Genomic DNA, 70,037 nt, shown 5'->3' with positions numbered 1-70,037 from the left:
GCGTGGGCAGCAAAGGGTGAGCCAGCCATTCCCTTTGCAAATGCAGTGGAGAGGGAGGGAGCCCCTCCATCAGCGCAGCAACCTCTGCTGGGGCAGGGCCGGAGGCACCGGCACCCAGGGCAGGGCTGGCAGGGGGTCTGAGAGAGCCACTCCGCCACCCCCTTGCTTACTGACCCTGTGGGGAAATCGCTTCGGGGGCAGCGATTAAAAAGTGCGTGCAAAGTTTTTAGGTCCAATTGGAACACTGAGAAGGGGTTCAGGGCCTTTCTCAGAGCGCCGCACGTTGCATGGTCATGTGTCATACACAGGTTTGGTGACTGGTTTCTCGCTTCTAATGCAAACGCGTACGCATCCTCAGTAGCACTGCTGAAGTGTTTTACGGACTACGCATGCTCCCCAAGCGGGATTTTGGCCTCTTTGGGGCAGAACTATTTCAGTTAGAGGTCACCATCTCCCACTACCACAATTATCTTTGTCCTATTTTAAACTCATTTTCTGTTGATGTCAGTGGATCCCAAGACCTTGTGTTCTCTTGCAGCCAGAACTTTCCTCATTGGAAGTCTTCTTCCTGCGCAACTTAGATAACGGTGCTCTTTCCACTACCTGGTCTTTGTTTATCACCCTTGCCAAGGCTGCCTCCCTTGATGAGAAGTCTCTTCATTTGTAAATACTCTAGAGAGTGGGCCAGCTCGGTGAAGGTGTCACCTCGACAGAGGGGAAGGTGGAGGGTCAGATCTCTGCATGTGGCAGGGGCTGCATTAACCCTCATCTCCCGCTGCGTGAATGACCGCAGGCAGAGGCACTGTGCAAGGAACATCAAGCCTTTAATGAATTAAGACAGACAGATCTGGTAGAGGGCTGGGGTTGCAGTGGGCAGGTGCAGGTCACACGTCAGAGGGATCTGTGCTCCACACCTCCTCTATCAATATATCAACTGTGACTGGCGCGGTGTGGAGCACTTTGTCTCCTGGTGTTCCTCAGGGTTCTGGCTCGCTTGGTGGGCACGTAGTCGCTATTGGATGCCCTCTGCTTGCTGCTGACCCCTGCTCCCCACTACAGCCCACCGCCGTGGCATCCCTGTCCGGCTTCCCCTCCCAGAGGGTTTTGGAGCTTTTTGCCACCGGGCACACCACCATCTTCTTCCTCTTCTTGGGTGGCATGCTGCCCCATGGGGACGTCTCTGGCATCCTAAGGGTGTCAGCCAATGTGGGGCGCTTGGCCTGTTTGCCAGCAGCCTTGCCTGATCTGGGCACCACCCGGCAGGAGGAGATGCCCGGTGGTGGTGGCAAGAGGGTCAAAATGACCCAGGGCTGCCTCCGCAGCACCTCCTCCACCAGTTGGGACATGCAGGGTGGATGATGTAGGGGTGCAGTCGGGGGCTGGCCAGGGGACTCTTCAGCAGGATCTGCTGAGGACTCTCTGGGAGACCCTGGTGGGGACCCTCTGAGCATCCCTTCAAGGGGCTCTCCTCTGAAGTGTCCATAGGACCCTCCTGAGAGGGCTCCATGGGACTCTCTGGCAGCCGGGTGGGGAAGACCGCTGCCAGCCCACCCTGCTTGCCTTTGGCGTCCAGCAAGGGGGATGTTGCCACCCTCTGCCAGGAGGGGTTGGTGTCCTCCTGCATTGCAGCCACCACTTGGTCCTTGGGACAGTCGCCCTCCATCATGCACTCCAAGAGGTCAGGGATCCTGTTGAGGGTGGTGGTCAAGACAGGGACATCAGGGACACCACAGTCAGTGTTCTTGCTGTCCCCCAGCCCTGCCACCAGTGATTGCTCCTTGGAGCAGCCACCCTTTGCCACGTACTCTGAGAGCTCCGGGAGCTTGTTGAGGAGGGTGGTCAAGCAGGAGCCGCTGAAAACTTCAGGGAGCTCCAGGATGCTGTCGAGCCAGGTGAGCAGGTCACTGCTGTCCATGGTGGCCAAATGCTCATCCTGAAACTGCAGATTGTCCTCTGCCAGCTCAGGAGAGGCCTCGTTGAAGGCATCTGGCCCCAGCTTGGGCAGGTCCAGGAGATTCTCTGGGCTTGGTGGGGTGGTCACCACTTCTGAAAAAGCAAACGAAGCCAAGCCACCCCCAGGGTGATGCAAGCCTTCCTTGGTGCAGGTCACCCCCTATGGGCTCTGCCACGCTGCAGACCTCACCTTGGTGCTTGGTCCTGCTTCTGCCAGAGAGCATATCCAGGGTGGGCTGGCAGGGGGTGGCAGCAGGGATGCCATCCTCACTGGCCACCACGTCGTTGTTAAAGGCCTCCAACAGCTTCTGGGCGCTGCCAGGATGGGTGCAGAGCACAGGGGGGACCTGCACGCAGTGCTGAGCCGCAGGGTGTTGGGGTGGCAGGGGCCCAGCATGGGCAGGGACGTTCAGCACAGTGCAGCCCGTAGGGTAGAGGGGCTGCCCCTGGTCCACGTCCCATGGGCCCAGCCCCACTGGCTGGTGGGGCACAAGTGTCCCCATCACCACTTGCTGTCCCTGGCCATAGGCAGAGGGACAAGGAGCAGGCAGAGGGGGCAGCCGCACAGCGCTGGGGAGCTGCAGCACGTGTGGCAGCTGCACAACCTGCCCCGAGTCCCCCAGGGGCCCCTGCACCCCCTGCCAGGTTGCCTGGGCGGGCTGATGGGTGATGCTGTGGAGCTGGGAAGGCCAAACGGTGATCAGCAGCCCTGGGACAGAGGGCAGCACACCAGCAGTGACCGATGGCGGCATGGTCAGGGTGGTGAAGCTTGTGCCAGGCACCTCTGATGCCGTCGGCAGCTGGAGGGGGAACCTCTCTGTTGGCAGAAGCGAAGGGGGGTGATGGGGTGAGATGCTGGCCGGCACAGCTGGTTGGGGGTTACCTGGAGGGCAGGAGCACCACGAGGAGCGTGCTGCTCTATGCCGTGGCAGTTGGCCAGCGTGGTGTTTGTTGGGGCAAACAGTGTTCTGGGGTTCCATCTCCGTGGCGATCATTCCGCCAGCACCTGGGTCAGCCAGCGTTGTGACAGTTTGACTTTTAATGACAGAACGACTTCCCATCTCAATGGTTTCCCATCCTGCTGATGCTTTCCTGCCCTCAGCGCTGATTTCCCACCCCCACCATAGTTTCCCATCACAACTGTTTTTTGGTTTGGGAGTCAAGTTTCATGTGAAAGGGGAGTTTTCACCTAATTTCTGTTGATGTCAGTGGATCCCAAGACCTGGTCAGCTTGTATTCTCTTGCAGCCAGAACTTCCCTCATCTGAAGGCTTCTTTCTGCCTTCTTTCAGCCAGGGCAGGGCTGGGAGGGAGTTTGAGAGAGCCACTCCTCCACTGCCTTGCTTAGGGACCCTGTGGGGAAATTGCTTTGGGGTGGGGGCAATTTGAGAAAACTGGGACCTCAGAGAAGCATAGTATTACAGGAAGGTTTTTAGGGTAAAAGACAGCTGTCGCTTTCAGGATGGCCGGCATTCACCATCCTAAATGTGTGTTGCCACGGCTCCCTAAGCAGCGCAGCCTGCAACCTCAGCACGTGCTGACAGGAGTAACGGGGGCTGGAGCGGAGTGGAGAGCCCGCGGCCAGGCTCTGTTATGCTCCTGCAGGAAGGGGAACTTGACGGTACCACAGAGCTGATGAGATGTCCACTGCCATGATTTTCCCTTTTATAACAAATTCTACCAGGGATGAGCAATGACAGAAAAGGCAGGAATATGGTTACACTAGTACTTCACAGTCCCTTGAACTTGTTGTAGTTCCAGCGTACTGGATGGATTGTGCCCAGATTCTTTCTTTTCCAGTGAGTCTGGTGGAAGAGAGGCAGCTCCTGCAACCCACCAGACTCCTTGGAATTTAACTTCTCGTGCTGGCCCTTGGCACTTTGACTCTGGGACTTCCAGTCCCAACTTGATTAGTGTTGCCCAAATGTTTTTCATTGCATCTGTAACGCTTTCTGGCCCTTCTGCCCCGCTGAGGATGCCATCAATGTATCGATACACTGTGGGGCCAGGTGGAATGGTGATCTGTGCTAGGACTGTGGCCGGAGCATTGTGAGCGATAGTGGGGCAGTGTTTGTATCCTTGCAGAAAACTGTTTGAAAACATACTGAGTCCCGCTCCAGGCAAAGGCAAACTGGGCTTTTTCTTGTGCGTGGAGCAGAATCACGAGGAATGCATCTCTAACATGTAAAGCATCTAAAGCTAACCTAACATCTATGTTAACCCTAACGTCCCCCCAAAATCACTGGGTAGCTAGGTTACTGACAACGAAAGGAGAGGAAACAGCACTGTGAGAATGAAAATACCCCACTAAGTCTTTTTGTCCCACAAATTTTTTTGTCTACCTATACAACAGAAGTGTTCTTTCGTGTTAAAGTCAGAGTATGTTCTGATTTGCACTGCCCCACTAAATGGTTTTATGCTGTAAAGGTTTACTAAGAAATAATTGTTAGTGTTCTTCTTGGTTATGCACCCACATCTTATAATGAAAAAATTAGATGATAACATCTTTGCTGTGCTACACTGTTCTATAACTGAGAGTTAGGTTGTGTTTTCATTTTAAGCATTCTCAAAAAAGTACGGATAATTACAGCTTTTACTAACAGCACTGCAGCAAATGTGAATTCACTGGTGGGCTTTTAAGCCTCACCTCGGCATGTTTGATGTAGGAACAAACATTACAAGTACTCTAGTATTTTTGCCAATGCTTTCCTGCACAAATTGTATTAAAAGCATAGATTCTTCCGGTCTTCCATGCAGAAAGTATGGTGAGAATAAATCTGATATTAAAATGACTTCTTCAGATGTCAGAGGTTTATTTAGAAATGTCCACTACCTGTATTTTTTCTTATTTACTTGCAGTGGGTCATAACAACCTGCAGAGAAGATATGCAAAGTACGTCATCCCTATTATTTCCATTCCTGGGTTATGATAGCATTTGGCACAGAATTTTAGATCAGTTGCAAAAAGTAATGCTGGGCCACACATATACAGATTGATCCATGATCCCAGGTAGCTGTATGGGATTTGGTAATTTTCTTTAACAAGTAAAGGAAAACTGCATGTATTATGCAAATGAGAATTTAGTGAGACAAAGGGCAGGTCCAGTTCCTTTTTCACTAATACACAGAGATGTTCTAACATATCAAACGAAAAGAATTTCTAAAGAAGTAGACCTTTCTGAGCTGGAGAAGAGGTAGATGAAATAGAAAAGATAGATCTAAAATCTGCAGCAATATATTGCCTCTAAAGGAAGATGTGTTGGGGTTTTTTTCTTTCATGGAAACAAATGAACAATTACTGTGCGATTCTCCAAACTGGAAATTTGCAAAAAGCTGTGTAGCGTGGTTTTCAGCAGTATAAAAAGCAAAAGCTCTTTAGGGTTTCAAGTACCTCTTTGCAACAGCTGTTAGAAATATGCAAACATGCAGATTGTTCCATTGTATGAAAACGCCTTCATTTACTACTTATTTGTTATACAGGGAGTAAACTAGCAGTGACAACCGTTGGAAAGTTTTAGATGAATAAAAAAATCCTCCAAACCAGGAAAAATACTGTGCTATCAGGTAGCTGCAGCTTTGCTGTGTGAGCTTATTATTCACGTAGAGACTTCTTCTAAATGTGTCACTTAAGGCAGGGATGGCTTCTAATTCTAAAAAGCCATTTGCCTAGAGCAGTCGCTCATGTGCCACATACAGGATTTTTATGCTAACACTATTAAAAAATTTCCCTAGAAAATTTTCCACCTCCTTCAAGTAAATACAACCGATGTCCCTAACTGTCTCAGTTTCCTATTCCACCATAGGTTGCTGTATTTCAAAGACAAAGTTAACCAACGGCTGGTTACTAACCGAGGGCTCAATCCAATTTTTGCAGCAGTCAGGTAGAGAGTTGCCATTTAGTCTGGACCCACTGAAGTGCCAATGTAAATATAAACAAAATAAGGTATATCAAACTTTAGGTTCTCTAGCAAAACAACGGAAAGGATATGAAGAGCTACGTCTTGTCTACTGTCTGTTCCCCATTTGTGTGGTGATCGGCTCCCTGGAAAACAAGAGTCTGGGCTGGTCCTGGCTGTGCCCATGAATATGCCAGCTGAGTGCTAGGTGGTAGCAAGGAGAGCACTAGAGAAAAGCACAGACCCATTGACCCAGCACCGCCGTTCTCATGTTCTTCATGCCTTTGAGGCCTGTTACCCTAAGGCTTAACCCTTAGACTTAATCCTATCTTAAGACTTAACCTTAAGACCCCTGAGACTTAAACTTAAGAAGTAAAGCTGAAACTTAAAGATTTTAACACTAAGAATTGACCCTAGGTCTTAAATTTAAGACTTAACATTAAGACGTAACCCTAAGACTTAACCTTAAAACTTAACCCTGAGACCTAACCCTAAGACTTAACATTAAGACTTAACCTTAAAACTTAACCCTAAGACTGAACCATAAGACTTAACCTTAAGACATAACCCTGAGACTTAACCCTAAGACTTCACCTTAAGACTTAACTGTAAGTTTTAACCTTAAAAATCAACCCTAAGACTCAACATTAAGACTTAACCCTAGGACTTAACACTAAGACTTAACCCTGAGACTTAGCCTTAAGAAGTAACCGTAGGACTTTAACCCTGAAACTTAACCTTAAAACTTTAACACTAAAACTTAAATTTAAGACTTAACCCTGAGATTTAACCTTATAAGACTTATCCCTAAGACTTTAACCCTAGGACTTAAATTTAAGACTTCACCCTAAGACTTAATCCTAAAAGTTAACCTTAAGACTTAACCCAAAGACATAACCCTGATACTTAATGTTTAGACTTCACCTTAAAACTTAACCCTAAGACTTAACCCTGAGACTTAATCTTAAAGATTTTAACCCTAAGAATTAACCCTATGATTTAACCCTATGACTTAACCCTAAGACTTAAACATAAGACTTAACCCTAAGACTGAACCCTAAGACTAAACCCTAAGACTTAACCCTGAGATTAACCTTGAGACTTAACCCTAAGACTTATCCCCAAGACTTAAACTTATTACTTAACCATAAGACTTAACCCTGAGATTAAATCTTAAGACTTTAACCCTAAGACTTAATATTAATACTTAACCTTAAGACAACACCATAAGACTTAACCCTAAGACATAAACCTAAGATGTAACCTTAAAGACTTAACTATAAGTCTTATCCTTAAGACTTAACCCTAAGACATAACTCTAAGACTTAATCTTAAGTCTTAACCGTAAGACTTAACCCTAAGACTCATCCTTAAGACTTAACCCTAAGACTTAAACTTAAGACTCATCCTTAAGACTTAACCCTAAGACTTAAACTTAAGACTTAACCCTAAGAATTAACCCTAAGACTTAAACTTAAGACTTAACCCTAAGAATTAACCCTAAGACTTAAATTTAATACTTAACCCTAAGACTTAACCTTAAAACTTAACCCTAAGACTGAACCCTAAGACTAAACCCTAAGACTTAACCTTAATACTTATCCCTAAGACTTAACCTTAAGACTTAACTCTAAGACTGAACCTTAAGACATATCCCTGAGGCTTAACATTGAGCCTTATACTTGAGACTTTACCCTAAGACTTAACCCTGAGATTTAATCTTAAGACTTTAACCTTAAGACATAACCCTAAGACTTAACCCTGTCTTAACCTTAAAACTTAACCCTAGGACTTCACCCTAAAACTTAACCCTAAGACTTATCCCTAAGTCTTAAACCTTAAGATTTAACCTTAAGTCTTAACCCTAAGACATATGCCCTATAGAATAGGTTTTGTATTTGATGTTTTTTATATAAGTATTGCACTGATGACATGAATGAGAGTGGTATAAAAGCAGGAACCGTCCAATACACGAGGGCTGAGAAATGAAGATGCAGAAAAGTGAAGTGGTTGGGGTTGGATTTATATGAAGCTTCTACAGAGGGGGAAAAAACAGTTTCTTGTTGGAAGAAGGGTTCGCTGGGGTCAAGAAGACGCTCAATATGAGTTACGCATCTTGCTCAACTTTATTAGTTTCTAACACTACTTATATAGAACCGATACACATGCATATTCGTAAAGCAGAAATAGAATTGGTTAGTAGTCTCTAAACGTGCGTGGTTCTCACATCCGTAATTATCATGACTAAAATAAGCATTCTATCCATGTAGCTAATTGTGTTGCTGTGCTTCAGCCTTGTAGTTTGTTACTCCCTATTTTCCCATACCGCTCCCTCTCTTTCTTGGCCCCGCACCTGCTTTCCCAGCAGCTGTAGCTTGTTACAGCCACGGCCTGTTGGCACAACATAATTACTTGGTCTCAGGATTCAAGAATAGCTCAAGGCTACCTTTCTTGTTAACTTCAGCACAGCAACTTCAGCACAATTCTGATTACAGGCCTATTCTAATACCAGGCCTGGATTGTGCAGATCTTCAGAGATTCTAAGGCCACACTTCTGCAGCCATTCTTCTACAGTTTCTCTTTTAGTTGCTATCTAGATTGAAGAGTATTAGTAATGTCCAGCTGTTGATTTCTGTCTGTGTTTTGAGGATTCTGAGGGGCCTGCCTGTTCCTCAAAGTTCATGTCAGACGGTGACCTTAAGCTTTCCCTTCTCTTTTATGATATGTAGCCACACTCCAGCAGTACTGTCAATCATTTTAATCTGTGACTTGCTTTGTATTCTTACTACCAAAATAACAGGCTCCTTTTGAAGACTGTGTGTGTATATATATATATATATATATATGAGCTATCCAGAATTTTGTAAACCTAATCTATCAGTATAAAGGCAGTTGTTATTCTAAAACAAGCTCAGTAAGAAGACTACAAGAGGATGTGATTCAACATACTCTTAAAGTGTATCTCAAAAGAGCTTTCAGATATTTGTATTCCTTTAATTGTATTTGTATAGTGAAGAAACAGAAGGAACAACAATCTAACACAAAGTCCTGCCTTCAGTCACCAGAGTAATATTTGCAGTCAAACTATGGCTCTTAGATCACAACAGATTTCTTTGGGTTTTGTTAGAAAAAAATACCTGATGGCAGTGTGTTCCTGTGTATTGTTCAAGGAAGAACAATACCTGAGCCTTTTTTATGTGTTAGGAAACAGAAATCCTCATGAACAGCTGCTGATAGTCGAAGGTGCTCAGCTGAGAAAGACGATGAGAGGTTCATCATCTGCGCAGATGCCTGCTGGTGGCAGGCAAAATTTCATACCTTTGGGTTCAATCTAGAGACAGGTCTAATTGTATAATAAAATAAGTTAAAGGCGTATTTCATGTTCTTAGAACGTTCTTCATGCTCATTTAACTGTTTTGTTAGGGCATGGTTGGACAACTGCAGCAGGAGCTTGCTGATGCACTTAAAAAGCAGTCTATGCCAGAAGCTTCACTTGAAGTTACTACACGCTACCACAGTGACCTGGAGAGAGACAAGCTGCACTTGCAAAAGGAGTTGGAAAAAAAGTTGAAAACTAATGTCCTTAATGTCTGTAACTATAAGAAATCTGACTGTAGCTGTTGAAAGTAGGAGCGAAGGTTGTCCTTTTGCACCACGTTTTGCAGTGTTCTTATGAAAACTGAAGTATAGAGGGAACCAGAGGAGCTTTGCAGGAAAGCTGTAGGGTGATTTTGTGTATGTGTGCATGTCATCTCATCCCCCAAAGTTGCAACCTCATCCTGTCACTTCTAGAGTGTTCCTTCTTCCCACCAGCTCCAGCTGCTGTTCTTGGTTATGGTTCCTAAGGTGTGTTTTACACTCCACATCAACCTTGGCCATAGGTCTTGGATGGGGGGAGGAGAGCTTAGGCCTGTTTCTGTGTAAGTTACTGCATTCTCCTGCGCTCTTGTCTTTTCCGGCCACCTTACTTTTTCTTCTGCCACTGTTGCTTTCACAGACGCAGAAGCAGAACATGCTGGCTCTGACATCCAAGGACTTGCACAGCACGTGGGAGGAGCACTTGAAGTCAAGATCCCACCTTGAAGAGCGCGTTGCTCAGCTGGACGAGGAGAAGGCTGAACTGTTGTAACAGGTGAGCCCAGAAAATTCTCCGGGCACCGAGGCAATACCCAGGAGAACCACATGCACCTTCTGGTCAGGTTCTTACATATCATTGCTTTCTGTTATCCCTGCCATTCAGGCTGCGAGTACCTTGTCGTTTGGGGGTCACGGAGGAAGCAAATAAAAGCTAGATGGGTATCTTTGTGTAAGTTCTGGAGTGGCTCTGTTGGGAAGAGTTCCCAGTTACTCCCTCTCGGAAGAGAGGGGAGTAACGCAACCATCACTCGGAACAACTCTGTGCAGTTGGCCTTGCCCAAGGTCACCCCCTGAAGCCTGTCTCAGGCACGAGTTGAGCAGGAGGCAGGTGGGGGTTTGCTTTTCAGAATGGTGTCTTTGCTTCCCAGGGCACAATGCAGTGTGAGGTGATGCAGAAAAAATGAATGCAGTAACTTATTGCTTACTAGTAGCTGACTTAGTCCGTCTTTCCCTTGTCATGGAGACCCAGAAGCAGAGTTCCCAGAAGTGCTTTTGAGGTTGCTCTGGGTGATAGATTCTAGTTTTTAGTTTTGCATCCTTTCTGGCTAATAATAAACAAATAGTGCCCGTTGTGCCCATAATACTATATCCACAGGACCCATCAGCACCCTCTTATCTTCAAAGCCTGAAACTGAATTTCAGCCCAGCCAGCTACCAAGTCCCTGCCAACTAAAACTGGGTAATCACGGGGGGTTTTAATACCATTCTGAAACATTTAATATTGCACAGGAACTGTAGAGTCTCCTGGTCTTGGCTGGGGAGTGACCTGAAAAAAACCCAAGTTTTTGTGGCTGAGCATGCGTGCACTTGAAAAAACACTGGAGAGGAAATACTTCCTCCTGGAAAGAGCAGAGATTGATTGTGTTTACTGTGTATTGCCACCTTGTAAATAAAATCCTGCCTTTCTTCTAATGTCTGGAAAAAAACAAATACACTCAATTAAAAAATGCATTTTGCTCTCCATTCCCCCATTAAATGGTCCGACTGATTACAGAGGTACTCTTGAAATGGCTGCTGCTCATAGCCATTTCCCAAAACTCATAGAATTCGGGTTTTGCAACCTGAATGTACTTGGCTGTGTTTTCAGCAAAAGTCTTTTTTCTGTCTTTTTAAAATTATTATTATTATTATTATAGCTCTTCCTTCTAGAGATCATGTCTGCAATAACGGAATGCTGCTAATACACTGAGGATCAGCTAAGGAAAGTGACTGTACATCAGCCACTTTGGTCGGCGAGAACACTGCCAGAGCGAAGAGGCTTGATAAAGCTGTGAAGGCTCATTCCAGAAAGGAAAATGAAGGTTTTAGGAGCTGTACCATTATTAGTGATGAAGAAAAAGAAGGTATTTCAAAGGGCTGAATCTCCTCCCTAAAAAGTGGTACTAGATTCCTGTCCTGTTGTAATCAATATTTTCAGCTCTAATCACAGTGAAGTGTGTCCCTCTCTCTGATTGAGGTTTTCTTTGCCATCTCTCCCATGTTTCACAAACTCATTGGCAAGAGGCAGTTTCTAAGAGGAAGAAGTGTGCTGCCAAGGTGTTCCATGAGTCAAACCATCTAGGGTATACTGGCCTGTGACATCACCCCACAACCATATGGTACTTATAGTAAGGTTTCACCACGCTGAACTACTTAGTGCCATCACCGCAGCAGTAGAGTAGGAGGATGGTTCCCAACTTATCTATACCAAAGGCACGACCTGTCTTTTGATTTCTGGACCATGTTTCCATACCCTCAGTGCGCGTTTGTGTTCTTTTGTGGCAGTGCCAGCTCGGCCACATTTACTGGAAAGTAACTTTCTGACCCTGTCCTGGTAAGGCAGGTAACTAGATGATGCCTACAGGCCCCCCCCCCCCCCCCCCCCGCCCCCCTCCCGCTATATTAACCCTTGCTGTTCGTTCCTTTGGCATCCATTTGCCCAGGGCTAACGATGGCACACAAGCAGGACTGCTCAACAAACTAGGAGGCGAATTGCTCGCAGAGCTGTTTTGGCCATAACTCCCTGACGAGATGCCCTTGCCCTGAACGACAAGCGCTTTCCCAGTTTGAGCCATTTTCTTTTAAAACCAACTAGACCGAGCCCCCCAGCGTGCTCGCAGCGCGGGCCCCGCCGGGGCCAGCGGGGAGCTGCTGCTGCCCGGTACGCCGGCACCCCCCGGGCTTCCCGACAGCGGCCCGAGTGCTCTGCGGGGGGCGCAGCGCCGCCGCCACCCGCCGGGCCTCTCGCTGCCCCCGGCCCCGCTCGGCAGCGCCGCGGCCGGGCACCGCGCGGGAGCGGCCGGGCACCGCGGGGCAGGAAGTGACGTCACTCGCGCTGGACACGCGCCGGAGCAGACCCCGCCCCCGCCAGCAGAGCCCGCCGGCCGTTTAACCGCCGCGCTCGCCGCTGAGGGAGGCGCTGTCCGCCGCTGCCGCGCTGAGGAGCAGCCTGTGCGCTCGGCTTCCCGCCCTCTGGTGGTTCGCTCCGTAGACAGCGGTACCGGGCCGCTGCCCGGGGCCCCCCGATCCCCCTGCCCCGGGGGCCCCCCGATCCCCCTGCCCCGGGGGGACCCCCGATCCCCCGGCCCTGCCCGGGCCCTGCCGCAGCCCGCCGCGTGCCTCCCGCCATCTCTTCCCTGAGGCGGGACCGTGCCGCGGGATGAAGAGGTTTTTCGGGTTCGGGAGGAAGAAGAAGGGGCGGCCGGCAGCGTCCGGCAGCTCCGCCAAGCCCTTCCCCACCGGTGCCTACGAGCTCCGGCTGAAGGACCTGGGCAAGCTGCACCGTGCGGCCGCCCGTGGCGACCTGGGTCAGGTGCGGCAGAGACTGAAGAAATGCGGCATCGACGAGCGGGACGCGGCGGAGCGGTAAGCGGCGGGGGGCAGCAGCGCCGGGCGGTGCTGGGGCGGGGTGTGGGGGGGTTGCGGGCAGCGCCGGCACCCGCAGGTGCAGCTGCAGCCACCGGCAGCTCAAGGGCGCTGGGAGCGAACGGCAGCATCGCTGCGGGGAGCCTCAGCCTGGGCGGGGAGCCAGGGCTGTGCTGTCAGGAGCCCTTGGAGTCGGCCGAGCATCCCCCATCTTGCCCCGGCCCCCTCCGTGCCCTCATTCCCGGGGGTGTTGCCTTGCCTGGGGGCGCAGGAGCGGCAGGGGGCCGGCAGCAGCCTGGCCAGGGCGGGTTGCAGAAGGAGCCTCAGGGCCATTCTCCAGGCAGGCTTGGAAGGCAGAGTGCATGCACCTCGGAGGCCTCAGCGTGCGGGGTTAGTAGTTGAGCTGAGCAAGCTGCACTGCCTCAGCTGGGAGTAAAAGAGGGGTAAGCACTGCGTTTAGGAAAGGGTAAATGTGCTGTGTATTGGTGCTGTGTGGACGGTTGCCTGATGTGCCTTTTGTGACTGTGATGTTGCAGCCAAAGCAACATCAGTCTGATTTTAGGTGGCAGTTACTTTGCTGTTTGCTCTGTGGCCTTGGTACAGCTAATTAGTGCCTTGGTTTGGAAGATCTGGGCAGTGCCATGCAGAGGAAGCTGCTGCTTCTGGCAGGTGTTAGGATGTGTGCTTTTGAGTCGAGCACAGCAAGTACTTGGCAGTTATATCTTAGGGAGAAGCCCTGGGCTGCAGCACAGCTCCTCATGGTCCGCTGTAAGCATAAGGGAATCAGCTGAAGGTTTTGGGTCTTGGATGTGTCGAGCTGTTAATGCCTTTTCTGAAAAGACTGAGTCAAAACATCCATGACATTCAGAGGAGATGCTGGTTTAATCAGAGTACTTCAGCATCCTGGGCTGTCTTTTCTGAAGACTGGACTTTTGCCAGCCAGCTAGCTTATTGCCCTGAAAACACCTGAAACTGTCTAGATTTGTAGGAAGGCAATGAAGAGTGCAGTCAGTCAGCATGTGGGCTGTGTGCCTGAGTGTTGCCAGCCAGTACTTGTTTATGCAGCTGGAGGTGGGGGATGCCATTTAAGGTGGCTTGAGTGCACTTTTGTGCATAATTCAGCTGCCAGAGTCAAGGTGCACGATGGCATTTATGGAAATAGTTCGGAATGTTTCTCTCTTTTTCTTCTTACTGCTTACTGATTCAGTCAGCAGCCAGTCACCAGCTCTTAGCAGACCCTGGTATGAAATTTTGCTAGTTTTTGCGTTTCAAGTTCATCTTGTCTAGAAAGCTTTTTTTCCTCTGAAGGGTTTCCTTCTGTGTGCCAGGCAATTATCAGTGTTATAACAGGACAAATACAGTCACAAACTGTAAAAAACAAGCCGGGGGCGGGGGGGGAGACGGAGGGAAGAAAGAAAAGGCAGCATACTATGATGAGCACTGTGGTGGTTTTGCCATGATAATGCCCAGTGCTGAACAGCGAGGCTGAGAGCAATTCGGTGGACAGAGCCTGCCTACTTGCTGCAGCCACTGCCCTCTGTACCAGCCATGGGGGTTGCAAGGCCACCTGTGCCCTCTTAGTGCTTGTGGGGGTGATGTGTGTTGTGAGTGACCACCGGATGCAGTTGCGTTTCAGGGCTTCATTGTGTTGGAAGACTTGGTATCATTGGAAACAGAGGTGAAGAATAGGAAATAATGCAAAGTAACGGCAAAAATGTGTGCATTGGTTGTATGAATATCTCAGTTTTGCTGCTCAGGATTTCCAAAAGCAAAATCCTGCACCAGGAACATGGCAAGGATCACACCAACAGGTTCCTTCCATAAAGTGGGTCCTGTAGCCCATAAGACCTCCCGAAAGCGTGCTTGATACAGCATCAGTTAGGAGCAGGCAGCTTTCAGAGGTGGTCTAGCCAAACCTTCAGCCTCACTGACAGAGGCGGGCAAAAGTCAGCACAGAGCTGGAAGCACTGTAGGCACAATGCCAGCTAGTCATCATCCTGGGTCAGAGCTCATCGCTAAGGGAGATTTACCCTGTCAGCTGCCTGTCAGACTGAACTCCAGCACTTTCATTGCTTGGCTTGTAGCTGCTGGGTTGTCGGCTCAAGGGCCATTCAAAGTGCGTACTGCCAACCTGCTGTTTCCCAGTGGGGTTGTTTCGTGGCTGCTCAGGCATCAGCAGTTCTCTTCTACTCTGTAGGTGATCAGCGTAGCAGGAACAGAATCTGGGTAGTGTCCCCAGGGCTGGGTGGCGGAAGAACTTCGGTGTTACTGGAGGCCTCTTGCAGGGACAGGCAACCCTGAACACTGATGGTCTCTGCCAGCCTGTTCCCTGAAGTGGATCTTCTGTGGAGCACAGCAGGCCTTGCTCCAAGCAGAGCCGTCTCCTGTTGACAGACTGAGAGGCTTGGTTGAGGAGGACAGCAACAAGTCCACAAGTTTTCTGAAGGCTTTTCTGTTTGCAGAGCTGATAGTGACTACTTCACGTCTGTCATGCTTCCTAGTGGTTGGTAGTAGCAGCTTTCAGAGGATTGTGGACTCCTTCATAACCAGTCCTGGTTAGCTTTCAGATAATCTCAGCCAGTCATTTCTTCAGAGATGAAGAATCCTGCATGTTTCCATGGAAATTTCTCAAAAAGTGGTGGTAGTTGCTCTTGAGCTACTCCTCTGTCAGTGCTCCAGTCTGTTCCCTGTCTGTAGCAAGACATTACAAATTCTTTGAAGTTTTCTGTATTTCTCTCATCCTCATCTTTGTTGCAGTGGAGGAGGATGTCAGCTGCCCTGTAACAAGTATCTGCATTACAGATTACTGTGTTTCTGCATCACCTGCCACTGCATTTGTGTACCTCTCCCTTTCCATTCCCACTTAGCCAGGGAGCTGTTGTGCTCCAGTCTCAGCAAGGTACCAAAACAATTGCAAGGCTAGTTGAGCTTTCCTAAATACAGAGAAGGACCTACCTGCAGCGATGTGGTTCAGAACCAGTGCTGGTGTTCCCCTCAGTTCTTGAGGAACTGTGGGATTGTTACTGCATCACCTTCAAGGGAGGAAGGTCCCAGTTGTTTTCTAGCTTGTCTTCTGCTCTGTTGGGACAGGTGTCCTGCAGAGCAGCAGGTGCTTTGCCTTTGCACAGCGTGAAGCTTGTGCTGATTTGTGCCTCTGATTTAGGGGGAAACACATGCAAGGACTTTCTGGGCAATTTCTTTCAATATAAGTAGGCTGGTTAATTGACATCAGACCTAAGATGTTCTGTGGTTTGAAGGAGGGGTTTTTTTGGGTGGTTTTTTGTGTTTTTTTTTTTTTCCTCTGGCAAGGCTTTAACTTGAAGAAAAGAGTTTCATTTTCTTATGCTGGTCATGTATTATGGAAACACAGTATTCCCTCCCTGGAGAGGACTTCCTCTGTAGTAGGCTTATTATGACTATCGTAGTTATACATATCTGAAGGATCAGGTATTACTTCCCTGTACTCAGGATTACAGTGTTCTGCTGTCTGGTTTGCTGCATGTGATGGGGGGCACGTTGGTGCAAGTGAGTACTTGGTTTTGTTGCAGTAGTAAGCAACCTAGAGAAAAAGCAGAAATCCTCGAAGTGCAGGGAAATGCTAATACTCTTTATATAAAGCCCATCTACATCTCTGATACTTCTGGCACATGACTAATTATAGAACTTAGAGGGTTGCTTGCCATAGTTCTCAGATTCCCAAGCTTTTTTGCTGTGCCACAGGTGTAGTCCTGCTGGAGGCAGTGACCAACGCCTGGGCACAGGAATCTGTGCAGATTAAGTTCTAGAGTGAAGGAAATGGCAGCTTACTAAGCAGATGCTGTGGAGGGGTTTTGCTGGCCAGTCTCGGGTGTTTGGTGTGCAACTGCTGTTACTGGTAACAGAATGAGAAATCATTTCTTAAGCTTGCTTTGTGCAAAGTGAAACTTGTGGTTGTATCAGTTTATCAGAGCCTGCAATTATTTCTCTGGTTGTCTGTTTGTGCTAATTTAATACGTTTAATTTTTAGGACACCTCTGCATCTTGCTTCTGCGAATGGCCATGTGAATGTTGTTACATATCTCATAGAAAACAAGGGTAAACTAAATCTTACTGACAGTGATAACAGATCGCCGCTGATGAAGGTATGTGGAATATGTTATGCTCTTTCAAGTGGGGCTTGTCAACTGCGCATTAAATGAGAGGTGGCTGGTAGGATTCTTTACACAGCTCTGCATAGAAGCATGCATCTGGTAATCAGCGTGGAATAGGCATATGTTAGCTCAGCTTTGAAGGTGCTCTTATTTTCCAGCATTGGGAAGCTGCGGCAATTGTAACAGAGTGCTGGCAGTTCTTCCTTTTTTGCGTGTTGTTCCCAGGCAGTACAGTGCCAGCAAGAAGAATGTGTAGCTATTCTGCTGGAGCACGGTGCCAACCCACACCTGGCAGATGCTGATGGCAACACTGCCCTTCACCTTGCTGTCCGATCTCCTAATACAACCGTAGCGGGGCTGTTACTTGAGCATAATGCCAATATTGATGCTCGGAATAAGGTAAATTTTTGTATTTGTTGAAGAAGTTCTTTCAAAAAGTTGTACTAGTATTTCTCTGGTAGGGTGTTTTTTTTTTTTTTTACTTTTTTTTTTAAATTTATCTGCCCTTTCAGGAGGGAAACACTCCGCTTATTCTTGCTATCTCTGAACATCATGAAGATATAGCAGAGTTTCTTCTGCAGAAAGGAGCTGATGTGCATGCTCGAGATCACTGTGAAAGGTGAGCGGTTTGTCAAAACTCTGCATGGGTCTCTTTAGTATTCTTTAGGTTGGATTAATCAGAGGCATGAGAGTGAGCTCTGAAAAAAAAACCCGGGGAGCCACATAGCAGCTATTTCTGTGTGACTTGTGAAAGCACATCTGCGCTTGGCTGTTGTCATACCTCGGTGGGTGCTTTCCTCGTTGAGGATTACAAGAAGGCATTGTCTGTGGTGTCCCTTCTGGCAGGAAACATGCTGTTAGCTCAGCAGCACTACCTCAGTTTGTAAAAAACATCTCCTGCATAGTGGCATAGTTTGTATGTGAGTGTTGTCTATGTGGAAGCTTTGTCTGAAGATTGAAGGTTTGGTTGTTTTGACTCCCTCTTGCATTTTATGGTTGCTCTTAATATTTAATGAAAACCGCGTTTTCTTTTGCTCATTCAGTAATGAGGAAAGTAGTTTTTGAGAGCAAATAGGAATAAAAATAATTACAGTGTCTGTGTCAAGTGATCTACTTCATAACATATTTTTGGTGTTTCAGAACCCCACTTATGACTGCAGCATCTGGTGGACAGCTTAATTTAATAAAAGTTCTTTTTCGATATGGTGCTGATCTTTTCCATAAAGACACTGAGGACAGCTGAGGATTATGCTGTTACTCATGGATATTCTAGGTAAATTTTTGACTTTATTGTTAGAATAGGTTGTCAGTTGTCAGTGTGGCTTTTGAATGTTTTTGGTAATAGCAGCACGGTTTAATGGTGTGTTGAAAGCTGTCCTGAAGCTGTGCTCAGTGGCGTCTTCTGATACGTATCGTTCCCTGTGTCTAGTATTAATCTGGATGTTGAAGAAAATTTCCGCCCCAAATTGTCTGTAGATGTCAAGTTTTGACGCTAAGCTTGCACCTGCCCAATACAAACTCTAAAACATGTCTGTATCCTACAGTTACCCAGAGGTAGAACGTGGCAAACTGAAATGCATGTCAGTCCTCTCCTCAGACCAGCACCATTGTCCTTACTGACTTCCACTACAATCACCAGGAACTACCAGTCTTTTGTTTCAGAGATCTAACATATCCCTTTTGTTAAAGTCTTAAGCAGTTTCACCCCTCTTATGGATAGCTTTGTACCTGTGCGTATCCCTTCTCTGAGGTGGTTATGTGTGCTTAACAGCTAGGCTGAAAATACTGTGCCGAGCTGGAGCTAATAGCTTCGTAGGTGTGGATATGCACCTCTAGAGTGAACATGACTGTAGTGAATATTGAAGTATGTAGTAGTCGTGCAGTAAGTTCTGTCTGTATTACTCTCAGTGAATGCATACAAGTATATGAATTCATACGGGTATGAATACGTGTAGGGTGGATAAGTGGCTGTTAACTGTTCTATTAAACTGTATAAGCAAGTATGTGGTTGTTTTTACCAAATATGTTTCTTCTCTTTCCCTATCTAGTCTTTGTAAACAACTGGTGGAATACGCATTCTGGGGAGACAGAGACGAAGGTGGTGCACAAGGCGACACAGTACCTGGCATTCCTCACCGGGCCAGAGCTGCTGGCTTGACGTTGGGTGCACCTGCTGTGGACAGAGGAGGTAGGATCTTTAATCACGCAGGAGCTCACGAGGAAAATCACTGTGGCCTTTTCTTTAGGGGGTTTGTGTTGTCAGCGCTCACTGTGTTTGCCGTTGACTTTAGTGGAGGCATCAGGTGGGGTAGCGCAAGAAGCTTTGTGAATATGCTGACTTGTTGCTGGTTGGAGGTGCTTCTTGTCAGGGGTGAAGGCAGCTGCGGTTTGTGTGCTACGGGCCCACTTGCCGGGCTGTTGCGTTCTGCCTGCCAGATTGCCCATCTGTATAGGTTTTCATACAGAGAGAGAAGGGGGACAGGGAAGGAACTAGGTGAGAGTGGTTTTGGTTTTGGGGTGTGTACTTGTACCTGTAGATGGCCATTCAGATTGTGAAAACGAATTGCAAAAGCAGTAGGTTCGTCCTGAGTAGTTGTTCATCTTCCTGTAGCTGGGAAGCAACAGATGAGTTAGCAGGGCCGTACATGTCTTGTTGATTTCCACTGAGTTTGTGCAGTGGTGTTTTAATATTAATGGTTTCACCTGCACTAAGCTGCCTTTAGTGAGTTGTCTTATTTCTCAGCATCAGTTACGATTGTTGCTGTGTAGGTGCTGTAGAGACATACTTAGGAAAAATCGTCTTGGAAAAGTCACTTTGTTAGAAACAATAATGCAACTTCTGTGTGTACTGTATCTTCATGGACATAGTTTGATTCCAGTAAAAATAAAACCCACTTCTACTTCCAGTAATTTTATGAAATAAACATTAAAAAGTCCATATTAACTTGTGATCCAGGAAAACAATTGAATTGCCTTGTTATCAAAAAATTAGCTCCTTCAGTGAGTTCATTTTAAATTAAAAAAAACCAAAACAAACAACTCCTTAATTTTTAAGATCCAGTCTATGCTTATGAGCTCATATAGCCCTAGAGGAATCTTAGAAAACTAATCTTTTAATATAGATCGAACTTCTTGTACTTTACATCTCAGGCCCTACAGTGGGAAGTTCTATCCTTTCTGGTTTTTTTAAGGGTGTTACATCAGAACTTTGTGGCAAATGGACAGCAGACAGTGTTCAAACACAGTTTATTACTCCTTTTTTAAATATGTCGTGAAATATGAGCAAAACATGGGATATTTTTCCGAGTTCACTTTTCCCAGATAGGGGAATTTAATTTAGAGCCAAACTTTCTTCCTTTGACTTAGGAATAGTTATTTTGATCTAGTCAGCGATGTGTAAAGTTTCTTGATAGACTGAAGGAAGATGCAGAGGTTTTTATATTTTATTTTATTTTTGGAAAGGGCTTGGTACAGGTAGTTTAATCAACAAAATGTTGCTGTTACCCAAACAGCACTCTGTGGATGCCTCCTGTGCACATAAATAATTGCTGTGGTACCACATTGTGATGACTGACAGGCCTGGGTTATTTTAAAATATGTGGCTTGAAGAATAATACTGTTGTGTGATTCCAAAATTAATATGCCCTCAGGGAAATATGGCTTCTTGAACCAAGTAATTTGCTCAGTTCCTTGAAGACAGTAATACTACTAGCATAAGTCCACAATGTTACGGGAAATCCTCACTTGAAGAGGCCTAGTAAGTGTGAAGAGCATATTTATGTGGGTTAAGGACTTGGGAGGAGAAAGAGTGTGCTATGGTCTCAAACTGTTTATAGTAGGGCTTGTTTTTCTTGAGTGGTACGAATCTTTTTCTCCTTGTGCTCAGTCTCCTGGAAAATGACCCCGGCCTGTTGAGTGAGAGGGATTAGTAGCATGCAGGGAACACTTGGTGGCATTGATTCTGCAGTCTCTTGCTTGCACACACAAAGGGCAGGTCCTGCATCCTGAGTCCCTTTGACAGGCTGCAGTAAAAGCTTTGAAGCCCCTGTTAGAGGAGAAGCTCAACTGATGGTGAGACAACGGAGGAATACCCACTTTGAATTCTTTGTTTTAATCTTGCTCTTCATTCCTGTTTTTCTGGGATTTTCAATGTAGTCCTTCCTCCTTTTGCTGCTACTTTTGCACTTGTTGAACATTGTTCAAAATATTCGCCTCTAGTGAGCAAGTCGGTATATTTAAGAAGTTGGCTCATGCTTATTTGAGTGTTTACTTTTTGTCAGAACATGAACCTTTTTGTTGATTACAGACAGACTTGCAAAAACCTCCAAATGAATGGCTTCCACCTCTAGCATATCGAATGACAGACTTTTCAGATTTGAAGTTGGAATTTCTTTGGCAAAAAGTAATTATGTATTTTTTCTAAAAGCGAGGGTTCAGATTTCTAGTATGTCTTCAGTGGCAGCTTTTTTTAGCTGCTGCACTGCATATTGGTGTACTGTTCCTACAGAAACCATTGGTTTTTCATCATAGAGCTCTTGGAAAAGAAATGAGTGCTTCAGTGTGCTTTATATCTGCTGTATCGCCTTTTAAGAAAACAGAAATGGAGAAGGAATGAGAAACGATCTTGAGGTCCTTTTTTTAACTCTTACATGTGTATTTTTGATAGGAGTCCTCTTGCCACATCCATTCCATGTATTTGTGGTAACATCAATATAAGCAGGACTCCCTGTTGCTCTGAGGCAAATGTTATGGCCTTGTCACACAGACGTTTGGTGTTGGGTAGCTGCAATAACAGAACCACACCATTCATTGATATAAAAAATAAAATTTTACTAAGTAGGATGGGTAGAGCAGGCGGATGGTGATTTATATTCTAAAGCTTCTGTTCCACAACACATAGACACGCGTACACACACAAGCACACATGCATGACACTCACACCAGTCAGTGCACCCGTTCTGGCCCAGTTGTGGCCTGCCCTGTAGCCCTGGGGGAACAGGGTATTCACTCTGACTGCTTGTCATGCCTGCGTTCTGGCTGGTGGCGTAGCTTCTCTATGTGAACAGTTCAGCATGGTCAAATCAATATATGCAGGGCTTTTACCTTCAGACTGAGGTAGGAGGGGGCTGTGTTTGCATCCGGCACCATCTGACACAACTGGCTAGCGTATCTCCAAAGTTTGTTGGCACCTACAGATTTTTGGGATGCTTAGATGGAGGGATTTTAGGTGTGCCGTATGTATAAAACACTCTACAAATATGAAGGAATTGCATTGGCAGTCAGTGCTGGGCAAGGACTAGTCAAGCTGAGAGAAATTCAAAGTTGGCAGTACAGTAAACTGCCAAGAATCTGTTTCAGTGTTTCAAAAGATTGGAATATAGGTATTTTACAATGGAGCAAGTAAATTAAGTTACACTGTTTGACACTGTCCCTTAAGAGTAGAGTTCTGTAGGTTGTGATAGGTTTGGCTTCTACTTCTTGTAACTGTAGAGTAGGCTGATGGTCACAGTACATTCTCCCATTGCTACAGCTTTGTTAATGTACTGGTTATGTTTTCCAAATTTCTGGGAATTCACATTTATTCTGGTGCCCTTGTTCGGTCTGTCCTTGACACGCCTTTCCCTAAACGGATATAGGAATGCCACAATCTCCTAGCCAGACATCAAGAACAGGAAAACCAAAGAAAGGTATTCTATACAGTAGCATTTCAACTGTGAAACATGTTGTGTGATGTACAAATACTAACACACCTGTGATGTTTATTATCTTGGAGGTCTCTATTCTGATGGTTTTGGTTTTATAAATCAGGTTTGAGAGCAGGCTTTGGGCGCTTTTTGTTTGCGTGTTTTGCACGGGTCCTTTATTACTGGATTGAGTGATTGCTTTGTGTCATTAGTGATAGTAAATAATATTTTAAAAAAAAATATGCTCTTCTGTTACTCCGCAATGAAAATGGACTTCAATTAAAGTAGAAACAAGTGATCCCTAGATACTACTTTTCTAGATCCCATTTCTACAGTAGGGCATCAAGATCTGTCTGAAAACTATCTCATAAACTTTCTCTCTTGCTTTTTAAAGGAGAATGGGAACTGGTTTTGATCATTGCTTAAAGTTACTATCCATGGAAAGCAAAAGTTCAGATAACTTACTCAACACGATATGCCCTTTGTTTTCTTTTCCTTTTAATGATTTTGTCTAAGACCTCGGTTTGGCTGTCATCATACAACTTTATGGAAGGCCACCAATCTCCTATTTATAAGCAAGTTCATTTTGTGATGATAGTTAACGAGAACTAATTATCGAGGACTTGAGGAATGCTGAAATAGATACGATGTGGAGGCTCTATTTGTTTTTTTCCTTTCTGTCCTGGGAATTGAAGAGGCCTTTTATTTCATCTCAGTTGTTGGTAATTGAGAGGTTTTCGCACTCTTCAGGCTGGATTCCTAGAGTTCAGATTTCTTTAGTACATCAGTGGTGTGCTAGAGTGCGCTGTCGTTGAGTTTGCAACATGTGCATCTGGGCCACGCTGCCATTCAGAGGGATCTTGACAAGCTGGGTAAATGGACTGTCAGGCCTGTCTTAACAGAATTCAACAAGGGCAGATGCCAAGTCCTGCACATGGAAAGGAACAACCGTTTGCTACAGCACGTGCTGGAGCTGCCTGGCTGGAGAGCTGCTTTGCTGGGAATAGCCAGAGGGTCTTGGCAGAAAGTGAGCTGAGAATGAGCCAGCAGGGTGCCCTGCCGGCTGAGAAGGTTAACGGTGTCCTGGGCTGTATGAAGAGCAGCATAGCCAGGGGACTGAGGAAGGGGATTGTACGCTGCTACCTGGCAGTCCCTGGGTTGTGTCCAGCTCCCTGGGTATAATTTTGAGCCCCCAGTGCAAGAGAGAGTGGTCTTTCATCCGTGAGCGAGTTCAGTGGAGGGCCATCAAACTTTGCCAGGAGCAGGACTACTTGCCTTTTGGGGAGAGACTGGGAGAACTGGGCTTGTTCAGTGTAGAGAAGAGATGACTTTGAAGGGGACCCAGTAGCAGCTTCCAGTACGTGTAAGGAGAAGACAGAGACAGGTGCCTCCCAGTGGTGCGTCACATGAAGCAAAGGTACAAGAGGCATAAATGGAAACAAGAGAATTTCTAATGGAATGTGGGCAGCTTCACCATGGTGAGAACAGTAAAACAGAGAGGTTGTGCAGTCTCCCTCCTTGAATGGTTCAAGATCAAAGTGGAAAAAGCCCTGTGCAGCCTCATCTGACCTCAGAGCTGAGTCTGCTTTGAGGAGGCAGTTGGCTGAGAGACTTGCTGAGGTCCCTTGTGACCTGATTTATCCTGTGATCCTGTGTGCAAGTTGCTGTCTTAACATGGATGAAAGCTTGGAGCGTAGTATAGAATGCCCTGGTTACGCCTGTTTTGCCTCTTGAATACCCTTTTTGGTGCAGCGTAGAGAACTGCTGGGGATTCTTCTACCTGAGGATAAGCTTTAGATCTTGGTTATGCTTTTTGATGGTTTTTACCTTTTCAGGATAACCTGTAAGTGGGTAGAGCACCAGCTAGTATAGTATATAAACCAGTAAAATCTCTGTCAACAGTGTGTGCTTGTGTGTGCAGTATGAGTACTTCAGCAGTTCATTTATTTACTGTCTTGCTAAAGCACCAGTATTTTGTTAACTGTTTATTAACGTAGCATATTCATGCTATGCTGGGTTTTTTTAGTTTAGAGGTAGTTCTTAAACTTTTAGGTATAAAAGTTCAAAGGAGATAAAGCTCTAGTCTTTTTTGTTTTGTCAATTCAGTGTGACTTGAAAAAGCAGTTGTTTGGAAATGCATGCATTCATTCATGCTGTCTTACATAAAGTTGACTCCCCAAAATTTCATTCTGTTATGACATGTAGAGTTGTCCAGGTTAAATGTTTGTATGTGCTGGTTGATTTTTGGCATGCCAAATCTAATTTCAACATGTCAATTAATGTTTGAACAGCAATAGACGACTTGTCGCAAGGAGACTCAATCAGGTAAGACTTTAAACATACCCAGCACATACCTGAGGAATGATTGGAGAGACACAGTACTCATTTTGCTTTACTTTTTAAGAAGCTTGGAGAAAGAGGGGAGCGATGTCAGTTGGCATACTTCTGAGGAAGAACTCGATTTTTCTCCCAAGGTATGGTGTATTTACAGTAAATGTCCTATAAAAATAAGTGATCTGAAGGCAAGTTTTCTGGGGGATTGAAAGAAACTACAGTTCTAGCCAATATTGTTTTCTCCTTAGAAGCAGTCTCTGACCTGCCAGCCTTTCTTTTGCTGTGAGTTTTTCCTAAAAGACCTGTAGCTGTGGCAGAGCACGCAGTAGATTTGTCGTTTGAGGCAAAAGAGCCATAGGCGACGAGATAAACCACCACAGTTTTGTTTGTTCTTGGTCATTTGAGTCAGATTTTAAGTTTATAAGTTACTAATATAACCTGTTCTGCTCTTCCCCAAACACCGTTAATGTTTCCTGTAAAGTTCGTGATAGAATCCTAACTGATAAAGGGCACTTTTTAATGAAGAGGTACTGAAATCCTTCATCACGTAGTTCTCCTTTCCTCCTCGTCAGGTTACTCAAGAGTGCTCAGCGGATGAGTTACTCAAATGGGTCATCTTTTTTTCTTCTATTGAGATGGCATTCTGTGCTTGCACGTAATCTCACACTGCATGTTTTCCCTCCTTTTTTTGAATGCTTAGGTAGTATTCTTTTTGTCAGCTACAAGCTCTCAGGCCTGCTTTTTTTGCTAGTGTTCTGAAGAATTATTAACTTCTGCAGTGATGTCTGGAGAATCTGTTCTGTTGCTCTGGGATTCTGCAGCGATGAGGAACTGGTGTTCTAGTTCAACCTACTCTGTAATACTGGAGGTGCAAGCATGTTTAGTTTTAACATGATTTCATTTTCTTGCACTGATTTAAATATAAATTATGCATTTTTTGGGCATGTTTTTGAAATGTAAGGATATTCTGTTAAGTGTACTTGCAGGGACTAATCAATGCATTAAACCTAGGGTTCTTAACAGTTACTTCCCTTGTGCACACTTGCAAGTAAGCATCCAGAAGCTGCGATCTTAAATATAACTGAATTTTACTGAAGTACTACAAATATTAAACCCAGATTTTTAAAACTGCTATGCATGTAACCATAGTTGTGGAAACAATTTTCAGAAGGGTGCCTGCACGGTATTTTGGGGGTGAAATACTCACTGAATTGCGTATGTGAGGAGTGTTTTTGTAGTTAGAAGTATAGGATGGAGCCAACACCTGACCACTATCAAAAGGACAGCCTGATTACATTTAGTGTTCAAGGTTTGATGTGACCAAAGGATTTGTTGTTGTCGTTAGTGTTCTAAAAGAAAATAATCATTTATTTACAGAAGCTGCAGAAGCCAAATTTGACATTGTTAATGAATGTTTCCCAGCAGTTCAGGAAAAACAGTAAGCTATTTGGAACAGATTGCATAGTATACTAATGTTTAAAAAACTACTTAGCAAATCTACTTTTATATAATTCTTTTCCTATAGTAAATGAGAAAAGTAGCATTTTGAAAACACAGCACTTGGGCATTTCAGAAAACATAAGTCATGTTGTTAAAATGAAGGTATTATCCCCTCCTAAGCCTTTGTCCCTGGCCAAGTCCTTTCTCCATCCTGCCCATCCTTGACTTGGTTCCTTTTCCAGACGTTCCCAGATTACTCCATTAATCTGGTAACATGCCTGTTGCCATTTCCATAACTCCTTTTGTTGTTTTGACATAACTGCCATGTCTCCAAAGACGGTGAAACATGAAGTATCTTGCAAGTCAGTACCAAAGCAAACTGTCTTTCAAAATCTAAATAATTTGCAAGATAAACAAGAAAGTTGGAACAAGAAAAGCATGATTCAGGCAAAGTTTCACAGAAATGATGACTCCCTTTTTGCAGAATCTAAGATGACAGACTGGAAAAAAGAGACACCTCAGCTTCTCTCAGATAGTTGTGGTCTTAAGGAGAAAAAGTCAAGCTTCAGTAATGGCTTTGAAAGTGATAATAGTTCTTTGTCAGCAGGAAAAAACCCCAAGGCTTGAAAGTCAAAGACCAAACTCTGTCTTTCTTGAACATGTGGATGATGAAGATACAGAAGAAGAGCAATGTGAAGTAGATAACAAAGTCTGTGAAGCACTGAAACAAGAAAGTGAACACTTGTGCTTGAATAGGCATGAAGGAAATGTAAGAGCAGCATTTCACTCAGGCACCAAAGTAAGTTATATAAGGATGATTCAATCACAAAGGTATTTTCTAAGGGTGATAAAGGTAAGAACCAAAAGGTAAACTGGATTTCTGTTAATATTTCATGTATATCCATCTTTTGATCATCCTTTTTTTATATTAGAAAATGCCTTTACTCCTAACCAAAGCAGTTTCTTAGGTATAAGAATAATATTGGGCAGTATTTTCAATATTTTTTTATTGGTTGCAGTGGTTTTGCAGGAAAAGAAATAGGCAGTATAATTTTTCTGAAATAAATTAATTTTTTCTCCGTTGTATGTACAGTTTTTATCTGTCAAGATTTATTGCCATTTAGTAAAATACCTGGTGTGATGGCTGAAATAGAGGAAGCAAAAAGTTTGAATAAGATTGAGAGCAGGAAGTTAGTGATTTTCCTGGAGCAAAGTAGAGGAAAAGGAGCGTGTTCCAAAACAATGTAACTGAAATGAAAGCTAGAGTTAGGCTGACATGAAGAATTGCTTCTCTGGAGCTTTGCAGAGCCAGGGCTAATGACTTAGGGCTAATGTCATTGCTGTCTCCTCATAGAGTCCCATGGAAAAACTGAAGGCCTTGTAAAACAAAGCTCAACAAAGTTTCCCTGTTGTCTTACACAGGAAAAGCATTTTTAAAGTTGTCGATGGGTGGCTAAGAAGGTGCTTGCTTCTGCTATTTCCAGCTGTTTGGTCAATCTCTTTTAGGAAAAATCACCTGAACAGGAAGAAGAGGAGAAGGAGCAGGAAAAGGAAGACACAGGTGAAGAGCTACAAACTGCAGTTGTTGAGGGTGTGAAAAACTCTATTTGTAATGATAGCCATCAAGTCCACAGTGCTTCCAAAGACAACACTGGTGAGAGAAGTGAGTTAGTGAATACTGATCCCAGTTCTTCCTCTATAAATATTAATGCACAGAAAATGAACTGAAATGGTGATTGACTTCTGAAACAGTAAGTTTTTCCCTTGCCTGTGAACCCTAGTGGGCATTGGCAAGGAGGAAAGTAGCTTTTGTTCCTTTTCATTCATTCCTGAAGAACAAATTGTGGCCTTGGATTCCAAATGATGCTAAATGGAGCATGTGTCATTCTTGGTTTTGTTGCTGTGTTCTCCCTGAAGCGATCAGAACAAAGCCTCTCCTCTTTTTAAATGGCAATGCTTAGGTGTCTACCTTCTGGGAAGGTGCAGGGTAAAAACTGCTAGTCAAGGAAGGTCTTTTCTGGTAGTGCTACAAAAGGAGCATTGTTTCTTGGTGATTTTAGCGTGAAGATGTGTCGGGTGGTGTTTCTATGGTACTTCTTGTACAGTGGATGGTGGTAGTCAGTGGCAATTTCTGGAGCTGTGGACTGGAGAGCAGGTGACCTAAACTCTGTATGCCACAGGGCTGCAGCGTGCTGGAGCCTTTTCCTGAGTGTGACCCAAACACGTCTTCAGTGCTGCTTGTAGCTGTGTCAGCTGTTGTGCATAGCCATCTTCTGCTGGAGAGGTGGCGATCCAAAGGAAGTACCGTGGTATGTTGTGTGCTGGGTGTGAAGAAACCCTTGAATTCAACACTCACTGCTTAGTTTGTCCTCAGCAACAGAACCGCTGTGCATCTTTTGGGCGCAGGGGTGATGGGGAAAAGCAGAGTGAAATAGAAGGGCTCAGTGTCTCACCTCTTACTGCCTTTGTAGGTGCCCTGACTGCGGTGGGAGCAGAGGAAGAGGAAGGTGCTGAATCTCCCTGGGATTCTGAGGTATTTCCTGTGAAGGACACCGGGGTTCCCAGTGGGGCGGGGGTGGGGAGCGAGATCCAGAAGCACTCGGAGCTTGGGCCCTGCCGCGGCTGAGGCTTATTTCCCCTTCTCCTGGTTCTGCTGTATGTTTGTAACTGGGGGCCCTTGAAATACTTGTGCTGTGTGCTAGCTGTTCAGCGAGGCTTGGGATGAAGGTAGGTCGAGCTAATGATCTGGGTCTCATGGCAACTGGCCCTTGGAGTTGGGTGTCTGCAGGAGCGGTCTGCAAACTGGGACCACGCGCGGCCATCAGTTAGCTGAGGGGAATGTGCTCGAGCTTGTCTAGACAACAATTAACATGATGAGGCATGTTTGCAGAGCACAGGGGGGTGGGAGACGGATGGCGCCAAGGATGGCGCCAAGGAAAGGTAACACCTTGCTGTTAATTGATGGCAGTTAACCACCAATCGGGGATTGCCTCTAGTATGCAAGGCTTAGCTTCAAGAACCAATTAGTTTAAAATGCGCAGCTTTTGAAAGTGTTTATAAACTCGTGCTTCTGTACAATAAATTGACATTTGCTTGCATCAAGCTGCGTCCCGTCTCTTCATTCGCCGCAAATTGGTGACCCCGATGTGATCCGTTTAAGGATCTATAGTGAAGGGCTTTTGAATCGCCTATCTGAGCGACATGCAGCAAATCCCACAGAACTTTGAATGATCCACTGAAAGGAAGCAGGAGCCGGCCAGAAATCCCTCCGGAGTTGAGAGGTGAGCTGTGGGAAATCCGTAACGGGGAATCAGGCTTCGTCCCCAGAAGGAGACGTTTATGAGCTTATGAAAGGTCTTCTTAATAAACATAAGAAAAATATCTCTGGGCAAGACCTTAAAGCAATGCTCAAGTGGGTGCAAGTAAATATGCCCGCAGTGACTGCATCTACAATTTTTACGCGGGAACTTTGGGACGGCACAGGGGTGAAATTATGGGATTCTGCGACAAAAGGCAATACTGAGTCCCACCGTCTGCTCTCTTCATGGAGAGTTATTTTTGAGACTCTGAAAGCACAAAAAGAAAAGGCAGAGGAAGGAGAGGAGGAGGAGTCGCAAGCTCCTATAGCCCTGTCCTTATCAGCCTCTAAATCACAGTGCTCTAAACCCCTGGGTGTCAATGCAGTGGGGTATCCGCCAGAAGAAGACCTCTTTGACCCGGGACCGGTAGAGCCTGAACAAGAACCTGATTTATACCCTCCTGATCTACGTGATGTGTGGGCAAAAATAAAGAAACAAGCCTTAAAGGAGGGGGATCTAGAAATGGCTATAACTATAGTTGCTCCGGTCTTGTATTCTCAGGGTCGGGCAGGGGGAGCACGATGGGAGCCTCTTTCTTTTTCGGTTGTTAAAGAACTGCGCCGCACGGTTACGGAACATGGTATTTCTTCTCCCTGTTTTATAAGTCTGTTATCTTCTGTGTTTGATACTTATATCATGACTCCTCATGATTTGAAATCTTTAGCACGATTGCTATTAACCCCGACTCAGTATACGTTGTGGGAGTCGCATTGGAAAGGAGGATTGCAAGCACTCCTGCTCACGTACGTTAACCATAATGGTGCTGCATCAGCTGCACTGACAATAGAGCATCTTACGGGCACCGGTGCACGTGCTGATCCGGTAGCGCAGGCTCAACACTGCCCCCGTGCGGCTCTCGAGGCAATTAGAGAAGAGGCGAAAAAGGCTTTTTTCCAGGTTCCTGACGTACAAAAGCCACAAAAAGCTTTTACTAACATCACTCAGGAGTCTCGAGAACCTTATATGCAGTTTATTGATAGACTAAAACAGGCTTTGGAACGTCAAGTAGATAATGCGGAAGCTCGGGATATATTGTTAACAAAACTAGCTGTTGAAAATGCTAATGTTGATTGTAAAAGGCTACTGAAGTCTCTTCCCAACCCGAACCCCGCTCTGGTGGAAATGGTGGAAGCATGTAACCGAATCGGTACGGTTGACCACAAGTTTGAAGCTATGGCTGCTGCTTTTGCAGCGATGCGTGGTGTGGGGAATTGCTATGGTTGTGGTAAGCCTGGTCATCTAAAGAGAAATTGTCTTGCTCGGGCTGCGGGGAATAAACAACAACCTCCTGGTCCTGGATTTTGTCCGACATGTCAGAAAGGGCGTGATTATGCTAATCGATGTTGACCTAAGTATGACTTCCAGGGACAACCGATACAGGGAAACCGACCACGGAGCGCGGGGCAGCGATGCGCGCAGACACAAGTGCCACAGCTGACATTTCAACAAGCTCGGAGAGAAGCACCGACACCTCAAGTCTCTGTCCAGCAACCTCAGGCAGCGCCGGACTGGACCTGGCAACCTCACACACAGTAACACTGCTTGATTCCTGGGTTCATTTATTATCAACAAATGTCAAAGGACCATTACCCTCCGATACACAAGCTCTGTTAATTGGTAGATCTTCCACAACATTGTCTGGTCTCTTTGTTTTGCCAGGTGTTATTGACCCTGACAGTGTGGACGAAATCAAAATCATGGCACGGACTCCATTTCCACCTTGTACGATACCTCAGGGTAGTCGAATAGCGCAATTGATTCTGATTCCAGCAAGGGTAAACTCTCTTATCACTGACCATCCTCCGCAGATGAGAGGAGGTTTTGGATCCACAGGGTTACCTCACATTTTGTGGGTACAATCCATTTCTCCACAGCGACCTATGTATCAGTGTACCCTTATTTACAATGACCAACAAATAGCACTAAATGGGATCATTGACACTGGAGCTGATGTCACAGTAATTTCTCAAGCCAAATGGCCTCCGCAATGGCCACTGACTAATGTCTCTCAGACACTGGCTGGGATAGGGGGGACCAGTAACAGTCGTCAGAGTTTGGAACTAATTTGAATTCAAAGACCAGAGGGACGTGTGGCTTCTGTTAAATCTTTTGTGCTGCCTGTCCCTATGGTTTTGTGGGGATGTGATATATTGTCACAATGGGGAATGTCCATCCGTACACATTTTTAGATGGGGCCATTGAAGTGCGCAACACCCTAAAAATAACCTGGAAATCTGATGTTCCTATTTGGGTGGATCAATGGCCCCTTCCTTTGGAAAAACTTCGCGCACTTCAAAACTTAGTCTCAGAACAAGTGTCCCAAGGACACATTGTACCTTCTACTAGTCCATGGAATTCACCTGTTTTTGTTATTAAAAAACAAACTGGCAAGTGGCGCTTGCTCCATGATCTCAGAAAAATTAATGATGCTATGGAAGATATGGGAGCCCTCCAACCCGGGCTCCCGTCCCCAACTATGATCCCTCGACATTGGCATCTAACTGTCATAGATCTTAAAGATTGTTTTTTCAGTATCCCGTTACATCCAGATGATGCCCCGAAATTTGCCTTGTCAATTCCAAGCATCACCATGCAAGCTCCGTTGCAGGGATATCAGTGGGTTGTACTGCCACAAGGTATGAAAAATAGCCCTACAATGTGTCAATGGTACGTTGCAAAAATACTCAGTCCTGTCCGAAATGCTATGCCTACTGTGTTATTGTATCATTATATGGATGACCTTTTAGTGGCAGCACAACATCATGAAGTCATGGAGAAAGCTGTAGCCCTTGTCACAGATGCTGTGAATTCGGCAGGTCTCTGTATAGCACCAGAAAAGGTCCAGAAGTTTCCCCCTTGGAAATATCTGGGCTGGCGAATAAGAGCACAAACTATTGTTCCTCAACCATTGCAGATCAATACCAATGTAAGAAACCTGCATGATGCACAAAAATTACTGGGAACAATAAATTGGGTTTGACCACTATTGGGAATTTCTAATACAGACTTGGGTCCTCTGTTTGACCTACTGAAAGGGGACACTAATCTTTGTTCTCCATGTAATCTTAACTCTGAAGCAGGTACATCTTTACAAAAGGTTGCCTCAGCTATCGCTTCTCGACAGGCCCACCGATGGGCCCCTGAACTACCTTTTTACTTGATTATTTTAAACCCTGCTCGACAGCCTCATGCCCTGATATTTCAATGGGACCTTCAGAACTCAGACCCCCTGTTGATTATTGAATGGATCTTTTTACCTAACCAGTCTACAAAAACTATTTTGACACAACATGAAATGTTTGCCTCTCTGATTGTTAAAGCTAGATCACGCCTGTTAACCTTATCAGGGAAGGATTTTGTCTGTATTTGTCTACCAATAACAACAGTATACTTACAATGGCTTTATCGGCAATCAGACACCTTTGTTATGGCATTTGCCGACTATACGGGTCAAATAACTTCCCATCCACCTTCACACAAACTGTTTAACATTGACTTTCGTCTGATGTTAAAACCCAAAAGAAGCAAACAACCCTTACAGGCACTTACTGTGTTTACAGATGGATCAGGCAAATCACATAAATCTGTTCTCCTTTGGTGGGATGATCAACAGAGACAATGGGACTCGGACATAGAGACAGTCTCCGGTTCACCTCAAACAGTAGAACTGAATGCAGTTGTTCGTGTTTTCCGAAAATGGAACGTACCGCTCAACCTTGTTACTGATTCCGCTTATGTTGCAGTTACTGTTACACGAGCCGAAGCTTCTGTGCTGCGGAATGTTTCACATTCACAACTTTTTACCCTGTTACAGGAACTTATTTTCCTTTTGGACTCTCGATCTGCACCTTATTTTGTTATGCATATTAGGTCTCACACCTCACTACCTGGTTTTCTCTCAAAAGGCAATCGATGAGCTGATCTATTGACGTTACCAGTTCAAGTATTGCCAGACCACATTGCACAAGCTAAACTAAGTCACTCTTTTTTCCATCAAAATGCTGGAGCTCTTGAATGACAGCTTGAACTTCCTTCTCAACAAGCATCAAATATTATTGCTGTCTGTCCTGATTGTCAAAAACATTCTTTCCCATCAATTGCTGCAGGAGTTAACCCTAGAGGATTACAAAGCCTACAATTATGGCAAACAGACGTCACACATTATTCTGAATTTGGTAACCTTAAATATATCCACTCTTCCATTGATACATTTTCAGGTGCCTTGTTTGCCTCTTGTCACACAGGAGAAAAGGCACGAGATGTTCGTAGACATTTAATGTGTGCTTTTGCTACTTTAGGTATTCCCTTAAAGATAAAGACAGATAATGGTCCAGCTTATGTTTCAACAACTATAAAAACCTTTTTTGCCCTATGGGGTATAACTCATATTACTGGCATTCCTCATTCCCTCACCGGTCAGTCTCTCATTGAACGGTCTCATCAGCCTCTAAAATGTTTATTACAACAACAAAAAGGGGGAATGGGAATGGCTATTCCAGAGGAACGGTTACAGAAAGCATTGTATGTTTTCAATTTTTTAAATTGTTCTTTAATAGATAACAACCCACCGATAGTTCCCACATTTTACTGCAAATACCTCCTTCAAGGCACGGGTTAAAGCCCCAGTATTGGTTCAAGATCCAGAAAAAGGTAAAATTATGGGACCATATCCTCTTGTTACATGGGGAAAAGGTTATGCTTGTGTCTCCACAGAAAAAGGACCCAGATGGATCCCAGCAAAGAATGTAAGACCTTCCCGTGAACCTTTACCGCAGACAACTGATACCGACACCGACCCTACAGAATGAAATAAAAACTGCGTGAGGATTTCTGTTTTGCATTAATGTCAGGTAAACAAATTCAGGATATAGCATCTAGATTTCGCTTTTTACAGCGCTTGGAACGGACAATATCGCCCTGGATTAAACCACTTAACAAAGGTAATACGTTTGGACCAGACCAGATCCCCAACGCACTGACGGCACCGCTAGCAGATATTATCTTCCATTACATCGACTTTCAACGACACTGTCATGAACCAGATTGGACAGCGTCTCGATTTCTACAGTTATGTTGCTATGAACATGGACCATCTTGTCGACCGTGGATCAAGATTCATCGTGAACTCTGTGATCACGATCGCTGGTGAGTTGTAAGACTAAGGGACAGATGGGGTCATTGGATGTGTTCTGAGTGTAATAATCAAATATTAAGGTTTAATCATATACAGTGGGCTGAATGTTTTATGGGAAAACCTCTTTTGGAATTAGAGGGAGTTATAGGGTTAGGTTCTGAGATTTTGCCAAACTTAGTTTTTGCAAATTTTTTATCATTGATTGAAAGCCTAGAAGTACGGGCTATTGCACGGTTGTTGTTTCAATATATTGTATTAGCAAGCAGAATTTATATTATTAACAAGAACATTATTGTAGGATTAGAGTGTGGACAATCAATTGCAGTGCCTCGGTCATGGACAGTACGATCAGAAGAATGGCTGGTTGTAAAACGACGATGGAAAAAGAAAAAGAGAAACAAGTGTTGTCAGTAATATGGATAATGATGTTCATACCTGGACCTTGGCCTATTGAAGGTGGCTCTTATCCCCCTTTTCTACCAAAGGTAAATGTTTGGGTCATGTTGGCGAACTTGACTGGACAGGATACTCTGTGTCTTGCTATGGCCACTCCGGATCAGCCTTTTTCCACATGTCTTGTGGGCTTACCATTAGATGAATGGCCTATACCTAGGGACCTTCAAAGTCTTTTTCTACCCAAAAACGTATCAAAAAATGTGACAGGCAATTGGGATGTATGGATACCCCATCTCCCACTGGCCACTTTGGAACCACAAGAAATTGAACTCCTTGGTTCTGTAAAAATGGATTTTTGCATAAAATTTAACTACATGGGAAAGAATCAATCTAGGGCATGGGACGTTTCCCCTACTCATCCTGTTTTTAGAAATGCAAGTATCTGGTGTAATTACACTGCTAACAACTTGTCTAAATCTAGCAATGCTCCACTCTCACTACCTGCTGGAGTATTTTTTATTTGTGGTGATAGAGCATGGCCTGTCATTCCTTCTCATATAAAAGGAGGTCCATGTAGCTTAGGGCGACTTTCCGTCCCGACTCCTAACACATCTATGATTTTACAACATTGCTACTCTCAAAGGACAAAGCGTGGCGTTCATGCATTTGCCTCCGATTGTGATGATAACATGCAATTTTGGTCCTTTGGCCAACACTTCATTGCATCTCTTCTGTTGCCTGGAGCTGCTGCAGGAAAGGCTCTGGCAACATTAGATAAGCTTGGCTGTTGGCTTGCCAAACAAACTAATGCCACAAGCAGTGCCCTGTCTGGTCTTTTATTAGATGTTGATAGTGTTCGCCACGCAACATTACAAAATAGAGCTGCAATAGATTTTTTGCTTCCGGCACAAGGTCATGGCTGTGAAGAGTTTGAAGGGATGTGTTGCATGAACCTTTCAGATCATTCGGAATCAATTCATGCTAGCATCCAAAGATTGAGGGATGGAGTTTCTCATCTTCAACAAAGTGATACTTGGGATTGGTTAGATAAACTGTTCAGTGGTTGGGGCATTTCAGAATGGTTAAGAAGTTTAGTGAAGATGATTATATATGCTTTAGTTGCTTTTTTGTTTGTTTTATTACTTATACCTTGTCTTTTACAATGCTTACAAAAATTAATAACTCATTCGATTTCAGGGGTTCTTTTTGTGCAACAGGAAGGGGGAGATGTAGGACAAGGCCTCAAGGACAGGAGTCCAAGTACTGATAGCCTGATGAATAGAGACTTGTTAGAACTTGTAGGACACAAGCCCTGGGAACCAAGGAACAAGCTAACTGCAGACCCCTGAGCCGTTACAGCTGAGGAGGCAGCCAGACGGACAGAGAAACAAGTAGCCAGATAAGGGAACGGATGGCGCCGATATGTAATCAAGAAAGCCGCGTAGAAAGAAACTCCCTAACTTTGGAATAGAAATTATCGCTATGTCAAGATAAACTAATAAGTTCCTATTGTTCTAACAGTGTGCCTTAAATATCAACCAATCCCTGTTTTTTACGCTTAAGATTTAACCAATCAGTGTGTAATATGTAGAAGGTAGAAACATATGTAATTGTAAGAAAATCACTAATAAATGGACAACTTGCTTGCATCAAGCTGTGTCCCGTCTCTTCATTCGCTGCAGCACCTTACCATCCATCCAGACTGGGTGGAAGCAGCTCCCCAGTGTGGCTCAATGCCCTTTCATCCTCCACAGCCGCCATCCGGTTGTATTCCAGGGCCACATTCCCCGTGTTGGACAGCATGGAACTGAAAAGCAAGAAGGAGGAGTGAAAAGACAATGACCAATAAATACAAAGCAAGTAGAAAAGTAACACTGTATGGTGAGCTTCTGGTACCCCTTCCTTGATGCTCAGGAGTATCTTTGTCCCCAGGCAACTCTGCCACGTCTAGAGCACTGCCCTGGGCTACCTGGAGACAAAGTGTTTCAAAGTTTGGAGGTTAAAGAGGAAAGGGCAGGCATGGTGCCCAGGAGACTTAATCCAAGGGTCTTATTCTGGTCTTTACATCTCAGTTTGACATTATTTTGACTGCAAACCTGTCCTTGAGCAGATGAGGACAAGCAACACGCAATGGAAGCAAATCCATGGTTGTTGTCAGCAGAAAGGCATGGCAGAATTGAACCTTTCCTGGCACGCCTTGGCAGGACGGTGGCCACCATCTCCTGCTTGGCTTTACGTGCAGATACGCAGGCCCCAGCACCCTGCCAGGACTTGGACAGGATGAAACAATACATGATTTGTTTAAAGAGAAGAACAGCAGGTGAGACTGAACACAAAGCCCTAGAAGGGACTCGAGTCCACATGTGAGGCATCTCCAGGCGCCCAGGGTGTGTGGAAGCTGAAACCTCAGAACCAGCAGGCAGCAGCACACACACCCCTGCCCCCACCCCCCGCCAGGCCTAATCACCCAGTTAGAAATTAGAAGAGGTTTATTAAGTGGCCAAACAATAAACATGTCAGTGTTTTATTTTTTGCCTTTATTGGCACTTTATTGCCTTTATTTTCACCAGACCACGAGCAGAAGGAGAAGCAGAGGCCACCAGAGAGCACGGCACAGCTCCGGCGAAGCAGGCACCAGGTCAGCCCTGGGCAAAGGCAGCTCCCACGCACGGGTCCCTGCCTGGCCTCTGGCTCTCACGTGAATGTCCTCGTCTGGAAGGGCAAGGTCTCCTTGCACTGAATCGTGTCCGTATCCAGCTTGAGCTCAGCGTAGTCGACAACAGCACTGAGGCAAAGCTCCACCTCACGGCTGCTCTCCTCCAGGACAGTGTGAGCTGGTTCTGGGTCTGTCTCGATCACCTCCAAACAGGAAAGGGAAGAATCACTGAGCAGAGCCTAGAAAGCCCGGCTGAGCAAGAGGAGGCTTTTGGCCTCCAAGATCAGCCACATACAGGGGCTAGAAAGGACCATTCCCATTTATTTCCCCGGGAAGGTGACAAAATTTAACCCTTCCATTACAGTGTTTGTTTCTACCGACTGAACACCATAATCACCACCATGACTGAGAATACACCCATGGGGACAATGACTGGGTCATAGGTACCTGTCCCTGTGTTTCAACCCTGTAGAGTATCAGACCTTTTTCATGGCCCACTACAGATCCAGCAGGCCTCTAAATTAGGATTAAGTTCCCCTGTGGAGGTTCTGTGGATGAAGAACCCCAAGACTGAACAAAACCAGAAAGCACCTTTTCCCTCTTGTCTTAGCGGGAGGTGCTTTCCAGACACCATGTGTGGGGCAACAGCCACGCTGGTGAGGGCTGGGGACGGGCATTTTGGAATGGGGACGAACTCACTAGGAAAGCCTCCGACTGCTGCTGCTGATGGGGAAGAAGTATGGTTTACAGGTCTTAAAAAGGCTCAGAAACTAGGGAGGAACACGTGCCAGGTACGTGTGTGTGGCACTTTCTGGAGCGATGCTTCTCCAGACTGCTGCACGACTGCCACGCAGCACCTGGGCTGCTCCACAATGAGATATCCCACACAACATGGGCACCACCACCAAAATCTCTGCTATCGGTGTAGGCAGAGCTGACAGCTCACCCACCATGTGCCGGTGGGCTGGCCAGCGCACACACAAGAGCACTAGTGTGGCTCTCCACTCCAAAACAAGAGTCAGAGTGCAGCGCCTTAAACTCCTTGTTGGTGAAAAGGCACTGAATTTGACGAAGAAATTTTAACACCACAAAACGTGATAAAATCATAAAATGTGCCCTCCCGTTCAACACAGGTTGCAACACTTCAGCTTTTGGCAGAGACCGGTAGTTTGCATGTGGCTAAACGTGTCTTGTCAAAAGACCTCCCCATTTTGTGTTGGTGTCACAGGTCACTGCATCTGCCTCTCCCCCAAAACGCACTGCGGGTGAACCTCACGGGTGGATTAAACGTCAGGAGGACGCAGGAGCTGCTCAGCCAGCAGAGATGGTGGCCTGCCAGGGTTTTTTTGTAGCAGCTCCGTTAGCTTTTCCTGTTTGTGTTTCTTACCTCCTTCTTCACAGGCCACGTGGCTCCTGGGCCCCTCATGGTGGTATCCACCCACTTGATGGTGCGCAGGCAGTCATCCCAGTCTTTAATCTGCTCCAGCGGCAGCGGGAAGGTGATCCTAGCCACGTTGCACTTCACAGGGTGCATTTTGAAGGTGACCGCGACATCCGATTTCAAGGTCACTGTGATGGCCTTAGCACAGCCAGCATGGAGGTGTCCCACCTAGGGAGAACCAGAGAGCCAAGACCTAACTGGAATCACTAGCAAGGGCAGGATTGGCAGCAAAGAGATCGATCGATGTGGTGAGCAGCTGTGCCAGGAATCTGCCTCTTACCGTGTATTCATCTGGGGTTTGACAGAGGAAAATACAAAAGATGCCACCTCCTGTAACACTGAGCCTTTTCTGTGGGGTTGACAGCCCCGTGCCAGCTAAGCCAGGGATTGCACATCCTTTGTGGCACTGAAACAGGCTCTCACCGGTACGTGGTGACTCCCTGCCAGCTCCTGGGAACCCGCCGGGCAGGGCTGGAGCAATGGGAAAAGGCAGAGCCATCCAAACTCACCTTGGGGGAGAAGTGAAATGGGGTGTCTGCCAGCCACTCAAACCGCATCGCCTCCGTCCTGCTGCAGTTGGTGATGGTGAAGGTCACGCTGTAGGGTTTCCCGATGTGACAGTCCCCGAACGGGATGTGATTCACTCTGGCAGCTGCTAGGAATGAGAGCAGGAGGTCTCAGTGTGCCTGAGGTCCATCCACCCCCCTCACATCCACAGAGACAGGCATGGCCAACTCTTCCTTGCTCCAAGCCTTCCTCCCTGGGGAGACGCAGTTCCCCATCCTACCGCTTCCATGGAAGCGCCCTGCCACATCCCTAAACCCGTGGCTGTGGCTGTGCAGAGCCACGCAGCACAGCATGCACTGCCCCTCTGCACAGAGCCAGCACGCTCCCAGACCGCCAGGCCAGGGGGTGACAGCACAGGCTGCGTATATCGAGGGCACAAATCATTAGACACGGGCTTCATCTCCATAGCATACCATGGGCTGGCAGCCCTCCTTTTGGAGATACTCAGCTGAACGCGGGTATCTCTGACCCTTCCCTGCTAGCCTGCAAGCTTCTCCCTTGACAGACGATCTTCTCTTCTGCTCTCAAGCTGCCTCTTCAGCCTCTGCAGGCTACAAAAGGCAGCAGGATCTGGCTGCTAAAGCTGGACCGCAGGTGCGCGGCACAGGGTGAGCAGAAACGTCTGTTTTCCTGTTCCTTGATCCACCTGGGCAGCCTTTCCTCTCTTACCCTCAATTACGTCTTCCTCTAGATTGCCCTCAGCATTCTCCTCCTCCTCACTATCTGCCACCAGTCCGTGGATGTTATCTAGCGTGAAGTCATCCTCGTAGCCTTCGCCCACCAGCTGAATGTCGGTCTCCTCATACGGGTTGTTCACCACTGACAAGTGGATCCTGCCTTCCACACGTTGGGCCAGGGTGGGTTTGAAAAGCACGTCAAACTCTGCTAATTCCCCACGGAGCAGGACCAGGAGAGCGGTGTGAGGCTTCCTCTCTGCACAGCAATGAAATCAGCGACAAGTGATACAGCTGTACCGCTGAAATATTTCTGTGGGGCGTAAGGGGTTGAAACCCAGCTACCTCTAAGCACAGGTTCTCCCACCAATGGTGCCAGACCCTCCTCCTATGTTCACAAGGCTACGACAGCACCACGCGTATCACTGCTGAAGTGTCTTAAACACAGGTTAACACCCAGCGCTCACTCAAACTGCAGTCAGTCAGCTCCTGCCACACGTAAAGCTGAGCCAAAGAATGGGTTTGGCTTCTGTTGGCTGGCTGTGGGCTCAGGGGCTGCCTCCATTCAGGCTGCTACTCCCACACGCAGCAAAGACCTCAGATGGTCCGCTGAAGTGGTGACAGCCCCCCGCAACTCAACCCACCATGTCCAGAGGAACAGAAAAAACTTCCAACCACTTTCTAGGAGGAAGCCGTGCGCAGAGTCCACATGAAAAGCTGGGGGTACAGAGAGCCCCAGCGAAGAAACAACATCTAACATTTGGCGGCTGCTTGGCCAAGCCAAGAGCAGGGCACACAGTTCTCCCCTGTGTGGATGACCGCGCTTCACGCTTACTGGATTTACCTCCTGCAGGAGAGTCCTCCTTCACGCCCCCAGCTTGGTAGACGCATTGTGTGGTGGGCCTGGCTTTCAAGAAGAAAACTCCCGCTTCATCCAACAGGTCTATTGTCAACTGAGAAAAAGGAACACAGAGCACAACCACACTGGTGTGGGTACAGGGTGACACGTGGGTTGGCACCGTACTGGTGCTGGTCCAGCACGGGGCATCCAGCATGCTTCCCCGCTTCAAACACAGCTCTTAGCTAAACTTACAAAGTTCAAGTAAAACTAGACAGAAAAAAGAAGCGTTCAGAGGCGTTGGGATACAAAAGTAATGAACAGAATTTTTCATTAAAGTGTAGTAAAATGGGATCAAATACAATCTAATGCAACTAGGACATCACACGTGCCCACCCGAGAATCAAAGCGTGAGAAGAGAGATGGGGGGAAAACACCCCACCAACTTTCTTGCGTTGTATTTAACTGAAAAGGATAGGCTAGTCAGAAAAATTGCTTTTCCAAGAGGAACTCTCTTCCTGGAAATTACAAGTCAGTCATTTGCTTAAAAAGAATTTCTGAGAGCTGTTTCCAGGTCTGCCATGCTTCCTGGGACCTTTTCTCCACGAGACAAGCACTTGTTCCCAGACCAGAGCGTTCCCTGAGCAGGTCCTCACCTGGACAGGTAGGGTGCCACCATTATGAAGGACCAGAGGGACTTTTTGTGAATCACCCAGCAACAGCTTCTTAAAGACCAGCAGAGGGTTCCCTCTCTTACTGTGAAGTACCGGGCGCAGGACTGTCACCCGAGGCAGAGTCCCATCTCCACTGACACGGAAGGTCAGGCTTTGCGCTTTAATTGCTGCAGGGCTGCAGGAAAGGCAGAGGAGAGATCGTGACGGCCGGCACTAACCAATTTCCCACCTGGCAAGCAACAAAGAGGGGCCACCCACTGCATTTTCCCTGGCTGGTGCTCCTGTACCCCACGACACAGGTCTCCTCCACCAACCCCCCTCCTCCCAATCCAATCAGGGCCATTCACAAGAGCTCTGAAGAGCCAGAACCTTCCAGAGTAGCAGTTAAAGAACATGTCACTGAATCGAATCATGCAGCACAGCAGGTAAATAATGAGGCGACAGGTGAGACATGGCAAATTCACTGGCTGCGATGATATGAGACACATGCAAAAAGCATGAGCGCAGCATGGAAATAGTATAAAAGCAAGAAGGGAAAAATAAATAGCACCATCAGTAATGATTATTTCCAAGGACGCTAAAAAAGGAATTGCGTACTAGAGCAGAAAGCTGACTTGTCCTGACTCAGCCACTAAACGGCTGGGGAAGAGCCGGTCAGAGCCCTGGTACACACGTCCCAGGACAGGGGAACTGGGCTCCTCTTTTAGAAGGGCTCCAGTCGCTCCTTTGACAGAGAATAGCTTAACATACCCCAGGTAATCACATACAATCATCTCATTTTAACAGAAACAAGGAGGAAATAATGCACGCTGGCTGGCTGGCACAGAAACGGCTTCATCTAAACCTTTGTCCTTGGAAAGCCCCAGCTCAACTGTTGCACATCTCCATTTCTTGCTGATTCACTAACTCCCAGCTGGCTACCAAATGCTGCACTGCCTTCACAGTCACTCGCAGAGGCTAAGCTATAACCCCTTCTCTTTCTACTCTGTCTAGTAGTTACCGCCTCCTCTATTCTCTAATGCTAAGCACTCTGCCTAAGGCTACTGAGAGCATCAGGGTTAACAAGAGGTCGGGGTCCTCCCAGAGGAGGGGCAGCCATCAGGCAGGTCCCCCCGCCCAGATTTCACAGGGGGAGTTACCTCGCCAGGACATCGAGGGAAGCCTCAAAAGTGCACTGGTAGCTCTGCATCATCTGTGGAGTGAAGGTCACTGTAGCAAAGGCGTGGGAGCAGCTGGGCACGCACATCCGAACGGGATCCACCTTGGAAATGTCACTGATGGGGCTGTGAAACTTGGGGGAACCCACAGAGCCGTGTTAGGAGGAAACATCCTTCAGTGTTTCGTACGCAGTCTTATTCTTATATGCGTCACCGGGAACAGCCCCAGACAGCGTGTCTCCCTTCCTGCTTGCCCTGGGCAGGCTCCTTCCATCGCAGGGGTGACTCCAAAGCGGTGCTGACCTTGCACAGGGAGCCCAGGAGCGCAAAAGCTGGCTTTGAGCACTGGGCAGCGACCCCAGCACACAAGGGAGGGGGGCACTGCACGGAAACCCCGCAACTAACCTCAAACTGGCCTTTAAAGAGAAGGAAAAGGCCAGGGAGCCTGAGGGAATGGTCTGCTTTGAGCCCAGGCACGTCAGGCCAGTAAAGGCCCCCTCTGAGAGGGCTTCCAAGAGATGTGCAGAAGGGTTTGGGTCTCCCACCAAAGACCCAGCCTGAGCGGTGAGCCAAGGCCTTGCTCGAGACGTGCCAAATTCAGAACTGCCACCCTGGCACTGCTGCTCCCCCCTGTAGCCTGACCTGCACGGAGCTGGACTAGTGCGGGCAAGAGGAAGCAACGAGTCTGGAGAACAAGGCAGCGCAGCCTGTAAAGAGCAGCGGTCACCTTGGCCTCTTGTTCTTACCTCACCGGCGATGGGTTTGATGGAAAGGACCACATTGCAGGGGACTTTGTTGACATTGTGGATCTTGAAGTGAGCTGTGGCCCGGTGCCCAACCCGAACGTCGGTGAAGATAAATAAACTTGTTCTCATCTCTGACATACACACCCTTGTCTCGCATCGTCTGCGGGGTCTGGCAGAGGTTGACGTTGCTGCAGATTCGATGCTCCTCAAAGATGGACTCGATGTCATCAACCACAAATGCTGCGGAGCAGAGCAGAGGGAGGGCTGAATGCTGAATTCCTGATGAATTTTTCGGGACCCTGCTGGCCTCTCGGAAGGCTTGATAAACCCTTTCTGCCCAGGTCACTGCAAAACCCAGCCTTGGGCGGGGAGTCGGCTGCGAGGATGGAGCTCAGTCCCAGTCAAGGAGTATTGCTTTCCTTTTATCCTTCCATGCATCCCTCCCAGCCTCTCCCCGCTGGCTGACTTGAAAAGAACTGGAACCTCTGAGGATTTTAGGGTTTAGCTTCAAGGTCAGGGCGCCTCTCTTAACCAAGCAATAAGTTCAGGTGCTGACCAGCAGCAGGTCTGGCTGTGGGAACCTGTGGACGGGGCGTACCTGGGAGGCAGGACTCAGCCAGCAGGGTATAGGGGATGCCGAGGGGATTGTCCTGGGGGTCTCTGTCACTGATATCGATGTGCAGGTGCTCCTCGCACGTCCCCAGTGATTCTGCAGAGCAAACCACCGTGATCATCTGCTGGCCCCCAGGAGGGATGGAACCAAAGCCAGGGTACACCGTGAACATGCCTAGAGTGAGGCGAGCCTGCAGAAAGAGTCCCAGGAGAGGCTGACGTCCAGCAGCCCAGCCTTGAGCATCCCCAGCAAGGAGTACGCCGCTCCTCAACCTCCAGCCAGGCCGAGCCCCCAGTCCCAGGGCAGGGAGGGATGACTCCACGGCCCAGAGGCAGCCCCAGGACGAGAGGGACAAGCCAGGAGGAGCTGCAGGCCTATCCTGGCTGGCACAGAGGATGGAGTTTGGGTGTAAAAGGTGAAGGTGCTAGCTGGGATCCTCCAGCCTCAGGGGTAAAACAGGAGAGCAGAAATAACTGTGAGAAGTGACGGGAGGGAAGGGAGGGGACTGGGAAGACGAAAACACAAGGTCATCTGGTATCTATGGAGTGGGACTTCAAACAGGAACGTGCCCACATCTGTGGTATTCACAGTCCTATTTTGGCTAGCAGCCACCAAAACACGGGACCTGCTCCTCTCTCTTGACCCCACAACTCCAAGTCTGAGCCAGAGCACGGGACTGTCAGTGCAACTGAGCAGCTCCTGCCTCTGCTTGTGGCTGGGAGATGACGGACCTCCATCGTGCAGACCATGTCCCACCCCACGGTGTGACACGGAGCCCCCATCAGCGTCCTCCCCCAGCACCCGCAGCAGTGTGTCTTGGGGAGCGGGAGCCACCCACCTGCATGGAGGGGCTGGCAACCTTCTGCAGCGAGTGCTTGCTTTTCTTGGCTGAGGAAGTCCTTTGGTGTAAGTTCTCACTCTTGCCAGAGTGGGCAGATTTCATTTGACATCCACTAAGAGGAGAAAGCAGAAACATCCATCATGCTGAGCCCCCACCCTGCCTTCCTCTGAAGCCAAAGCTGACCTTCCCCTCCCCACAGAGGAAAGCCTCCCTGCCCCTCGCAGCCCCCGGCGGCACCTCCTGCAGCTTACAGACAGCTCAGCTGTATCACCAGCTTTGCCCAACACACGGGGACACTGAGGCATTTTTCCACTCCCTGTTCACAAGCAGGTGACGTGAACTGGACAATAACCCAGGTGTCTGGGCTGCCTGTCACACACCAGCCACGCTGTCGTGCCTCCTCAGGCAGGACAGGTGATGCAGGTCTTCTCTCACCTTTTCTCTTGCAATCGGGATGCGTCCTGGTCTGCTCGGTAGATGAGGAATTTAAAGTCAAGGCTGCCTTTGTTCTCCAGCATGAAGGTGCAGGTTTTCCTGCTGCCCTTCACCATGGCACCGAAGTTGATGAGCGAGGCGGGGTGAATGCTGTACTTGCTGAACACAGCTTTCGCCGACACCCTCACTGGGATGACGGCGACGGTCTCGCCTCCTCCGCAGATGCTGGGCTCCATCACCTGCAGCCAGAGGAGGGCTTGGTAAAACCAGCAAAGAGGCCAGCCTCTGACTCTGTTCCCTGATCCCATCCCAGGTCCCCATCAGCTCATCCTCCCTGTTTCAACGCCTCCTCCGGAGCCAGACTTTCAGCTCCGCTTAGGAAGCATCACAAATGTTTTCTGAGACATTGCTGTCACCTACGAGAATTACCCAGCTAAAGCCCTCCTTCCAGAAGGCACCTGTCCTGCTCACGCTCCCAAGACGTGCTGTGCCACCACTGCCTGGCTGGGGCAGCTCACCTGGTAGTGCAGGATGGGTTTGTCCTCGATATTCACTTCCGTCTTGGGGTGGAAGAACACCTGGACCTGCACAGGGCGCCCGGAGGCAGCCAGCAGGCCCTTCTGCGGCTGGATAGTGAAGTGGCTTGACAGGTCTGGTATGGTGGTGCCTGCAGCTTTCAGCTGGAAACTGGGGAGAAAGGGAAGGAACAAAGACCTCTGCAGTTAAAAGTACAAGTGCCACCAGCACAGCCAGGACTTGACATAAGACCATAAAAAAATTAAAAGAGAAAGAGTCCAGCTCTGCTTGGGGAATCTCAGATCTTGAGAGAGTGCAGACCATCATGAGTGTTGCAAACTAACCTCGACACCCAATTTTCTCATCCCCTCCTTTAAAGAGTCATAAAGAGAAAGGAGCTGCCCCTCAGAGGAAGGCAATGGATCTCAGCAGTGAGTGGCTTCAATTTCAGGGCCTCTCCTTCTGGTTCCTGCTCAGCTGTGAAGGACTTCTGGTGTGGGGCTGCATTCTCCCTTAAAGTCTCTGAGATTAGGGAGCCCGGGCTTTTTATTTAACCAGACCACGAGGCAGCCAGCACGGGAAGCGGTTCTAGCCATGGGCAGGAGGAGAAGGCAGGCCTGGGCAGATGGTGGCACCACGCGTTCACAGAGCAGGCAGCTGGACCCACCTGTACGCAATCTCGTACTTCCCCTTGTTCCTCAGAGTCAGCACTTGCTTCGCATCATCCAGGACTTTCAGGACTCCAAAATCCACGGTGCCACCTGCACCTGCAGAAAACCCGCAGAGCCAGGCAAGAAACGGGGAGTATTAGTGAGCTGCTACAGACCACACCAAGTGACAAGACAGATATTTCAACACTTCCAGGCCAATTTCAATTGGCCTCTCAATACTGAAATGGGGCTTATAAGAAAGGTGGGGACAGGTGTTTCCTGGGGGGCTGTAGTGACAGGACAGGGGGCAATGGCTTTGAACTGGAGGAGGGGAGATTTACATGAGCTGTTGGGAAGAAATTCTTCACTGTGAGGGTGGCGAGGCACTGGCAGAGGCTGCCCGGAGCAGCTGTGGCTGCCCCACTCAAGGCCAGGTTGGACGGGGCTTGGGGCAACCTGGACTAGTGGAAGGTGTTCCTGCCCATGGCAGGGGGGTTGGGACAAGACAATCTTTGAGGTCCTTTCCAACCCAAACTGTTCTATGACACTTGGAGTTCTCAGGCAGACCAAAACCCTTCTCAGGCAGCCCAAAACCCTTCTCAGGAAGTTTCCATTCTTGGAAATTTTCTTTAGCTACTTTGCTGCCCTTGCTCTTCTTACTCGGAGAATATCTGCAGGGTTTAGCAGGTGAGGAGCTGGGTTTCTGTCTTCTTGCTTCCAAGCACTGATCCAACAACTTTATGTGCCCTGCTGAGCCCTCAGGAGCTGCCAATTGCTCGCTCACATCGCTGTTGTTTCTAAGCCCCCAGACCAACCTGCACACTGCAAAGCTCAGGGGCGAGAGACTCGAGGCTGGCTGTGCCCTGACAGCCCTTCACTCCACTCAACTTGCAGGATACGCGCTTTATGTGACCGGGCCACGCTTGCATGCTACCCCATCCCAAGCGCTTTGGTTGCTCACCTGCCAAGGCAAGGCAACGCACCCAGACTGCTTTGTTTTGGGGCATCCACTGACCTTTAGGAATGTTGATGATTGGAGCAACATCATAGCCCTCTGCAGAAATGAGGATATTTTCAGTCTGGACAATCCCCAGGATGTTTTCTGCATCTGAAACCTGAGGCAGCGAGAAACGAACAGTGCTTAGACCGTTCTCTTAAATTCTTTTGGTAGACAACATACGAGTCCTTGTCTCTGCTGGCTGCTTCCACCATGGCCTCCCCTGCTTGACAAGCACTTGTGGATTCCCAAACTCTCCCAACCTGCTCATCTCACGGGCTGACCCGGCGAGATGCTGCTGCAGTAAGAAGCCCTACCAGCCCAGCTCGGCACTCCTTCAGCAGGGAGTGCTGCCGCGGAAGCACACGGGGAGACACAGCGATGGAAAAACAACCTCAAGAATTGTGAGGTGTCCCAGAGCAGGTGGCATTGACCGTCAACCCTCTCCCCTTCAATCACCCAGCATCCTCACTGAAGTGCAGCCCCCAAACACGGGGAACAAAAGCCCAGGGTGACAGCTTGTTGCTCTCCGTTAAGAGCCCCGGTCAGGCTCCAGCATGGGCGCAGGGAGCACGCCGAGGTCTGGACAACCAAACAACAGCATTCAACCACGCACAGCGGCAAGGTGGCTGTAACGCGGGCTCAGGACACAGCGCCTGGTTGTCTGGGCTGACGCAGATGCTCAGGGATGCACCATGTGCTCTGGTGAACCCAGGCTGAGGCAGCAGAAGTTGGGGTCACAGCAGCCTTGTGTCCCTCAGGTGCAGCTCTTCCTGGCCCGGCAGCACACATGCCCCCTGAAGCTCAGCTATAAGAGCAAGTTCCTTGCCGCTAAGGGCCTGCCCCCCCGGCGATGCGGGTAGAAAGGAACCTCGGGAAGGCTTATCCTTTGTCCCCCTCTTTGCAGGGAACCCTTCAAGCACAGCCTCCACCCCAAAGATCTCGTTGCCCTGCCAGGGAGGGCACAGTCCCCCTCACCTCCAGTCGGATCTTCTTCTCAATGTTGAGAGCCTTTGTGGGCTTGAAATACAGATGCACATCAAACTCCGTGCGTGGACCAACGATGCCCTCACGTTGTGACACGGAGAAGTCCTCGCCCAGGTTTTCCAGCCCACAGAGCCGCCAGGCCACAGGCAGCAGGGTGCTGTTTCGCAGGACCAGGGTCTTGCTGTCCTCCCTGCAGAGGCAGAAAGACACCCTGCACCAGGTGCTCGATGGTCAGGATAGGCCTTGCAACTGAATGCATCTTGGAGCAGCCCTATGCATTAGTTTATATATATATCTTTATCTATACACATCCAGTATTTATAGAATCCATAACATTAGTTAAATGTTTTCTCTGTGTCACAAGTCTCAGGAGGTGAGGTCCTGGGGAAGGGCTGGGTGCTAACGGTGTATCCAACAGAAGGGACATAAGGAGGAGCAACTGCACTGCTCTCCGAACCAGCAGACGAGATACAAATGAATCAAGATGCCCATTGCACCACGTTGCTGGGGGGCTACAGAGCTTGCGGCTGTCCTGAGAGAACCAAGCCAGAAAGGAACGGTGAGCAAGAGACCGGGAACTGCTGGCAGAAAGAGGGACGCCAGCCCAACATCCAGCCTGAAGGGCCATGCAGCCAGCCAGAGAGGCTGAAGGGGAGCTCACCGACAGCACCCGTCCCCAGCAGAGGGGCCGCGGGATGACTGACCTGTGCAGAAGCAGCCTGTTGAAATGCACGTGCTTGGGGCTGACCCTCAGCTCCACCTTCACCCCCTGGCAGCACAGGGGGAAGACCACCAGCTCTGGGTTCTCCTTAATGCGGCAGACGAGCTTGTCTTCCACCAGACCAGCTGAAGTGGGGTACGCCCAAATGCTCAGCTTCTAGCCCCGTCCCCGAAACAAGAAATACAGAAGAGCACTCAGTGAGCAGGAGGAATGGCTCCTGGGCACTTACACCAGTGCCTGCCCTACCTGCTGTCCCCTACCTGCTTCTCGTTCGGTTTCAGCCTCATGCTGGGAGGTTCTACAAGGAACGTGTCCGCCTTGAGATCGCGCTCAAAGGAGAAATGCGCCTCTACTTCCAAGGGGGTGACGTTGAGGATGGTTATCGTCTCACAGTTGCTGGGACAGTCCAGTGCCTTGTACCTGTCCGCAAAAGGGGAGAAGGCTGCAGAGGAGACCGTCGCCTTCATCCCACACCAAGGAAAGCGGCATGTCCTGGCAGCGGGAGGCTGCACTGCAAGACCATGTTCCAATAAGCAGGCCAAGGAAAAGGATCATTTTCAGGGGCACACTGGATGCTATGTGTGTCCATCCTTGCGTTACTTTGATGTCCACCCCTGTACTTGGTGCCTCCAGCCCAGACACGTGATGATGCACAGGCCACTTAAAGAGCATTTTACAAATTAGAAATTCAAAGATGCCTGGAAAAACAGAGGTACTGCAGGCACGTGGGTTCTCCCCCTTTCTTTGTTGGGTTTCCTTCCCTGCAGGGTAGAAAGAAATGCTCTTGGAAAGAGCTTTTAAAAATAGTTTAGCTTTTGTCTTCCAAAACAGTCACGAGACTGCCTTGTATTTCACAGGTTAGCTCAAAGTCTGAGGGAAGGAAATAGAGAGGATTCATTCCCAAGAGGAATGCTGAATTTAAAAAAAACGTCCCTTCCCTCGTGTATGGAGCAGATTTGGGAGTTAAAGGGTTAAAAAGCACAAACAGAAACCCAAGGCCATGCAGCAGCCTGACTAAAGATCCTCTTTTGGTTTTTGAACTGTTTTGATTTCATTTGCTTGGGTTGTCAAAATACCACTAGCTCTCCAGAGCTCCCATGAAGAGGAGAACTTAATTTCTAATATTGAAAAAAAAGCTATGTTAAAAATAGAAATGCGCCAGCAGCTACAATGGCAACTTTTTCAGGCAGTCTTTGTCCAGCATTGAGGACGGGGAAACAGAATTTCCATTTTCATTCTTCTGCAGATCCCCCACGCCCCCATATCGGCAGGTCGAATCATAAGGCCTTACTAATATTACAAACGGATGAATGTTTTACAAAACCATCAGCAGAATAATTGCTTGTTCAGTCCACCTGTAGAGCTCAAAGCACTTTTAAAAAACACCATAAAGTTCATTTCGTAGGTGGCGAAGCTGAGATGTGGCGGGGGGACACAAGCTGCTCCAAGTGACCTTCAGGCTGGAAGCAGCACATGGTTCTGGCCACCAAGGCACCCACCAGGGAGGAAGATCAGCTCCGTCTCTCCCCTGCTCCTCCCAGGACTCACTTGCCCATCATCTGCTCAAGTTCACACATCTGTGGCCCTTCAGCCCCCTGCATCTCCCAGGCAGGTCTCCACCTGGAAATACAAAAGGCATTTCAATTTCAGGTCAGACTGTCTAGGTGATATTTCCATGCATTTCTACAGAATTAAAGAAGCTAACAGACAAAAAGCCCAGATAGAGCCATATTAGTCAGGCTGATTGGTTCTACCAAGTTAGATCAATAGTAATTATGAACAAATGGACCAAGTGACCAAAGCCTGAGGCTGAGGATACCACTTTTTGAGATGTGGTTTCTTTTCACTGTACTACCCATAGAACTGGAGCACTCTGATAGAAGTATCTGCATTTGTAGAAGCCTCAGAAGCATCTGACCCGCTAGTAAGTGTGTATTAGAGAAATGAAGGTAGTTCTAAATTAAACTATGTCAACAGAAAAGTAGTTGATAGAATCCCTCAGGCTGAAAGAGAACTCAAGGCATTTCATAACAAGAACATTGAACCTCTAGAACAAGTGAACCTTTAAATATTATTACTGCACCGTGAGTTTACAAGAGTGGATTAGGACTATTTCTCCAGAAAAATGTGTCTATTTTATGTCTGTTTCACTTCAGGATTAGCCTTTATTAGTACTGCTCTGCAACTGCTAGCACTAAGAATTTAACCCAGTTTTTGTGCCAACAGGTTGTTTTACCCTAACTTTCACTACAGGTTTTCAGTTTAGTATAAAGTGGTTACAGGGGAAACTGTTTCCGAGTTTGGCCATTTGACCAGCAGCCTCTGATATGGAGAAATAGTGTGAAATGGGGACGCTTAACACCGACTGTGATTGTATATGTCTGCCCAGGAATGTGGGTATGGTGACTGGTCATGGGTGCGGTGTCTGGTCACATAGGCACACAGCTCTGAGGAGACAACTACAGTTTTTGAGGAGACGCCTGCCCCTCTTCCTCTAACAAAGGGGAGACGAGGAGACGCCTGCCCTTCTTCCTCTAACAAAAGTGGGGATGGGGAGACACCTGCCCTACTTCCTCTAACAAAGGGGCTATTTAAAAAAGAATGAGAAAAGGATGAGAGATATTCCAATGCTATCTAGAGGGAGGGAGTGCTAAGTCTCCTTGCTGGAGAAGATGGGATGGTCACAAGGACATGAATCACCACTCCTTGCTGGAGAAGATCGGATGGTCACAGATGGTCACAAGAACATGAATCACCTACAAACCTGCAAGACCACCACATTCCAGGAAACAGACTGATAAGCTAAATTAACATACGAAGCGGGGTTTAGGTAACGAATATGTATAGGCGTTAATTGAATATTCATTTGTTTCATTGTATAAATGTGGGATGGTTCGTCACTTCGGGTATGCACGCTTGTGGAGGAGCGATCCCCCGTGCATCTGCGCGCAATAAACATACCTACTTTATAACTTTCGAGTTATAGAGTCTAATTCTGCACGTCAGCCTCAAAAAGACTGACTGAATTTTGCTTTTTACAACTGAGAAAATTAAGAACAGGAACCAGTTTGTTCTCACACCCCCACCCCCACCCCCCTTTCATCCCATGATACATTGACACTTTGCAGCGTTGGATCAACATTTTTGGAGACCTTTAGCGTTAATCCATTGGGGACAGTATTGGGCTACTGGACAACCAATGCAAATATTAATAAACCAAGAGAAATCCTTAGATTTGATTTGTTGAGGGTCATTTGTACATACGAGCTACATCTCCAAAATGTGCTTTATTCTACCAGACAGCTTCCCTGCAGTTAGTGAAACCCTTGCCTAGAATGGTTGCTTTACATAACTGATCTATTAAAACATGGAATGTGCGGCGAATGAAGAGATGGGACGCAGCTTGATGCAAGCAAGTTGCCGATTTATTGTACACAATCATGAGTTTATACATGTTTTCAGAAGCTGCGTGCTTTAAACAGATTGGTTCTTTAAGCTAAGAATTACATACTAGGCAATCCCCGATTGGTGGTTAACTACCATCAATTAACAGCAAGGTGTTACCTTTCCTTGGTGCCATCCTTGGCTCCATCCGTCTCCCACTCCCCTGTGCTCTGTAAACATGCCTCATCATGTTAATTGTTGTCTAGACAAGCTCGAGCACATTCCCCTCAGCTGATTGCCACGCATGGTCCTAGTTTCCAGCCCGCTCCTGCAGGAATGCCTGTAGAGTTGTGGCACTGCATGACATCTACACGGGACGTGCTTCAAAAGCTACGACCAGGGAGCCTCCTGGCTTCTCAGCAATGCAAGCTCGGGTCAGGTCCTCTGGCCCATTTGCTTGGGATTCATGCTTTATGCCTTAAAAAAGAGGCAAAACACTCAATGTGGTATTCCAGCATGCTAGTAATCAATCAAATGTACTTGGTAGTAACATTAGAAGAGGCAATCAGGTCACCAAGCAGGTAAGCCCTGCCTTGGCTTAGGCATTTGGATGGTTTTCTCTGACGTGTGTCAGAGCAGACATCTGGCTACACGCCAAATAGCAATGTAGAAATACCGGGGAGAACGTTTTCACTACATCCGTGCTCAGACTGTTCCCCTTTTCACTGCAGGCTCTCTCAGGAGCGCATCTCTCCTTTCTAGGGCTACCCTGGGTATGGCGGGTGAGGAAGCTACACGCAGGCAGGCTCCAATGGCTGACTCAGCTCCCGCTGGCTCTGGAGAGGTGGGTGAAAGTATCAGAGTGAGAATCTGGGCTGTAGAGACCAGAAAGGCTTTGCTGCTCCAAGGGGTCAACAATGGATTCTTTTTTTGGAGATCAGGGAGCCCAACCCAAGCCCATCTGATGTGGAGAAAAGCTGAATTTCTTCAGGATTTCTTTTTAACTTCCACCTGTGCAGCACAGCCTCCCTGGCTAGTTCCAGTCCACTGGCCAGCTGTCGTGTGAAGGCTGGCACTGCTGCACAACAATCCTGTCTGTCTTGCAGGCTGCAAGATTTTGGCCCAGTGCAGCAGGAGGAACTGAAGGGGGTCAGTGCTCTCTGGCTACAAGCCACGCCGACTGAGCATGAAATCTCTGAATGCTGCAGCAACATGTTTACTCCTTGGTTAACGGTGTCTGACAGGCTGAACAGAACTTTGCTTCTCCACATGGAGATGCAATGCCTTTTGAAATGAGTAATCACAACCACATCTCTAAATCAAGCGCATTGTTAATTACTACTGTTGCACAGGATGTTTGAGATCGTGTCTTTCAACAGACACAGGCTTGAACGTCCTCTGCCACAGCAGCAGCTCTAGAAGGAATCTAATGGTTTCTAGCCTGTACGGTGCAGATGTGCTGCTCTGCATGGCACAGCTATGGTGTCACAGACACTGCAAAACCTGCTCTTGTCCTGCGCACAGTTCTAGTGCCTCTAAAATTCAGTCAGACAGTGTAAGTTTTAACCAGAGCTCATTTGAGCTGCATCACAGGGCATTTCACTTGTGAAGTTCTCATCTCTCACTAGTATCTCAAAAAACCCAGCCATCCACAACCAAAAACCAAAGGCCAATCCAGCATCCAGCTGCTTTGGGAGGTGGCGGGAGCAGCTGACGGGGCTGGAGAGCATTTGCCAGCCGTCAGTGATGCCCTTGCCCTAAGCTGGAGTGGCGAATTTTGATCTAAGTCTGACGTGGTGGCAGTGTGAGGTCAGCAGCTCTGTTGGTACCAGCGCATTGTTGGGGTTGCTAGGTGAGGAATGCAGGGCGCTCAGCTCCGCCCCGGTCAGCTCCGGGGCACATTGGTCTGGCCCTAAAGCCAGCAGAAGGACGTGGGTACATGTTCTCTGGACCCTCGTTTCTGTTTCCTGCCAGGAAGAGGAAATCCATCCCTTTTCACCCTGCAGGTTAGGAATAATCCCTCTGTCCCGATGGGGACCATCCCAAAGTGATGCTGCGTTGTCAGGAGGGAGGGGGCTGGCACCAGCTGTGCTGGGATGGAGCCGGCTGAGGCCGCTGAAATCCCAAACGACCGGGACGGACCTGGGGTAGCGATGCCTGTAGTATCAGCTGGGATCTCGCACGGTGCCCTGGTGTAGAAAGTTGGTCCTGCCGGGGGGGAGGCTGGTTCCAGCTGGCGTTGGCAGCCTGCCCGCCTGCTGGCTCTCTGCTGCTTTGTCTGGGATGCTTGGAGAGGCGGGCAGGGAGAGCTGGGCTGCTGATTGAAACAGCCCTCAACAACCCCCCTGGGGGTTGGAGACGACGTTTTCATTGCACTGTCACCCCCTGGCTGCACCAGTGCAGATTCGGCTGTGAGTGAGTTCGCCGCTGTCGGCTGTGAGAAAGGGAAAGGCTCTGAGGTCTCTCCCTGTGAGCACTGAGGTTTTGAAAAGATGATCTCCTTAGTTTTATTCTTATTTTTGCCTCCTCCCTTTCCAGTCACTCCCTCCGTCCCCAGCCCACAACCTCTTAAAGAGGAAATTCAATGATGTTTACAGTTAAGCGCGGGGATGGGAACTTCTGATAGCCGAGGGCTTGATGCATTGATCACGAGAAAGCGCAGCCTGGCACCTCCTGGGGAGTGCCCCTGCGCAGACGAACTGCCTGACTGCAGCATCGGGGGGGTTGTGAGCCACGTGGAGGTGATGCCCATGGGGGAAACGCACGAGTGGGACAGCGGGGAAGAGGCTGGCTTCCAGACTCGGGACGGGGTTCGGTTAGCGATTAAGAAGAGTGGAGGCAGCAGCATCTTCCTCCGCGTGGGGCTGCACCCTGCCTGCCAGGTCTCAGAGCAGGCAGTACAGTCTCCGTTGTGGCTCCGTGTGTTATGGGTGGAGAACCTGAGCGTGGAGAGGAGGGTGGGAACGGATGCCCGCCAGTTAACAGCAGAGGTGGAAAGAGAAGCACCACATCCAGTGCTCCCTTTGCAAGTCTCGTTTCTTCCTGTGGGCATCTGCTGGGGAGATGAGATGGTTAATGACCATGCTTTTGCTTTTTTTTGGCTTGAACTTAGGCCTTTTCCTGGTGTTTGCATTGCAAGGAGATGGTAGCGTCTTGGTTCTCTGTGTGGCGTCTGTAGCATCATTGCTGGGGTGGTTCTCATCACTGGAGGCTGGGAGCAGCGACCCAGTGGGATGTGGTCACTGTGTGTCCTCCCTGCCAGGCTGGGCAGAGGCCAGCAGTGCCGCAGGGTGCGGGTGGCAAAGGGAGGCGGCCAGGGCTGTTGCAAAGCTGGGGAAAGCTCTCCCGTGCATGCTTTCCCCTTCCAGGGGGGTGTTTTATTCCAAAGCTGAGACCCTGGATGCACTTCCACCTGCACCTGGGTGCAGAGATAAGGCCAGGTGGCCCAGGGAGAGCCCAGGTCTTGGCCAAACTGCACCAGGCAGTCTGGAAACGGGCTCTCTTACTGCCGCAGGGCTGCAGGTATTGCCCAGGGTCGTGCAAAAGCGTCCCATTGGACATGGCATGGGCACTTTGCTCGTGGCTGTCTCTGATTGCATCCCTGGTTTTTTCTTCCCCCTCTTTGGTTCTTCTGGAGCTTGCTGCAGCCAGTGCAAGCAGCCCCTGCGGTGTGGCTGGAGCACCGTGTGCAGGCAGCGCAGCGGAGGAGCGCAAACCTGGGAGGGGGCGGGGGGTGTCAGCAGGTTGCCCACACAACACAGATGGACATAGGAAACTCGCTGCTCACAGAGAGGCCGTTGCGCCTCTTTGTTTTCCCCACTAACTGTTGTTCTGGTGTCTTGCAGGCACAGAAGAATAAGGCAGGATGGATGTCTATGACCCTCAGATGCTGAAGGTTGTGCTCTTTGGAGGTTTGATGCTGGTATCGGCCATCGGGATCTTCCTGGTGTTCACCTTCATGGAGAAGGTCCTCCGTCCTTCTGAGGAAGCCTTGGCCAAGCAAGGCAAAGGGCTTAAGAAGACTCAGCAGAAGGAAAAAGAGAAAAAGAAGAAAGAGGAAGCTGTTGAGAAAAAAAGGAAAAGGAAAGAAAAATCAAGAAAAACCTAATGGACAGGTCCCAGAGGCGCACCAAAGTGCTCCAGTGGTCAGCTCTGTCACCATAAAGAAAAGCAATGTTCTTCCAGCCCATGAGGAGCAGAAGCATAATGGACCTGTCAAGAAGGTGGCTGCATCCAAGAAGAAGAGCGAGCCAGGTAAGGCCAAGTTCCTCTGCATATATCCCCGTCGGGTAAGCCGGCAGAGGGATCGGAGAAGGGCTGGAGTCATCTCGTTCCCTTAGCAAAGAGCTGGAACGAACCTGCCTGGTGAAAGGCAGGAGATGACCTTGCTGCTCTGCATCACTGGCACCGCTGCGTGGAGCGACAGTCCCCCAGCGAGGCTGTGTCACGATGGAGTCCAGCTTCTGATGCCCACCATGTCTCAGCTCCCTGGCTTTAGCAAAGCGTGCCCAGCTCCGTCTGGAATCGCTCAGTGTGATGGAGGGCGGTGGCAGGGCGGCAGGAGCAGTAGCAGAGCCAGGCAGAGGTGGCAGCTGGCTCAGGGAACTCTTGTCTGTGGTGGGCGCCGTCCCCAGCGCTCGTCACGTTGCTTTCAGTTAGAGAGGTATCAAACCTGGCTGTGGAAATCTGGGCGGTTGCTGGCGTGAAATGGCAGTTATGGGGTTGAAGTCAACTGAGGTGATGCTACTCAGCCCTGCCGTTGGCTCGAGCGCTCCCAACCCCTCCTCTCTCCTCCCCAGCACCTGCGGACTCGGATGGGCCCCTCTACCTGCCCTACAAGACGCTTGTGTCCACTGTCAGCAGCACGGTGTTCAGTGAGGGGGAGGCCCAGCAGCTCATCGAGATCCTGACGGAGAAAGCGGGCATTGTCCAGGACACCTGGCACACGGTAGGGCTGCCAGCAGCGTCGTGTCCACCAGGGCTGGGCCAAGCCTCCGGGGGTGCGGAGGGGCGAAGGCAGCCCGTTTTCGGGCAGGCTGTCCCCCGAGGGTCAGCCTTAGAGACGGGAGCTGAATTTTCCCCTGGAGCAGAGGGCAGGACCCTGTGCGTGTGGGGTGGAGGGGTTGGATGCGGAGGTGGTGGTCCCCGCTGATGTGCCACCCTGTGCCGGCAGGCCAAGCAGAAGGGTGACCCTGTCACTGTCCTGAAACGCCAGCTGGAGGAGAAGGAGAAACAGCTCGCCACTAAGCAGGAGGCTGCAGCCGCTGCCAGAAACAAGGTGGAGGAGCTGAGTCAGGTAAGTGCCGCGCAGCCCTCCCGGCACCCCTGGCACAGGCTCTGCGCCTCACGGCTCGCCGTGTGCCTCCCTCTCCCCGCGTCTTACCCGCCCTTGCAGGTGAAGCCCAGGGGTTCTCTGGGCCCTTCATCCATTTGCTGTTTTCTCCCCAAAAAGGGGAGGAGATGCCCACCTGAGCTCCTCTCCAGGGCCTGATCCAGCCCGGGGAGGCACGTGCCCTGTTGGCAGCCGCAGCAGGAGTGGGCTAAAGCCGTGCCCGTAAGAGTATGCAGCTTTCTGCTGCTCTACGGAGGACAGTAAAGCCCTTCTCATCTCTTGGCAGAGCCCCTGAGCTGAGAAGGTGTTGAACAGTCCCTTTTTAAGGAGCCTGATCCTATTTACAGCCCCCTTGCCTGACTCAGCCCCTTGCCTCCACCTCTCGTTGGGTGTTGAAGTCAGAAGGGACCCCCGGCGCGTCGTGCTCAGCACCTCCTGCCCCGCAGCCGCCAGGACCCTGCTGCAGCAGGTCCATCTGCCTGCAGGCAGGAGAGGAGAGGGCGAAGCCACCCTGTGCACTGAGTGCTGCGCTAAACCCCGGCCTGTGCAGGCAGCCCAGGGCAGCGGCACGGCATCACCCAGCCGGCCAAGAGAGCATCCCTGCCTTGGCAGGGGGCGGAGGGGGAGTCTGTGTTGGATTTGTGGGGGTGTTTTCTTTTTTTAGTTTTCCTGCTTTGCCGCAAACTTGATGTGATGATGTTGATCCTGGGGCCGGGGAGGGGAATAAAATTCCAGGCCGTCACTCCTGTCTCTTAGCTGGCCCAATGTGGAACAACAGTGGCATCCAGTGGCCACTGAGCCCAAAGCTTAATGCAGGAGGAAATGTAAGTGCGGACGGTGTAGCTGGGCCTGGGGGCAGCGCCGAAAGGGTTACACTTCTTAAAGTCTTCTGAGCTAGGAGGCCACTTGGTTCGAGTCCCCTTAAAGCAGGGAAGTTCCACTGACTGGGTGGCTTCTCTCCTCCTCGAAGGAGCTGGCGGCCGAGTGGGCCAAGGCGACAACCCTGGAGGGCAAGCTGAAGGAGCAGCTGCTGGCCCGCGAGCAGGAGATGGCAGCGGTGCAGGCACGCATGCAGGCCAGCTACCAGGACCATGTCAGCGAAACGCAGCAGCTGCAGGGCAAGGTGAGCCCCACGCGGTGCTCTGCAGCTTCCTCCGCTGGCTGCCGGCTGGCCCTCGGTGGCAGCTGCCTGGTCTTTTGGAGAAGACCGAGGTGGACGAGGGGACCAGAGCCTCGGGGAGGGGCGAGAGCCCCGCAGTGCTCCTGAGCCGTGGTGCTCACGCTAGAAGAGGGATGTGGGAGCATCCTCACGGGATGCAGCAGCCGCAGGGGCTGTCAGCATCAGCAGACACCTTGCTGTGGCTTCCTTGCCAGTCCCTCTTGCCCATGGAGTGGGCTCCTCAGGGGAGAGCTGAGGGGCTGGCAGCAGCGGCATTAACCCCTGTTGGTCTCTCCCTAGATCCACACCCTGCAGGAGCAGCTGGAGAATGGCCCTGACACGCAGCTGGCTCGCCTGCAGCAGGAGAACTCCATCCTGAGTGATGCCTTCTGCCAGATCAGAAGTCAGATGGAGAGCAAGTAAGACTAGGGGTGGGGGTGGGGGGCAGAGCCTGGGGCCACCCTCTGGCAAGCCCTGGGGGTGGCTGTCCATCATGATTGGCCACCCCCTTTCTTGAGGGTGCTTCTACAGACGCCCCAGCTAAGTGGAGGTAGAGGAGGGAGTGAGGAAGAGATTGCCAAATGGCTTTTATGGGCCTGGCAGGGGAAACAAGGATGCTTTTCCCAAGTGGAAGGGCAGGGGAAGCCCTCTCTGCTTTGGAGTCACCTGTGCTGATGCTAGCGGAGGGGGCAGAGGGGACCAGAAGGCGCTGCAGCATTTCTCCACACTTTGGAGAGCTTGTGCTCACTAACTTCAGAAGAAATGTCGCTGGCTCTTAATGGGAGTGGTGCTGCAGAGAACCGAGACCTGCCTGGTGCATACAGAACAACCAGGAGCTAGGGGAAGAATTTGGCACTCTCTTTTTGTAAAAAGTCTGAAATGGCTGGTGATTAACAGTGGTCAATTAATTACAGAGCAGACTCCAGCTGCTTAGAGTGCTTTCTCCTGTGTCTGGGAACACAGATCCTTGCATCTTCTACTTCATGAGAAAGGAATGTCTCCTGTGATGGAAACGGAGCTTTTGAAATTGACATATCTGCTCCTTCCACCCCATCCCTAAAGGACCAGGCGTGTCCGAGAAGCAGGCCAACACAACCGTTGAGATGTTTCAAGCCCTGTTATCAGGCCCACAGGAGGATGTGTTCCCCCTGGGTAACGCCAGGGATGCTTGACTGGCCTGCGGGCTGCAATAACGCTGCTTCTGTTGGTGCAGGCAAAACGCTGAGGTGGCCAGGTTACAGGAGTGGTGCGGCAAGCTGATGAACGAGCTCTCTGAGAAGTCAGAGGTGCTGCAGCAAGAGAAGCAGCTGAGGAAGAGCTGGAAGATGAAAGTGGCAGCCTTGGAGAAGCAGATGGAGCAGCTGCAGGTCAGGCAAGCGCCTGCTCCCCTCAGGGAGATGGGGCGGGTGGCTGAATTGTGTGGGATCCGTGGGGCTGGCCATGGGGAGAGCTCGGGAGGGGGGAGACGAACGTCTGCATTTGGAAAGCGAGCTGCCTGGCGGACCTTTTCATTGCCTCCTGCCCCCTGTCAGTTTGTCACATGCAACGAACTCTTCTTGCACATCCCCGGCAAAGCCCAGGGGGCACGCTGCCCTGGTGGGAGCCGTTCTCGCTCACCTGTGAAGCTCCCCAGCTGGCTGTGAGGGTGGGGGGGGAAGCCTAGGTGGTGCACCGTGCTGGGTGGTAGCCTCAGATGAGAGAGGAAACCCAGTGGCCCCTGCCAGCGGGTGCTCACAAGGACGTGGGTGCTCCCTCTCGACTCTGAAGCCCTTGGTGCAGGAGGTAGAGCTTGTGGCTTTGTTGTTGTCACCGGGGTGTGGCTGGATTTGGGTTTTTTAGGGGTGTTTAAAGGACACCTCCCAGGTAGAGCCTCTGAGCACGCCGCTGGAGCAGTGGCGCATCGCTGGCTTGTGGCCACCAAGGCTGGTAAGATGCACGGAGACGTCCGGCGCGCAGTGTAGTCCCCAGGAGGAAAAGGTACCTTGGGAAGGGGGTTTGCTGACCAAAGGGTGGTCGCTAGCGATCTTGAGGGCAGATCGAGCAAACCAAGGTTACTGCCAAATCCTATGAAAAGCCCGGAGGCCTCGCAATGGAAAGCAGGGGGCAGGACGGAATAAGGCAGAATCTCACAGTAATAAGTTAAAAAAAGAGGGACCTCATAGCAGAAAGTAAGGGAAACTTTGCATCGGGAAAAAGGAAAACAGGGGAGTAACAAAATCTTAAATAATTCATTACCAATAATCGTTTTTATTATCTGTTACATATTCTGCACAAGGCACTCCAGAAGCAGCCATGGCCCTCACGGAGCCTCCTGGCCAAAAGGCTTCAGTCTTGAGGGCAAAGGCTGAAGAGTGCACGAAAGTGAGAGAGACACAGGGGCAAGCACTTGTCCCACCTTGTAACATCACTTGTCGGCATCTTCTCATCTGACCCCAGGCTGCAAAGGGTTGCAGCTCAGCTTGTAAATGACTGGGTACCATTACAGCGGTATTATCAAGCAAGGAACAACGTTAGAGTAGCAAAAAGACACGGCTTTGCCCTCGGCTGGGGAGGCACACTGGGACAGCCTCCAGTGCCAGACCATTTTTAGCAAAACAATCACAAATACAATTAACTTCTTAGCTGACTTGTCTACAAAGAGGGAAAGGCTCCATACGATAAGCAGCACTCATTATTACTCTGCTGCAGAATTTAGTTCTTCCAGAGGTAATACACTCTGTTTTGCCAGTATCTAACAGCAAACCATGTAACACGAAGATGCAGAGTTAAGGTACCTGTAAATGCACTGGTTTTGTTTCCTGGCTTTTGTGCTTCCCAGGGCTGTCCTGTGTTGTGCAGCTCTGATAATTTCCAATGTTTTTTATATTTGGATATAGTAATTGCTAACACAGAGCCTAAGGCTAGCAATCATAACATCTATTTACAACATGCACACTGGCTGTGTGCACCTGTTCCACCAGCCTCCCATTTGCTTCAAACATGTCAGTCTCCCTGAGGACACGTTCAATGAGAAACCACCCCCCTACCCTGCAGAGCCCTGCTTTACTTGCTGCCAAGCCTCCTGCATCCCCCTGGGCAGATTACTTTTGGAAGGCTGGCCAGGGAATATTTACCAGCTATTGAATCAACAGAGTTCAGCCACATGCCAACATTTCATGCTGTTACCTAAACGGTGTCGGAACTCTCAGAACTCCATCAAAACAGAAGTGGTTTGCACTTTGGTATTAAAAGTTATGTCCAGGCCTGAACACCTCGTTGGGAGCTGGGCCACACAGCAGGCTCCTCTGGGCAAAGATTTCTTTTCTAAGCAGCCGTTATGCAAGTACCAATCTGTGAAAAAATTTTGAAACTCAAAGAGAGAGAACCTTGATTTGACATAGTGCTCTTGCTGCACGTTCCGTAGAAGGGAAGTCACCCACATCTCTAGATCTAACGGAAAGTAGGAAAGAGGCACCAAGTGCCAGGTTCTGCGTGTGGGCTGCGGCAATACCAAGCACAGGCACAGGCTGGGCAGAGAATGGATGGAGAGCAGCCCTGAGGAGAAGGACTGTGGGGTGTTGGTGGATGAGAAGCTCAACTTGGCCCAGCAACGTGTGCTTGCAGCACAGAAAGCCAACCATGCCGTGGGCTACATCCCCAGCAGGGCGAGGGAGGGGATTCTCCCCCTCTGCTCTGCTCTGCTCTGCTCTGCTCTCGTGAGACCCTCCCCGTGCAGTGCTGTGTCTTCTCTGAGGCCCTCAACATAAGAAAGACATGAAGCTGTTGGAGCAAGTCCAGAGGAGACCGTGGAGATGCTCAGAGGGCTGGAGCCCCTCTGCTGTGCAGACAGGCTGAGGGAGTTGGGGTTATTCAGCCTGGAGAAGAAATGGCTCCAGGGAGACCTTAGAGCAGCTCCCAGTACCTGAAGGGACTGACAGGAAAGCTGGAGGGGTGTAGAGGGATTTTTAAAGGACCGAGGACATATGTTACCATTGTCCAGGTTGGACAACCCAGGCCTGTTAGTTGAAGCTGCAGAGCAACTTTAAATTGTCCTTGGAACAAGCAGTGTGAGAAATAAAACAAGCTATGCACGAACAAGAAGCCAGGTGCAGAGCAAGTCCTGGGAACCGCAGAATCGACACAGTCATTGGCACACTCTGATCAGGTGCCTGCAGCATGTGACACGGGTGCCCGCATGGCCAGAGTCTTTTATCCAATCACCTGTGTGTAAAGTCGGGTGGGCGGCCGGTTTAAGTTATAAATACGACCTGTTTGTTTAATAAAGTGAGCACGGCACGTAGCCATATTGGTGTGATTGTCGTGAATTGGCTGACTCTCCACGGGGGACCTTCTTCGCCTGGTGTCACCCGTCTGGAGATGCACCAGGATCCCTGGAGCTCCTGACCCCCCCCAACCCTCCCATCTGTTGCCCTCATCCCCACTCCCAAGCAGTGCAAGTATGTCCCAAAAGGCGTTGCCTCCAGTTAATGGCGAGAGGAGAAAAGAGACCGCTATAAACTTGTAGGATGTGTCAGGGCAGCGACTGTTACAGGCAGGTTTAGAGAAACACGCATGGAGGGGCCCTTGGTACTCTGGAGGCAGAGGGGACTGCACATGCAGGGGGGGATGCCGGGGGAAAATGCTAATGAGTGAGAGGTGGTTAGCAGCAGTCAGAAGCTGCTGATTATCCCACGCTCCAGCTTGTTCTCAGGAGAGCTGGGAAACTCTCTCTTTGATCCTCCTGCATTTCATCTGATAATTGGATGGGGGTTCCAGATGTTACTGCTGAGCATTTCAGAGAGCTGATGGAAAGACATATCTTGAATCAAGGGGCCTTGGACAATCCCAGAGGTATTTTCAGTGCTTTGCTGAAGGAGTGGGACACCATTCACCTTCTTGTCCCTGTTGAGTTATTGCTAGGGTTCATTTGTATTGTCCCCTGAATGGCCTTTTCTTTACCATATACATCCATAAGCTTCCACCCTTTTTTACTCAAGTTTCACAGAGAACAGAGCTGAATCTTTATTTCCTTCTGCTTAGAAGAGCTTTGAATTGGATTGAGTTTGTGTGTCATTGCTGCAGCTCTGTATGACTATTTCAATAAATGGATTTACTGATTTAGTGGCATTTAGTGATAGCGACTGCAGCAGCAAGTCTGAAGATGCCTCCAAGAACACCAATGGAAAGGGAATTTTGAATTTGTCATTGCAAATATGCATGTTGAAAGCCTGATTCTGGCACCTAGATCTTTTCATGAACAGTACATCCAACCAAAGCAAAACACCTTGAAATACAAAGATGTAGGTTTTGTAATAAGTTGCTCATTGATGGGCCACAGATCAAGGTATTAGCAGAAATCAGCTGGGGAAGATTTTTCCTGTCTAGTCCAGGAGGAGACAAATCCAATCCCAAAACGCCTGGTCTCACAGAAGCTCAGTTTACAGACTGTCATTGCAGGTTTCTTTGGATTTCCACAATTTCTCCTGTGGCACAGTACTGGATGAATGGAGAATGACAGAGACTGAGAAAGGTCTGTTGGCTTGAAAAAAAGTTACAACAGTTATCAGCATAGTTAAAGTACTGTAGGTGTAACAGCATGATCTCTATTATTATTCCAAAGAATAATGCCTTTCCCCAGTTGAGTAACACAAATAAGATCAGAAAAGTGCCTCTTTTGGAAAAGCATCCCGAGTGGGAGTTATGCAGTATGAAATGGCTGTATAATTTTAATGGTAAATTTCTTAGTGCAGACAAGCCCCGCTCTTGTAACAGTCCCGGGGCATGTCACAAAAGAGGGCATTAGTGTTACTAAAGGGCCAACAGTCTTCTAGGGAAATGTTTTCCATAATCAGCTATAATGTGAAATTATACAGTGCCTAGATACCATAGTGACATAGATAGATAGATGGGATGTGTCAGCTACTCCCTGTAACAACGTCTTGAAGATCTCTTTATGGATGAAAACACCCAGTCACACACTTATCGTCAAGGCTTGTAGCTCCAGATGGAAGAAAAAGCTGCATTCACCCAGGCATGCACATTCTTGTCTGTTTTACTTGGCGGTTGACCACGGGCACTGCATGGAGCCGTGTCCACTTCCAGGACTGCTGATAAGCAGGAGACTGGGACCCATCATCCCTGTGTTCTCATGAGGCAGAACAAGAGCACAGAGGGGAGAGAGTGTCTCTGTCCTCTGTAAAATGTTGTGTTTGCCTCCTGAGATAAAGGTTAAAATGCACAGAAGAATCCTCAGCAAGGGGTACCAAAGGTAACATCTCTGGTGGTGCTGAGACACCCAGGGAACAGGGATGGGAACCTCTCAGCCCTGAGCCACTCTGGAGTTACGGTTGAGGAGGCAAGTGGTGGAATCTAAAACTGGTTCACACTGCAGAGTCTGTGAACGCACTATGGGTACCACAGTCCTTGACTTCTTGAATACGAGCTCTGCTCTGCAAAGAATATGACAGGAAGCAAATACTGAGGAATTTTCAGTATGGATGGCTGGAAGTTAAACAGACTTCTGTGCTGATCTCCATAATCAAGGGCAGGCTGTCTTGCTCCTGCAGCTGAGATTTGGGGCTGGTTTTATGCATTTTTTTGGGAATCTTTTTTTCTTAGATGATGTGAATCTTCATGTCTGGGCACTGGAGCACAAGCTGTTTCTAGTAGGTCATGCAGATCTCTTTCCCTGCTTTGTCTTGATACAGGCGTTCCAGCTGTTGAAGCCATTTTGGGGCTTTCATGCAGCAGTGGCTGCCATCAGCTCAAAGTGAAGATAAAACTGCACTGCTGAACGGGTCTAAAATGTGCAAAAAAGTGTGGGGCATGCACAAAACTGTATCTTAGTTTGAACGATGTGCTTGCTTGCTTATTTTCCTGCCACCACAATAAGCAGGATGGGGCCTATGCCTGTGCTTGATGAGACTCCTCCAAAGAAACCCCCTTGGTGATTCATTTAGTTTAAACCCCTTTTTCTCTCAGTAGAATTAAGGATCTGGACAGATGTCAGCCGTTTTGGAAAGGACTCCTGAGTTGCTGTCCCAGAGTTGGCCTTACGACTTCTAGTATCTAGAACCTCCTCCTATTGTACCACACCAGACGTCCTGACAGCAACAGCATAGGGTGTTTCTTCTGTGAGGATGGAAGCAAACGGTAGGGGCATATGCAGACTATGAGCATTAGCCATGGGGACCAGGAAACTAAGGGAGTGAAGGGAGGAGAAAGAATGGAGGCTCAGCCCAGAATAAAGTGGATATAACATCCCTAACCAAGCCCATTTACCTGGATTTGCACTGTGTCCTGGACTTCTCAAGGTTGACGCTAATAGGGTCACATTCATGTTACAGAGAGAAATGAGTGGCCTGGTTTGCATTACTGTATTTCATGAAGCAAACTACAAATCTGATCAGAATGAGGTATAAAATTGCAGATGTATATAGCCTCTGTGTGTGTGTGTGTTTATGTGCACGTGTGTACAAACACACAGATTACTTCCAAGAAGCACAATGTATTTGTGGTAGTCTGAAGGTTAATCCAGACTGGGACTTGATTTCCATATTCATTCACTGAGAACCAATACAATCTTTGTAGTAAACAACAAAACCCCCAAATATATTGGAACAATGAGCATTCCTGCAGTCAAATACAGCAAATTCCCTGATGAGTTATGCTAGGTCTACTCTCTCAGGTATTAGCAGGAGAGAGAGGGAGAATCTTGCACTCAAAAACTTAAAGATCCATAAAGATTTTCTTTTTTTTAGCAAGTAATAATTCTTTGGAAATTAAGGCTAATTAAAAGCAATACCATCCCAATAAATGCATTCAGTTACTTTGTCAAGACAATTTTATATTTGTTTCCTATGATGTTGCCATGTGCATCCTAATCAGTGTTTTGCTGTAATTGTAATTAGAGACCATACCTCAGAGGCAGACTCCTTAAAAACTGAATGAAAGTAACAAGCAGTGGGTGGTAATAGAACTGAGTGTCTTCTGCATATTTACAATGGATTAGGCTTTTTTATTTGAGGGTCAGTGCAGCCTTAACCTATATGCAGTGGTTTATGGCTAATGCCAGCATTGCTTCTGGGTGCAAAGCATGTGTGAGAAATTTCTGCATGCTTGATGTACTTAAAAGGGAAGACAGGAACTTAAGAAGATCTCTTTCCTGCCCTACTTATTTTCCATAATTGGCCCCAACTTCCTCCTAAGTCTTTTCCAGGTAGTGAAAAATGAAATGTGTGTTGGAACCCAGCTTTTTGCCCCTTCAGCTGTTGGCACATCTGTTCATCTGCTGAGGATGAGATGCACGTTACCATATGGCTGAAATGTTAGCGACTGAATTTCTGATGACTGCTTCCATAAAGCCAAACTAATGTTTCAGCAGCATGTCTCTTACCAATTGATATGCACAGAACCTCAGGTTTGATATTTTAGCTCTTCCTCTCTTTTTCAGGGCACAAAAAAAAAGAAAAATTAGCCTTCTTGTTTACCCAGAATCTATTCTCTGAGTGCACATGCCCGTGCATCTCTGTGTGTCTGTGTCTTAACACGGGATGGCCCTTGGTGCCAGGCTGTCACTACTACTGCGTGTGTCAAGTGCTACAGGACTGTAGCTGTTCCCATCATTTTATCCACAGCTATGGCTAACTCTGTGCTACAGACAACAGACGAAAGGAATAGTTTTTGCAAACAGCACAATGTTCAAAATGCCTTTTTATCCTTTTCTTTTGGTGCAAAACTTTAAAGTTTTTGACTATGTACAGAGTAGTTTTCTAAGTGTGTGCTGACAACGTATTTATTTGCATGTGTGCCTTTTGAGTGTGAAGAGTGAGTGAAAATGCTTTGTGCCATGTCTGGATGCAGATTAGTTTTGGCTAAGAAAAGGAAGATGTATGACAAACAAAATCTTTTTCTCCTGCTGTGAACAAAATAGTTATTTCTAAGTATTTTCCAAAGAGTTTAGGATGAACAATTTTAGGCATCAGGCATGAAAATTATGCGCAAACTGCATGCTCTGACATTTCTGCATTTGCTGCTTGTGGTGCATTGTGGCTCATAATTACTTGGTTTTGCTCAGTGACTGAGCTATTGAACTTGAGAGAAACAGAGCTATAGAAATCTATAGTATGAGATGGAAATGAATGAAGAGTGTGAGCACCTGAAGAGCAGTACTTCCCCGCTCTGCTTTACAGAGATGTTTTCTCTCTGTTTCATGAGTGAAGAACCTGAGTTTGGAGTCACTAGGTGAATTGCTGCCGTCACACAGTGATGCAAAATAGGCAGAAATAGAAATGGGAATGCCTGACTCCACATGTAGAAAAGTTCAGGTTTGGAAGTCTGACAAACAAATAAAAGTTGGTGCTAACTAGTTGCAGCAGGCAGCTTCTCTTGTCCACAAGCATGCTGCATTTGCTATGAAGCAATGCAAAGGAAGGAGCAGGAAAGTTGTTCATCTTCCAAGGAACTCAAATCCCCATGAGAAGATTCAAACGTGTAAATGCCTGCTTACATATTTTTTTTTAAATTCCCTTTATTTAGTTTTTGTTATTCTTTTCTTAATCTCATCTAAGTTTTTGTTTGATTTAAGCACTCTGTTGCAGTGTAGTCACAGCAACAAGTTTACTTCATTGAGTCTCTTTTTTAGGAATGTAAGATTTAAAAGAAAAGAAAAACAAATTCAGACAAGATAAGCCTTCATGTGGTCCTGACCCAGCATTTATTCATAGTCATGGAGGAGGTGTGAGTGAGGAGTGAGCGCAAAGTTGTTCATGTGCATTTGTCTCCTTGAGTTCACTGGAGGCTCTGCTTGTGCCTGTGACTGTTTGTAGGTATGCCTTTGAGTATGTTGTGTCCAAATACGATGTACATGGTAGAAGAGACCATGTAAGAGTTCTGGTCACAGTGACGCTGAAGTTACAGTTGCCTGCCTGTACCGGCGTTGATCTAGGTAGTCCATGAAACAATCACAGAGAAAGCACAGCAGCACAAACTTCAGTGAGAATTCCCTACACAAACGTAGGTCCGCGTTGATGGAGCTCCTATGTGATGTCTTCTCAGAGTACCAGTGTTAATTTAGGAACATTGAACTATGGCAGACGGGCACTTGCAGTCATATCTGAAACTGCAGTATAGACACAGCTCTGACTAGGGCCTATCTGTACACAGTTTCACATTGCTGTAACAGTAATTGTTCAGAAACATTCCTAGCGGCATTTGCACAGCTCTCTCCTGGGGTGCAGTTTTACTAGTGAAGAGGTGATGCATGCTTATCCCACCATTAGTAGGGCAGTGACTACACTACATCAGTTTCTAGAAGAGGAGAATAAGAACAATACAAAACCTGTCTGCAGAGATGCCCAGTGAAC

General features: G+C 48.2%; 4 protein-coding genes across 4 annotated transcripts; 2 read left to right on the top strand and 2 right to left on the bottom strand.

Moving 5' to 3' along the window:
- Positions 1 to 12,542: 12,542 nt before the first annotated feature.
- On the top strand, positions 12,543 to 25,297 carry LOC308058096 (ankyrin repeat domain-containing protein 7-like). The gene is made up of 3 exons (XM_080412102.1): positions 12,543 to 12,829; positions 16,836 to 19,147; positions 24,935 to 25,297. Exons 1-2 carry the CDS (start codon positions 12,624 to 12,626, stop codon positions 17,005 to 17,007), a joined length of 378 nt encoding a protein of 125 aa, XP_080268228.1. The 5' UTR covers positions 12,543 to 12,623; the 3' UTR covers positions 17,008 to 19,147; positions 24,935 to 25,297.
- Positions 25,298 to 26,705: 1,408 nt separating this feature from the next.
- On the top strand, positions 26,706 to 28,268 carry LOC308058064 (uncharacterized protein; the record flags this gene model as incomplete). The annotated part of the gene is given in 2 exon segments (XM_080412074.1): positions 26,706 to 27,032; positions 27,034 to 28,268. Coding segments are annotated over 2 exon segments (582 nt in total), but the record flags the coding sequence as incomplete, so codon positions are not given.
- A 10,636-nt stretch (positions 28,269 to 38,904) lies between these two features.
- On the bottom strand, positions 38,905 to 42,460 carry LOC308058063 (hydrocephalus-inducing protein homolog; the record flags this gene model as incomplete). The annotated part of the gene is made up of 5 exons (XM_080412073.1): positions 41,489 to 42,460; positions 40,640 to 40,903; positions 39,913 to 40,058; positions 39,350 to 39,571; positions 38,905 to 39,021 (listed from the first exon to the last, which is right to left on the bottom strand). Exons 1-5 carry the CDS (start codon positions 41,697 to 41,699, stop codon positions 38,905 to 38,907), a joined length of 960 nt encoding a protein of 319 aa, XP_080268199.1. The 5' UTR covers positions 41,700 to 42,460.
- A 2,334-nt stretch (positions 42,461 to 44,794) lies between these two features.
- On the bottom strand, positions 44,795 to 50,745 carry LOC308058030 (hydrocephalus-inducing protein homolog). The gene is made up of 8 exons (XM_080412040.1): positions 50,080 to 50,745; positions 49,803 to 49,975; positions 49,090 to 49,288; positions 48,130 to 48,229; positions 47,132 to 47,231; positions 46,467 to 46,635; positions 45,949 to 46,187; positions 44,795 to 45,625 (listed from the first exon to the last, which is right to left on the bottom strand). The coding sequence occupies exons 1-8, from the start codon at positions 50,284 to 50,286 to the stop codon at positions 45,454 to 45,456; spliced, it is 1,359 nt and encodes a 452-aa protein (XP_080268166.1). The 5' UTR covers positions 50,287 to 50,745; the 3' UTR covers positions 44,795 to 45,453.
- Between the last annotated feature and the right edge of the window lie 19,292 nt (positions 50,746 to 70,037).

This window comes from Falco punctatus (assembly GCF_963210335.1).
Source record: "Falco punctatus genome assembly, contig: scaffold_23, whole genome shotgun sequence".
Taxonomy (NCBI): Eukaryota; Metazoa; Chordata; class Aves; order Falconiformes; family Falconidae; genus Falco; species Falco punctatus.
The sequence above is the reverse complement of the archived record's forward strand: the minus strand, read 5'-3'. Positions and strand labels throughout refer to the sequence as shown.

Bases quoted from the DNA above. Each gene is read 5' to 3' on its own strand.
- LOC308058096 (XM_080412102.1), top strand. From the start codon at position 12,624: ATGAAGAGGTTTTTCGGGTTCGGGAGGAAGAAGAAGGGGCGGCCGGCA. The intron at 12,830-16,835 runs GTAAGCGGCGGG...TTTAATTTTTAG, and splicing joins GAGCGGGACGCGGCGGAGCG to GACACCTCTGCATCTTGCTT.
- LOC308058030 (XM_080412040.1), bottom strand. From the start codon at position 50,286: ATGAAGGCGACGGTCTCCTCTGCAGCCTTCTCCCCTTTTGCGGACAGG. The intron at 47,232-48,129 runs GTCAGTGGATGC...GGTTTTCTGCAG, and splicing joins AATCATCAACATTCCTAAAG to GTGCAGGTGGCACCGTGGAT. The intron at 46,188-46,466 runs GTGAGCTGCCCC...CTCTGGCTGCAG, and splicing joins AACCCATCCTGCACTACCAG to GTGATGGAGCCCAGCATCTG.